Below are 70,698 nucleotides of genomic sequence, written 5' to 3'. Positions count from 1 at the left end.
AGCAGAGAGCGGAGCGGACCCTTCTACGGCCTGGAGAGCCGCAGGAACAACGAGCTCAACGAGGTGAGCCACCTGCTGGACGGAGAACGCTCAGTGAACGCAGAGTGCGTTTAACGCGCACCGCCGCCGTGACCTGCGATCCTCACGGTTTCCCTCCCTGGTCTGCCTCACAGGTGCTGAGCTGGAAGCTCACGCCAGACAACTACCCCCTGAAGGACCAGCTCCCTCCTCCCTCCTACCTGTATGGGGCGCACCACCTCCTGCGCCTCTTCGGTCCGTACCTCCCTCCGTCTCCTCTCGCTCTGACTCTCACCCGTCCCCGCGCTGACTCTGTGTGTGTCTCTCTCTCTCTGGGCTGCAGTGAAGCTCCCGGAGATCCTGGGGAAGATGCAGATCCCTGACAGGAACCTGCGAGCCCTGGTCAAGCACCTGGAACTCTTCCTCAGGTGAGGGGGTCAACAGTCAGCCTCGCCAACGTTGGAATAAAAGATGGCTAAAAAAAGCGTAGCGGAACTTAATAAGCAGAACTAACAGCAGCAGCAGCAGTAGTAAAAGTATCAACCCCCAGAATTGTGCAAAAATCTAAATATGGCAATATTCAACTGGTCATACGCTCTCATGAGGAGGTTTTTCAGACGCATCCATATCGAGCTCTAATCGCAAAAGTGTCACGGAAACACTTTCTCCCATTTACGCGTCAGCAGACGTGACGTGCGCGGGGGGAGTCACGTGACCGGTTCACTTCAAATAGCCGCTCCCAAAGCACAAAATGCTTTGTGCCTCCGTCCTCCTCAAAGTGGGGTCTGGCGGGACGAGAGCTCCGACGAGGCTTACAGCCGATGCACTTCGCACCGTTCAATGTAAAAAAACGCCTGCAAATTGCACTTTGAAATGTGGCTTTTATTTTGGGGAAAACCTGTCGTGGAAGCGCAGCTCTCAGCAGCGGCGGCAGCAGTGGGCTAGAGGGTGTGTGGGGTGGGGTGGTTACACAAGCGCAGGCGGTCTAATCTTTAAATCCTCCCTCGCCATCTTCGCTCCAGCCGGTCCCAAACCTTAGCAGGGATTTAGCCCCCCCCCACCCCACACCCCCTCTGTTCTCTAATCAATGGCCTGCGCTTGCGGCGCGCTACCACCGAGCGGCGCTGTGGAGCGGGAGCTGGTGGTGGAGCCGGAGCCACCTCTGCCCCTCCTCCTCCTCCCCCTCACAGTGTCTTCATCGAGGGTCCACAAGGCTTCCTCACAATCCCTTCATATAATGCATATACATTTATACAGACATACACAATGTACATACACATACAATCACATTCACATATGCATGATAATCAACAGTAATCAGTGAGCTGTGGCGCACCATCATCCCTGCCATCTGTGAAACAGTATATTTTTGTCCTTATTTCTTTGGACCCATTGATATTTGGGCTTTGCTGGAGGTGTCAATGAATTGAGCTGCTCCTCACTGAGAGACCACGCTGTGCTGCTGTGCTGCTCTGCTGCAGGAGCTCAAGCAGCTCTGCCACGCTGCTGCTGCTCTGATGCACTGCTGCAGGAACACACTCACCTTCTGCACAGTCACCGTCTTTAAAGACACCCTGTAAGTGAGGTCAGTGGCGGAGGAGGAGGAGGAGGAGGAGGGGATGGAGGAGGAGGAGGAAAGAGGGGGGTTGGGGGCTGATTGACGTGGCAGAGACTGGAGTGCAGTGCATTGTGGGATGTAGACGCAGTTGATCTCTCACTCTCCCTTTCTCCAGATGAATGATTATGATTAAACGGTGCGCGTTTGCATGTGCGCGTGGGTGTGTGTATTTCTGTGCACGTGTGTGTGTGCACACATGCTGATTTACAATGTGTGTACCATCGTCACCCCCACCCCGCCACCCCCCCGCACAAAGCCCTGTGTTATTACTGATCCTGACAGCTGCAAAGATTAGCACGGGTCTGACTGTCTGCTACTAGAAACACAAAAAAGAAGATACTCGCATGTGTGTTTTTATATACACTATATATATGTATATCTATAATGTATATAGAGAAATATGTTTATTTACTATATGTATAATATATATGTGTATGTGTGTATGTGTATATGTATATATATGTGTGTGTATATGTGTATGTGTATATATATATATATATATCTATATATATATATATATATATATATATGTATATATATATATATATATATATATATATACACACACATACATATATATGTATATATGTATATGTATATATATATATATATGTATATATGTATATGTATATATATATATATATATACACACACATACATATATATGTATATGTATATATATATATGTATATGTGCATATATGTGTGTGTGTATATATATACATATACACATACACATATATATACACACACACACACACATATATATATATAGACATATAGACATATATACATATGTATATGTGTGTGTATATATGTATATATATATATATATATATATACGTACGTACGTATGTATGTATGTACTGTACATATTCACATGCATGCGTACATACATATATTTATATATGTATGTATGCATGCATGCATGTGTTATATACAGTACATATGTGTATGTATAAATTCAGTTGTTGTTTTTTTTTTGCTGAATAAGCTGTCATTGTTTGCACCAGTTTGTGTCCCGACAGACTTTTTTTCTTTTGAAACCAGGCTCCGCCCACCTAGCAGGGCCCACCCTTCCATAGGTGTCCTTGGTCATCACACACCGTGGAGGCGTTGCGTGCACCCCCCCACCCCACCCCCTCTCCCTCCTCCTGATGAGGATAATTTGTTTGCATTGAGATTAGGAGGGCCGGTGGAGCTAAGATGAGATGGCAAGATTTAGAGGATTTGGCCCAGTAGCGGATACTAAGAAGATTCAGGATTAGTTTCCCACTGCTGATTAGATGCTGCTGCTGCTGCTGTTACTGCTGTTACTGCTGCTGCTGTTACTACTGTTACTGCTGCTGCTGCTGCAACCCAGTGTTCCGGACCATTTTGTCATCCATCCCTGTATCACAGCAGCAGCGGCTGTAGGAGTGGAAGGGGAGGGGGGCGTGGCCAGGGGGTGGGGCTTGCCGATGAGGGTCAAAGGGCGGGGGGGTTGACTGGGTTGTATTCCCAGGGGGGGAGGTGGATGTCGAGGAAAGCCACTGGCTCCCGAAAGGTCTGACTGAAGCGTCACCCCCCGTCTCACCCCCCGTCTCACCCCCCGTCTCACCCGTCTCACCCTCCAGGTTCATGGCAGAGTTCCACGAGGACTTCTTCCCCGAGACGTCGTACGTGTCGGCGTCTGAGGCCCACTACAGCATGAAGCAGCCCCGGCCCGCTTACTGAGGGGGGCCGGCGCCGGCTGTCATCGCCCCCCGCACCCCCACCACCTGCGACCCACCCGCCCTCCTGGGCTTTTAGTTCTTTTAGTTTATATATTTGTTTCTCGCCTTGTTTCAGTTTTAGGATTTGTTTTAGTTCCTGCTGTGGGAGTCTGGACCGCCACTTGGAGACGTTATTTTTTTGTTTTTGTTTATAAAATGGATGCAGGATGCAGGTTTTCCATTCGACCATCCCACTGTTGTTTGGCTGTTCGTTTTTTTTTGGTTCAAGTTCTTGCGTCCGCTCTCTGCTGGTGTCCCCTCGGCCGAGCAGCCCCACGTCAGTGTATCGATGATCTGTATCTGCCATTTGAAATAAAAGCCTCCTGCAGTGCATCCTGAGTGTTCATTGCACCGGCGCGACACCACCGGATGAATCCACCAAAATTGTTACAATCACAAAAATCCGAGTCAACGTTAAAGGTCAGAAATGGGACGGAGCGGTAAAAGTTTCCCTGACCTTCACATCCCCAGACTGCAGCTGATTAAAACTCTAGCGCCCTCCGCAGACGCTGCTTGACATTCTCTCTCTCCTCCCCCTTGCTGGCGCAGCCCCTCTGTTTGGTTTTCAGCAGCTTCAAAACAGTCCCCTTCCCCTCAATTGAAGTGCTGCTCCTTGTTTGTTTTTTCTCCCTCCTGAAATCGACATTGTTTTGGCTCCGTCTGCAGAAGGTGATTAACAAGGCAGGGGGCGCTAGGTTTGACGCACGGCTCGCTGTCGTGATGCATTAGGGGGACGAGCCCAGAATGTTGCTTATTTCCATAAGTAGCAGGCACAATTCTGGCTCCGGTGTTCAAAAACTGAGCTTTATTGAACCCCACAAACAATAGCAAGTGCTGCTGGAGTAAATAGTCTGTTATTTTCCATTAAGATTAAAGAAAAAAAGAAACTGTCTTCCTGGCTTGAGGTTTATCATATTTGACCAGTAATTCTCCTGAAGTGCAGCTGCTGTAGCAGCTACTCAAGGTTGCCCCCAACTGGACTGTTCTTGCAATGTAGAGAAAGACCTTTTTGTGCGACAATTTGGTAAATAGATCCACATTGTGAAGGAACTTCCCAAAGTCTTTGCCGGACAGGTGTACAGGACGGATGTAAGACAGAGTCTGCGGGTGTGAGCTGCCGTCTCAGAGCCAGAGGAGGAGGAGAAACGGAGAGCACTGTGGCCACCAGCACTCTGGAGCATTGGGTCGGGAGGGTCCTCCAGTCACTGAGGCTTTAAAAACTGCTTGCATTTTAAATTGTTAATTGCAAATTCAAATTCCCCTCCAATTATGTCACTGCAATATATTCACAGCAACACAAAACTTTGGTGCTTCTCTCTTTCCCTACGTAGAACGCAAGTGCAGAAATTTCGAGTCCGTTGACCTTTTGATTGCGTAACAGTGCAATTGCAGTCGGTGTCGAGTGCCTTCCTATGCGATCAGCGCAGGTTTTCGCTACCAATGTTCAATGCTTAAAGGGAGTCCCAAAAAAAAAAATGTGAGTGCACTCCTTCAGAGCATCCCGTAAGTTGATTCCCAGACTAACCTGGCCTCTCTGTAATTGTCTCCTAATGGCATTTTGGCGGTTAGCCGTAATCCCATTTGAATCGGGTTCCCTTCCGCCCACCGGCTCTTCGCCGTAACCCGAGATGGTCCTGCATCTCCGGATGCTATCGTTTGGCTCGCAGAAGCCACCGCTTCACGCCTCATACCTCGCCGCCTCTGCCCACTTACCGCCTGATTCGATTGTCCTTTGGGGAGTCGTGGATAAATGGGGTGTAATCGGATGTGAGCTGCGCTAAGTGCTGTCCAACCGCGTCTTGCACCTAGGTCTTGCCATTTCTTGGCTCCACAGTTCTCTCCTTGGTTTGCGCCCTCGGTGGGTTTTCGCTTTCCATGCATTGGCGTAGCTCCTAATGTGGCCGGTGAAGGGTTCTTTGTGTCTTCAGTAGCCGTATTAGGACAGAGGTGGACGGCTTCTAGCGAAGGTAGAGCTTTAGTTCCAGCAAGAAGACACTCTTGGTGGAGTCTCGATCCCTCCTTGATCTCACCTCCCCCCACTGGGCCTCTGTCCCCGGCACGATGGAGCTCAGAGATGGACTGCGTGAGGGGCTGCTGGCCAACAGTCCATCCCCGTCCTCAGATTCCTCCTGGACCTCGTACGACTGCAGCACTGACCTCACGTCAGTCAGCTCTGACCCAGCCTCCACTCCCCGTGCCTGCCGCCTCTTCCAAGCTTTCGCCCCCAAGAAGCCTCCCCCGTCCGAAGGGCGGGTGAGCCGGGTGGTGCCGTGGACAGAGACGTCCTTCCTCGGAGACGACGAGTGAGTTTCCCTGCATGACTTTACAAAGGGATGTTTAGCTCGATGTTTGCAAGGGGGCAGAACAAGGTTGTCCGGCAAAGGGAGGCTTTGGTCTTCTCCCTCTTCAATGGGTAATTCAGCAGGCTCCTCTCCAGGAGAGATGCCAGACTGGGGGACCTTCCATTCATACAAATAATGTTCACCCCAAGACTCTCAGCCTTCAGCCGGGGGCCGATTATCAGTTTGATCTGGGCCATCAGCAGTGTCTCGCTACAACGGGAGTCTTGATTTCCCAGCAGCAGGACTGTGAGAGCGGATCAAACGAGGCAGACGTTACTTTAGATGAAGCCCATGAATCAACCTGTGCTCAAATTCTCCCAAGGCTTCTAGTAGCAGGGGGGTTTAAAAAGGAAAGGCATCTTCTGCTCTTTCCTGCCTTTCCTTGTCCGTCCTCCACCTCACTCTACTGCGGAGAGCCTCTCCAGTCCTCACGCGGCTGTATTGTATTTGCTTTGAAAGGGGGGAAATAATAGTTCAAGTTCTTCAAATGTCGGGCTACAATTTGATGGATTTTGCATCTCGGCCCCTTCAACAGCCTCTGTTGTCTTCAACAGCCTCTGTTGAAAGCGATCCGAGTCAAACGGGTCACCCACTGACACCTGCTCGGCACTGCTGGCTCCCTGAATTCACTGCCCATTGTCCTCGTCATATTTTTCACATTATCCCAGCCATCTGGCCGTCAGGTCGTCGTTGCCTTTTCCCTCCTTTTGTCGCCACCAACTTCCCGCCTGCTCTCAAATGATCCACATCATGACAAATAGAGGAAAATGAACAAATTTGCTTTGGAGACTCTTTTGCTTGCTTTTCCCAGAACCAAATCTAGGTTGCGTAAAGCCCCCAGATGGACGTGACCAAGCTATTTTGTCTCTCTCTTTATTTCTTTATTACTTGTCATGCTAAAGCGCTAACAAGCTAGCACTTTGCATTTTTGGGCTGGCAATTAGCTCTTTTTTTTTTTTTTTTGCTTTTTTGTTAGGAACCATTTTTGGCCCACTGTAACCGAACTGAGAGCCAACGGCTCTGTACCGCTGCTATAAATATCCTCCTGGCGAAGGTCAGCGCCAGGTGGCGTCTCAAAGGGGGCCGACGGCACTGCTGACCACGGAAGGTTCCGGCCAGTGGTCGGCGTTCCACCTGCGGACGCCCTCCCCCTGTCAGCAGAGCGTGTGTTTGTCCAGAATTAACGGCCCCGTGTGTAAAATCTTGCCATCTAGTGGTCAGGTTTTAAATTGTTCTGCTTTTTCGCTTGCTAGTGAGCAACGATGGTCTGCACACACAAACCGAGATACCTCCTACACCTTCTTTGTCTTCTTCGTTGGTTTATTTGAGGACGCAGCGTTCGCCCTAAATACCAAAAGCTATGCTGTCACACAGCTGGATTGTCCACACCAGGCTTCCTTAGAAACATGGTGGAGCAAGATGGCAGCTTACTCAGAAACAAGACCCTTATTGATTTATGGAGATTCTCATATATATATATATATATATATATATATATACATATATATATATATATATATATACATATATATATATATATATATATACATATATATATATATATATATATATATATATATATATATATGTATATATATATATATATATATATGTATATATATATATATATATATGTATATATACATATACATATATGAGTATCGTTCTAAAGGGAGGATGACTTTTGTGGCTTTTATCAATATGAAATTCCTAAATCAGGCCAAAATTTTTTGCACTGGACCTTTAAAGGAAACCGTTCAGCTTCCTGAAACTTTTGCAGTCGATCTCTTGGTGCCTGCTGCCACGCGGCCGTAACAAAACTCGCTTTGCTTCCCGCTTGAGAGTCGAGTCATCGGTTCTCATGTCGCACACACACTCACACACATGCACGCACGCACGCACTGACTGTAAGTACAGCTGGTGGTGTCAGCGCCCAGCAGCAGCTCCAGAGTTGGCACACATCTGTTCAAGCATTGATCCGCCGGGGCTGCGCGACAGCCGCGTGTGTGCATGTGTCTGTGTCTGTGTGTGTGTGCGTGAGCGTGCACAGCGCATCTTTTCATTATCTGTGACGATGCCACGTCGGGAGGGGTGGGCTGGTTGTTTTTTTTTTCCCCTTTCCTTTCCTTCTCTCTCAACATCGAACCAAACTTGCACTCACTGTTCGCGCGCACGTCGCTCTCCCTTTCTGTGTGTGTGTGTGTGTGTGTGTGTGTGTGTGTGTGTGTGTGTGTGTGTGTGTCGGTGAGTTAGATCAAGTGTGTGTGTGTCTGTGAGAGTGAGTGAAGGCAGTTTATCCCCGCTGGCCCAGATGCCCCGGCTAAATCCATCACCAGCGGTGCTGCACAGCGGTGCTAAGCTGGAACATTTGGCATTGAGCTTCAGGCCTTGAGGGGGGGGGGGGGGGGGGGGGGACGACACACAAACAAACAGGAACACACACACACACACACACACGCACACTTACACACATAGGAAATTGGGATTGGGGATTTTTTCTCTTTTTTAAAAGAGATCCAGAGGTGGATTTTTTGAGTTGCAAGTCGCTGCTGCCGCTCTCTCTCTCTCTCTCGCTCTCTCTCTCTCTCTCTCTCTCTCTCTCTCTCTCCCTCCCTCCCTCTCTTCCCCGCTGGCGTTCTGGTGGTTCATCGTCCGTGCGGAGCGGCCGACGGGATGGAGCCGTGCGACGACGACGACGAACTGGGGATGCTGACGGCTTTCCAGTAAGTTGTTGTCGCTGTTGTCGTTGTCGTCGCTGTTGTCGTTGTCGTTGTCGTTGTCGTTTGTTCGGTCGGCTGCAGTCTTCAGCACGTGCACCCCCCCCCAGTCCCCTGGTGGGGCTGCTTGGCGTTGCAGATTGACGGTTTGTTTGAGAACCTTCTCCGATTTTGCGGCGTCACTAATTCACAGAGGTGGCAAAAGCATTCACATTCCGGACTGAAGAGGTACTGTGAACTGATTCCACTCCTTTACTCCAGTAACAGTGAGATTAGTACAGGTTCTGAAATGTACCTGATTAAAAAGTTAACTAATTTTTTTCACCGTCGATGAAACAATAAATTCATTGGTAATTTTGAAAAAAATGCAAAAGTTGGGACAGAAGAATCTGTACTGAAGGTCAGAGGTCACAGGTCAGAGGTGAGAGATCTTGATGAGCATCTGGATCATTTTGAACGGCTTTGCTACTCTCACTACTACTTTCTTTTTTCTTTTCAACTGCAGCACAACCAAACAGTTCTCAGTGTGTTTGCACTTTTTATAACAATAATCAATGTTATTTTCTACATGTTTATGTTTCTCCGTCCTGATCACGTGGTGAACAGTGACCCCAACGACAAGGTACTGTAAAATAATCTCCCTCTAAATTATCGCCCACTTTTATATTGAACTACACAAAGAGCAGAGTTCAAATAGCGCCACTTCAAGCAACAACAACCAGGATATAAATAACAAGTGAATGACTTTGAACAGAACGAGTATCTTTCAAAGACAAAAGAAACCAGCATGTTTTTCAAATGTCAGGGCTGGAAAGTTCAGATATTTGTCGCTAACGAGCCCACAAACTGTTGTCACTGCACGAGTCTGTCAAGAAATAATGCAGCTGCTTTATTGATCACTCCAACGGTGATAGCCACCCGGCGCTAAGCTAAGAGCTATTTAAGACAGGGTGGTACAGGGGGTTGCTAGCAGAGGAACAGACTTTTAGCTTGCCGCTATGCTGGAACCCAGGCAGTGTTTGCGTATCGTCGGGTTCAACGAAGCCACGAGGGCGTCAGACTTCTTTTTTCTCCTCCCATTTTTTCCGTCATCTCTGCTAGCAGCCGCCGCCGCCACCGCCACCGCCACCCGAGCAGGCTGAAGGATTTTACAGCCCCCAACCCCACCCTCAGACATCCAATCAGCCGTATTGTAATCTCACTCAGCGAAGTGACGGCACGTGAGCGAGCGGTTCAGTTATGTAAGAGGGCCGAGGAGGCTCCGAGGAGGAGGAAGAGGAGGAAGAGCAGGAGGAACCCAGACCTTGTAATTACCAAACACACTTGGAGATTACATCACGGATTGATGAGGGTTTATCCAGTGTGGGCCCACGCGTGTGTGTGTGTGTGTGTGTGTGTGTGTTGTTTTTTTGTGAGCGCTAACTGTGGCTAACTTGTTTAATATTTTCCGTTTGTGTGTGAATTTCCGCGCCTGCTAACCGTGCAGGTAAATGATGGAGATACAGTGTGTGTGTGTGTGTGTGTGTGTGTGTGTATCTGCTGTTTCAATATTGGTCTTTGGGTGTCGAGGCTGGATGATCAGTTGACTTTAACTGATCATCCATGCCGCAGATCAGAGTTGCCGCACCTTCATTGGAGATGTTTATTAATACTTCATTGGATTATTATTGATATTTTGTTTTTAAAATGTACAAATCACATTATAGGTTACTGTTGAAATTTAACTCAGAAGGCTGCAAATAAAAAAGAGGCATACTTTTATTTGTTTATTTCATTGTTGTTTTTTTTCATTGAAATTGGATTTTGCAAGTGTGCGATATGAAGTTATTTATTGTATAGTACGAAGCTTTGCTTTGTTCCATTTTCAGGTTGAAGCAAAACTTGTCATAAAGTGAAGCAAAGTCTGTTTTCTCATGGTTTTGAATGACAGAGAGCCTTAACGTGAGGGATTAGAACCAAAGCACCTTTATTATGATGATGATGATGATGATGATGATGATGATTGTTCGCGTTTGTCTTTTAACAACCTATAACGTTGCCTCTTTTGGTCTCGCCCCGCCTCAAGATGCTTGTCGGCGGCGGCGGGCAGATTGAGAAAAAGCGCCAAATCGCGGCATCATTGTCGAGGGATTACAGCGACGGGGTCAAAGGTCGTTGGCCAGGAAACATGTGGCCCCACAACGCAGACAAATGAAATTTGATTCAGATTCCGACTTTCAGCTCTGCTCTGTGACCCAGCAGAGTGAGTGAGTGAGTGTGTGTGTGTGTGTGTGTGTGTGCGTGTGCGTGTGAGCTGCGGTGCCCCCCCCTCCCCCCACCTGCTGTTCCCGGCTTTCCGAACCAGCGATATTCCAAATATTGAAGCGTTGACTCAGCAGCTGCCGAGCGACTGACACACATTCCCAGTTTTTTTTCCGGCTTCTCGACCTCGGATGAATAAAATAATATTCCACCCTTCACCAAATGGATGCAAACAAGATCATAGGAGAGTCGTTTTTGTTTTGTTTTTTTTTTAATAATTTTTTTAAATTTATTCTTTTCGTTTTTTCCGGCCGGACTGTCATGACGACGGACGCCTGAGACGATAGATCTCATTTTATCCGAGAGACTCAAGGTTTTTTTTTTTTTTTTTTTTTGATGAGTGTTTCTGCTTGTCAGCAGGCCGTCTGGATCTGCAACAGCCTTAGACCGGGTTTTGGGCAAACTACGGCCCGGGGGCCATTTGCGGCGTGTGACGCTTTTTAATCCGACCCTTAAATGAACTTGGAGAAATGATATCAATCGTCAGTCAGTCAATCAAACAGCTATACTTCCTCCGTGTTGTCTGTGTTTGCTGAGTCGTTTCAATAAAGAGCTAAACACCGTGGGGCTTCAAAGACACTGATATATATATACATATATATATATATATATATATATATATATATATATATATATATATATATATATATATATATATATATATAAATATATATATATATATATTTTTTTTCCGACTTTGAGGTGGCTCACCAAAACTCTCCATCCATCTGCTGCTGCTCCGCTAACCCCCCTCTGGCACATTTCACAACCCATTGTGGCCCCACCAGTCAAACAGTTTGCCCCCTCCTGGTCGAGAAGCTTGAAGTTCGTTTTTCTTTCTTTCCCCGAATCCCCCCTTTTTTTAAATCCAGTCCGGCCTCCCTTGAATTATTTGAGATGATGAAACTCCCTGCTGCTCTTTTGCACTGCAGCTGCTGGGAGGGAGGCGGAGGGGCAAGGAACAAAAGGCGACACCACTTCCTTCCTGTTGCGAATCCAATTTTCTCTCTCGTCGTCCAAAGCATTCCGGAGAAGTTCTGCATCTGATGTCGTCGCTCGCAGGTGTTTTTTTTTTCTTCTTTTTTTTTGGGCTGGGTTTGGTCGGAGAGTCTCGTACTCCTCCGTTTTTTTCCCCCTCCTGCTGTCACACGATGGAAATTCATGCAGCTCCCTGCCGAAACGATTTGATTAGTTTGGAGACGCTCTCTGACTCTGTTTTTACCTGCGCGTCTCACGCGCAAACTACCAGTCGTCAAATGCCTTTGCAGTTAATTACTATCATGAACAGAGGTGGGAAGTAACAAAGTACAAATACTTTGTTCCTTTACTCAAGTATCTGTACTTGACTTGAATATTTAACTGTTTACTTGGTCACCCGACATTTTTACATAAATATCTGGACTTTCTGCTTCTTTAATTGGAGTTTAATTTGGACTGTTTTGTAGTTCGATATAAAAGTGGATGATATTCTAGAGGGAGATTATTTTACAATATAATATAATAATATAATAATACAAAATCGGCTTTGGTGTCACTTTTCAGTATGTTTTCAGTACAAGAGCATAAACGTGTAGAAAATAACTTTGGTTATTGTTATGAACATTGTCAACATCCCATAATGACTCGCTGGTCAGGACTGTGACTGATTACACTTTGGTTGTGCTGCAGTTGGAAAAGAAAGAAACAGTAGTATTGAGAGTTGCAAAGCTGTTCAAAATGATCCAGATGCTGATGTTAGACCTCTGACCTCTGAGCCCCGACCTCTGGTCACTTCAGTGCAGATTACTATGTCACAACTTTTTTGCTTGAGTAAAGGAGTTTTACGAAGTATCCATACTTTTTCTTGAGTACAGAATGTGAATACTTCTGCCAGCTCCGCTCATCAACTCCTGGAAGGCCTTAAAGCCAGGTCGAATTGTCAACGCCGGCCTTGCGCAGCTGCGATCTTGTTATTTATTTTTCTACTTTCAGGGCTGTATGCCATCGTCGGCTAGTTTCACTCGACCTTCTGCGGCCAAACGACCTTGTGGGACGTGATATGGGTGCTGCGGCCCGACCGGACGCAGGGATGAAACATTAGCGGAATTGGAAAAGCGAGCGGGCGGCCTGTGTTGTGTTTAATGTAGTGGAAATTTCCCCTTTCTCACTGTGTGTGTGTGTGTGTGTGTGTGTGTGCGCGCGCGCGTGTGTGTGTGTGTGTGTGTTTGCGTGCGTGTGCGTGCGTGTGCACGGGACGACGTGACAATGGCAGCAGGAAGCTGAGCCTGGTCATTGACCCGCTGGAACGGAGCCGTCAATAGCACATTATCAGCTGAAAATCCCCCCAACACATCGATGGCAGCTTTTTCCACATCTTTACCGCAAGTTTAGATATATATGTATAAATACATATAACAGTATATATCTATATATATAGATATATTTGGATTTTTTTTTAATCAAGCCTCTACAGCAGGGCTGTCAAACTCAAATACACAGTGGTACCAAAAATGTCAAACTGTGCTGTATAATAGCTGCAGGCCAGCAGCTCGAGTAGTGATTGTGTATTGGGCTTGTGGGCCAAATATAGTGACGCTGCGGGCCAAATGTGGCCTGCGGGCCAGAGTTTGACACCTATGCTGTACGGTCCTGCTGCAAGCTAATGGAGGCAGCAGGATAATCTGGCGCCGCAGAGGCAAATCCCTCGCCTGTTTCCAAACAGTCGTCCCTCTGTAACCGCGGGACGAGCTAATGTGCTAATGTGCTAACGTGCTAATCCCTTAATGACTAAATGGCAGCTAGCTCGCTAAAGAGCGTCCGTGGCGCTGCTGCGCTATGCTAATCTCAGCGTACAGCCGCCCCCCGCATGATAAGTGACTGCTGCTATCTGGCTTGATGGCGGAGTTCAGAGGTTTCCAGGTAGCAGCAGCAGAAAACGACAGCGCAACCGTAGCATTGTAGCGAACACTTTGAGCTAGTTTAGCCAAGCAGCCCCCACCCACTGGGGGCCCATGAGCGCACGTGCATGAAACCTGCGCGCGCACATGGCATTCTCCCCAAAAATGTCCAAACAAAGAAATGAAAAAAAGAGAGAGAGAACAAAGAAGAGAAAGAGAGAGAGAGAGAGAGAGAGAGAGAGAGAGAGAGAGAGAGAGAGAGAGAGAGAAGCTTGGTTAGTTTTCAGTCCTGTGTGGTGAAATGTCTTGCTGGGCCGGAAGAACCACTGGGAGCACCCGTGAGTTCCTTCAGGCTGAGATATCCGACATTTGGAACTTTGACGCAGCCACCCAGATACAGCCTTTGTGTGTGTGTGTGTGTGTGTGCGTGTGTGTGTGCGTGTGTGTGTGTGTGTGTGTGTGTGTGTGTGTGTGTGTGTGGGCATGAAGGATTTTGTCTGGTCACATTTGAACGGTTGTGTTCCTCCAGGTGATTCCCCCTCCTGCCCTTCACATGATAAACTGCAGATGATTCTGCAGCTAAATCTTCATTTTCTCCTTCAGCCGTCGTGGGTTCGTCATGGTGGCAACCGGATCTCCAGGTTGAATTCAGTCGAGTCCTTGTGAAGTTCAGACTCCAGATCCGATTGGCTGTCGCTACTGACGGTGGTGCATTCACTGACGGCCGCCAGGAGCTTGCTGTGTCAGTTCTGAAGGCCTCAGGCAGATTTCATAGAACCCGATGACACAAGCTAGCTGAAATATGATTGGATGAAAACTCAACCGTGATATACAGCAATGGAAGCAACGCCACCAAGTGGGTATTACATGATGTGAAAAGAACAGACTATGGAAAGTAACTTTATCATAAATATTGGAAAATGTACTTTTCAGAGTAAGCTTAAGCCAGCAGAGAAGACCTGGATGGCACTGACGACCCGCCGCACCAAACCTCCCCGCCCCCCTCCTTGACTGCCCCTCACTCTCTGTTTAGATGCAGGTGTAAATACAGAATCTGTCCAGGTCCACGGTTTCTGGTGATATCAATGACGTGGCAAACTGTCATTGGCTGTGTGGTGTCCATAAGGCTATGAGATCTGTCCGGGGTTCCGGCGACTGCCGAAGACGTCACATACGGCAACTCTGCAATTACTACTAAACTACTAATCTATCTATCCGACCGCAATGTAGTTTGTCCTAATAGAGTTGCCGTAAGACCCTGGACAGATCCCGTAGCCCTTGACAGATTCTGTACCACCTCTCTTCTGTGGATCCTGTAGTCCACTTCCCACTGGTTCTCACGCCTTCCTTCCTTCCTTCCCCCTCTCTCCCTCCCTCGCTCCCTCCCCCCTCTACCCACTCCATCCAGATTACGCCTTGTCATAAAGAGGGAGAGATTGACGTTTGGATTAGAGGCGGGTGCGGGAATGAAATTCCATGATCTCATTGTTTAGACGTGTCATATCGACTTGGTGTGTCTGTCTGTGTGTGTGTGCGTGTGTGTGTGTGCGCATGCAAAGGGTGGCGTCCTCTTTATCCCCCAGTAATGACAGCTAGCACGCCGTCGCACGCCGGCCGCTCGTGCCCGCATGTGCACACGTGCACGAGAGAGTTTAAGAAGTGACTGATTTTGCACTTCTGCTGCATCTCTGCGTCACGACCGCTCATGGTTTTGTTGAAAAGCTTTGTCGCTTTGGCGAAATATGAAACGCCGTCGTGAACTTTAGAAACATATCTATCATATAACAGACAGTTTCCAACAACATCCCCAGGAGCACTTAGTGTACGGAAGTTAAAGGTCAAGTGTGCAAAATTCTGCCACCTAATGGTCAGATTTCAGATTGTCGTGCTTGTTTGCTTGCCAGTGAGCTACACAAACCTGGATAGCTCCTCAAACTTCTTCTTCTTCGTTGGTTTATTTGAGCACACCAGCATTCCCCCTAAATATCAAACGCAATGCTGTCATCCTTCGAAATACGGTAGTATGTTAATAGTATGTTAAGCTTTTACCAGTATAAAATTCATAAATAAGGCCAAATTTTACAGACTGCACCTTTAACTGCGGGCTAACTGCTCACGGTGGCGCCTCTTACAGGCGACGAGATGATGAGATGAAAAAGAGGTTTCCTCACGCTGGGACTCCCATCCCTCAGTCGTCCCTCTGTAACCGTGGGACGAGCTAATGTGCTAATGTAATGTGCTAACGTGTTAATCCCTTAATGACTAAATGGCAGCGAGCTCGCTAAAGAGCGTCCTGCCGGTGATTGACCAGCAGGGTGATTGACGCTGGCAGAACGCTGGCAGGACGCTGTTTGTAGCTGCAGTGAAGCTTCACTTCCTGGTCGTTCATCTCCAGCCGCCCAGCCGGACTTTCTGTCTGGACCTGACAGGACCTTAGAACATGCAGACGGCCTAAAATGTCTTTAGACACACACACGCACGCAGGTTAATGATCAAACTGGCAGCGATGCTACAGATTGTTAGCGTCCCGGCATGCTAATGTGCCTCCTCACAATCGAACGGCGACCTTGGGCTGTATTGTTATTCATGAGTGGACAGAGCCCCAACCCCCCCCCCCCCCACACCTTATCTCCCAGTGGGGGAGGAGGGGGTGCGGTGGCGCTATCAGTTGTAACCAGCGCCGCTGTTTTTTTCAAATTCCGGCCCGACGGTTGTGATCAGAGCAGCGGCTTCACAGAGATAAAAAAAGAGGGGAGGCTGGGAGGGGGGGGAGGGGGGAGGGGTACCGGAAGGTCCAAGAAGGTCCCGGCCATCCCATCCAATCAGAGTCTGAAGCCTGTGTGGACCTGGAGAGATGACTCACTCACTCACTCACTCACTCACTCAGAGGTTGTTTTTTTTTATTGAAAATCAGGACGATGAGAAAGAAAAGTGGAGCCATTCGGCCAAAGTGACCGTCGATAAATTCAGCACTTCAGGGCTTATTAGCAACTGCTAATATCCCAGTCGCTAATTCTGTTGATCAAGGACAGTTGTGCTTCTGGAAACACCGGCAGTGTGAAGACGGACGTGTCTCTTTAAAAAGCAGACGAATAAACGGACAACAGAGCGTCAAAGTGGACTGAAATGTTTCTCGGCGGCCTTGTTAAATGTCGAAGTCCAGCGTCACTTCTATCATTTACCAACCCCCCCACCCCCCAACCGCACCTTCATCACTTTTTCAGCAGAATCCTTGAAAGTTTCATAGCGCTGCTGGAAGAGTCACCGGAGGAGGCCGAGTCAGTGAGGAAGTGTGGAATTAAAACTGGAAGATTTGAAGTTAAATAAATAAAAAAAATAAAAAAGGGTGTCCTTAACGCCCTCTCCTCCCACTCCAAAAGCGAGGGATTGGGGGGAAGTGGTTTAATAAACCATCGCGTCCTTGACTGTTCATCTCCCGTCTCCGCTTCCCCGTGTACGTTTTAAGCCAACTTTCTCTTCTTTTCCTTTTTTCCTCTCGCTTTTAATGTGAGCCGACGCGTTGGTTAGACGCAGTGTCCTTCGCGGGGCTCCGGAACAGGAAGTGGGTTTCAGTCTGACCTGGGACCTGTTTTTGCCGAACTGATCACAGTAGAGGACGTGGCAGGACGGGGTCGATGGATCATAGCCCCCTGGAAACAGACCTGACCTGCAGTTCAACATCCCCAGTGTGTGAAAATCAAGCGCACCGCACAGACGGTGGTGTAACAACCTCTGAGGGGGAAATTGAGCGCAGCGACTCTCTTTCTCTCTCTCTCTCTCTCTCTCTCTCTCTCTCTCTCATCCTCAGAGTGGCTGTCACAAAGAGAGAAAGAAAGAAAAGAGAAGACCTGTGTGTGAAATTGCCAGAGAGCAAATTGGCCTTTTGTGTTGGACGAGCTACAAAGAGCATTTGATGTTTGGGGGCATAGTGTGTGTGTGTGTGTGTGTGTGTGTGTGTGTGTGTGTGTGTGGAGTGTGGCGGATCGGTAGGGTGGGGCAGAACGGTGGGGGGGGGTGGTGGAGGATGCTAGCCAGGTGACTGAAGGGTGAAACAGGGTCATCAAAGAGTCTCCGCATCAAAGGTCTATCTATTTATCTATCTATCTATCTATCTATCTATCCTTGTCCTCGGCCTCCTGGGGCTCCGGGGCGCTGTCTCGATCGATCGTACATCTGTACGTCTTTGTCTCGTCGGGTTTTTTTTATTCCGTTTGTTTGTTTGTTTTTGCCAAATCAATCCAGAAAGAGACGACTGGACAGAATCCTTTCAAAACGCCGTCTGTTCAGCGAGCAGTGGCGGGATGGATGGATGGATGGATGGATGGAGTCGATCTTTTTATTTCATTCTCAAGATTGAATGGGGCCTTTGCGGAGAGATATCCAGATGTATTTCCTCCGTCATCCCTCGTTCCCCCCGAACTTCCTCAGGAAGACGGACGGCAGCTTCCATAAAACCTGAGACGTTTCTTTTTTTCTCGCGCTCTTGTCGTTCTGCCGAGTCAGCGCTCCTCCACCCCTCCCTCTGTCTCCCCTCCACCCTTCCCTGCCTCCCTCTCTCCCTTCCTTGCATTCCAGGCACTTAACCTCTTCGTTTTGTCCCTCCATCCGTTCTTTATCTTCACTTCCCCCTCTCTCGCCCCTTTCCCCACAACTGGGGGAGTGAACGGAGGGCAGAGCTGGAAAGAGAGGGAGAGCATCCATCATCCCTTCGCTTCTACACCCCCCCTCTCTCTCCTCCTCTCTCTCTCTCCCTCTCTCCCTCTCTCTCTCGACCACTCCCCCTCCTGCCTCAGTCGCTGGTGGTGATTGGTTCATTCTGCCGTGCGCTGACTTACTGAGCGCTCGGCATCGAGGAAGCAGTGAGTCCTGGTCAGGGAAGAACGGGACTAGAAGGGGACGGGACGCTCGGCAGCGGCTGCCGCTTGATTACTGAATTGATTGATTGATTTATTTTAACCGCGGCAAGAAAACCCTCCATCTTGTTGATGGATCCTGGTTGAGAGCAGCGGGGACGGGTGGTGGCGGCCGCGGCGGCGGCGGCAGGGACGGTGGCGCCTCGTTGCTGCTCCACATGGACTTGTTTGGTTTCTCCAAGATGCCCAAGCTGTCCGGGTGAGTTGGTCATTGAATGCCTCACCTCCTTACTCCTTCACTGCACAGAAGCCTGGTCCATGTAGCTGAGGAGGAGAGGAGGAGGAGGTGCAGGAGGAGAAGGTGGAGGAGGAGCGTCTGTCATTCAGTTTGTCCTCACTGGCAACTCTCATCCAGGAAGTTTTATGAGGTTGGTGGTCGGTGACGCGTGATGGATGATGTCTCGCTGGAGTCATGCGTGTCGGGACGTGTGTCTCAATGACACCGGTCAGCGCACATTGCTGGTCTAGACCTGTTTCGGGAAGAGAAGGTGGATGTTGCTCATTGGTCACTCTGGATGAGTTGAAACGGCGAGGAATCGGTTTCTTGAAATAACACGTTTCTTCAGCTGGTCGGTGAAACTCGCTCTGCTGTCCGCATTTTTGAAAACGTGGAAGTCAGCGACTTGTGATGTCACAAAGGGCATTGCTGCTTCTTAGTTCTCTTGGTTTAGTGCAGGTGTGTGGGCAAACTATGGTCCGGGGGGCGGGGGGGGGGGGCATATGAGGTCCGCTAAGCTTTTAAATCTGGCCTACCAAACTTGAAGAAATTGTATTAATAGTCAGTTAATCTTAATAATAATAGTCTGTCATCCGTAGACAGCGGAGCGTCTTCTCCAAGAGACTGAGACAGCTGCGTTGTCTGAAGGAACGCTTCAGGAGATCCTTCCTACCAAGAGCCGTCGCTCTCTATAACTCTTCCTCGCTGTGTGACAGATAACATTCTGGTCTTTACTCCGGGACTCAATGGCAAATATGCACTTATGGTTGAAAACCTTGCTTATCCCTGCCTCTGCACATTTTAACTGTATTTTTTGTACATAGATTGACTTGTGTGTTTTTGTACCTACTTCTTCACTACTGTTTTTGATAACTGCTTGACTTGTTTTTTGAGTGCTGCACCTGTGGAGTTTCCCAATTTGGGATTAATAAAGTAAATCTATCTATCTATCTATCTATCTATCTATAAAATAGCTGTATTTCATCTATGTATCAATATTTTTAGAATCATTTAAATAAAGAGACCTCCAGGGGTATGATAAAGCATGTGGCAGTTAGAACCTTACTTCTGTTTTGGAAGTGGCTGTAAGTGCAGGGCTAAATGTGAGATATCTACAGACCTTGTTGGACATTAACAGTGCAAGGCTGAAGAAAATAAAGAAGTTGGGCTCCATAAAAGGATGTCGTGCTATGATCCAGTTTAGCCGTTCTGACACATCTGACCCCCGACAGTTCCCGGGCGACTGACCCGGCGGACGCTCATCTCTGAGGCATCCATCACAGTCGGCCAGAGGAGGCGCCCCGCATACTGACAGCAGAAGAAGGTCAGCGGTGAATGTGAGGGCGTGAAGGGTGGAGAAGGGAAGCGTCAAACAGAGAGTTGGATTAGTTCAAGTCTCGGCTGCAGCGTTTGTCGCCGCGTTTCTAGCGATTCTAACGGATGATCCGGTGCGGGAGGTTTTGGTATTCCCGGCCAGCTGAAAGTGAACCTGGCCCCTTGGAAGACCCGAAGAATATCAACAAACGCTGAGAAGTCTTATTAAGACGAGGGGAGCAGCGGTTGTGATGGCGAACTCTTGTTGGAGGCAGGAGTGTCTTGGACACAACTGTCCGGCCGCAGCTGCTTCAAAACAAGAGCCATCATCAGGCCCAGTAATGCATCCACCTGTAAGTGAGATCATGAAAACGGAACCAACGCGACGGCTGATACTCTCAAACAGATCAGAACATAAAACATCCTTTTAATCACATTTTCAAACGGGTGATAAATATCTTTTCAGTAGTTGTATGGTAATTTGGAACTTTTTCTAGTTGTTGAGACTCCACATGTTGCTCGTTCGCTTGACACACTGGACAAGACAGGAAGTGGCCGATTGAGCGTCGGCTCCAGCCGTTATCTTTCAGTCTGTGGTCGTCATCCTCCGAACCAAAGCACCTCCATGGTAGTGATGTGTACCATTCCTGGCCGTTCCTGGGTTTTGGTGGCCAAACTGGGCTCTCAGCGGCAGGTTTTGTTTGTTTGTGCTGGGGCGTCACGTGGCAACAATGTGGTGCCAGATCCGCTTCGTGCCAGTGCCTGCTGCCGCTATTTCAGCGGTGGGGGTGGGCGTAGGGGGGAGGGTGGGTGCATATGCACTGTGAGCCATATGACCAGTCCTGGCGTCCTGACGGGCGCCCCGCATTATTTTCAATTTGAGCTCACGGAGGCGGCCGTCACTTCAGAGAGAGTCAAGCGTGAGGTTTTTTTACGAGTTCTGGATCAGTGCTGCATTTCTTTTCCCTCCTCGTTTTTCGCACATCTGCTGTTGAGTTAATGGAGCACTGCTGCTGCAGCAGCTGCTGCTGCTGCTGCGTCGTCGCAACTTTGGCAGGAAATACCTGTCATTTTCCGATGGAATCAGAGACCAAGACATCATCTCCGTCCCCCTCCAGCCACAGTGCACCCTTACACTTTACAGTTACGTCTTGTTACACCACATTACGTCACATCTTGTTATGTTATGTCACGTTACGTCTTGTTACGTTAAATTACATTACGTTACATTACGTCTTTTTACATTATACACAGAACGAGATGTAACTTTACAGTTATGTCTCGTTATATCACATTACGTCTCGTTATTTTGCGTGAAGTTATGTCTTGTTACGTTACATTACATCTTGTTACATTACACACGCATAAATCATTACGTTACATCACATTACGTCACGTCTCGTTATGTTACGTAAATTGTGTATTGTTATGTCTTGTTACGTTACATTATGTCTTAGTACATTACGCAAAGTTACATCACATTATGTTAAGTTATGTTAAGTTTACATTTACGTCACATCGCGTTACATCATGTCTCATTATGTTACATCAAGTTACATCTTACATCTTGTAACGTTATGTTTACCTTTACATCTTCCCACGTCTTTTTACGTCATGTCACTTTACGTATTGTTAGGTCATGTTACGTTTACCTTTATGTTGTGTTTGTAAATTTTATCTTATTGTTTTATGATTTTTTTTTTACCGTATGATTTTTTTGGGGGGTGGTGGATTGAAATACGCTAAAATACACAACAAACTAAGACAGCAGATCAAGGCTTGCCTGTTATCTCTGTCATCAGCCGTGTGTGTCCAAAGTAGCCCTGCAACAAGCTGTTGTGTAGTATAAACACAACGCGTCCCAGCAGCACACAATCCCAGCGTTCCCCTCCACCTCCCCCACTCTACTCTTCCCACCCCCTCCCCCGCCCATAACCCTGAAAGTTGCACGATTTTTCTTGATTTGAGTCTGGATAATCCTCCTAAGGGATTTGGTTGGGTGATCACCGCAGCGGGACGGGGCGGCGGAGAAAAAAAAAGAAGTAAAGAAGCAGGCGCCATCGTCCGCTGTTTCCATTCAAGATCACCACATCGCACATCGCCACCCATCACCCCGTCCCGCCAGTGGCGCATCCATCCACTTATCTCTGTGATTGGCAGCCAGGACGTCCCACTGCCGAAGAGCCGTCCATTGTCCACCCTGATGTTCTTCTGTGGCTGCACAATCGTCCCACACAGCGTGTTTTTTCCCCTCGCGCTGAAAAAAAGAGTCGACGAACGCCTTTAAAAGGCAGCTAGCCAGCGCGTCAGCTCGTCCCTGGAATGCATAGCTGTCAAACTCTGGCCCACAGTGTTATTATATTTGGCCCGCGAGGCCAATACAAAATCACTACCAGAGCTGCTGGCCTGCTGCTATTATACAGCACGTGTAGCGCTAATACTACAAATCCCAGAATGCTCTGCTGATATTCTGGCAAGTGAATCAAGACAAGATGTTATTTGAAGAATATTATTACTATGACCTAATTGGTTTACTGTTGTTATTTTATTTTTAAATGTATTGTCAGGCTGTGAAAAAAGGTTACTGAGGCATACAATTTTTATTTACTGTGTTTTATTTAATGTATAGTATCAAGCTTTGCTTGTTCCTTATTCAGGTTGAATAAGGAACAGGTTCACTGTTCTATCTGGAGGAAGATTTTTTTCAATAAATACCAATGTTGGCCCGGGACTTGATGCAAGTTTTAAATGTTGTCCCCACTGTGTTTGAGTTTGACACTCCTGCTTTAATGGATCGCTTTAATCCCACCTTGCTGCGCAGGGACTGGAGACTTTAATATTCCTCTGAGTTGTGAATGCAGTGTTTTTGACTTCCCATAATTCCCCAGTTGTCTCACTGCAGATGATACCGAAAGGGAGCAGAGAGGTGTGTGTTTTTCTTTTGATTGCTATTACTGTTCATATTGTTGCCCACACGTTTGAAACCCAAATTGGATCAGTTATGCAAAGCAAGAGAAAATAAATAACGCGTAATATTTTGCCTCCCGCTCAACTCCTTCCTTTCACTGCCCACACGTCTCCGCCTCGGCAGAAAACAAATAGCTTTTTAAAAATGAAAAGCGGGCCTCGTCTCACAATTACCCCGTCGCCTCTTCAGAAGCGGGCGTGCGTGCAGCGCTGAAAACCCGGCCGCCACAATTCTGCTGATCACCCGCATGGAAGCGGTCGTTCCCATCCGCTTTATTTCCCTGTGGATCTTGGCATCACACGTGTGGCTGGATGAGCGCCGCAAACGTGTTGAACTTCCAGGTCACGTGTGTTCAGTTCAGATCTCTGCTCCGCAGCCAGTGCAGCTCTGGCACGGTTTGCAACGTTACGCTACGTTACGTTACGTTACGTTACGTTACGTTACGTTACGTTACGTTACGTTACGTTACGTTACGTTACGTTACGATACGTTACGTTACCATACGTTACCATACGTTACCATACGTTACCATACGTTACCATACGTTACGTTAAGATATGTTACATTAAGATATGTTAAGATATGTTACATTAAGATATGTTAAGATATGTTACATTAAGATATGTTAAGATATGTTACGTTAAGTTACTTTACTTATAATAAAGTTACGTTACGTTTATGTTATGTTTGGTCTGATTCTCTCCGGGTCCCGCCTGCCATGCTGAAACCCCGCCCACACCTGCTGCCCCTCAACATGTGATAGGAGGATGTGCGTTCTCAGTTGTGCGCTGGTTCCAGTGTGTGTGTGTAGTTCACTGAACTGTAGCTCTGTGAGGGCATGCCGTCAGTGACCCGCCCGTCCTGCAACCGCTGGACTCTTGTTTCATTCACGGCGAATGGGAGCTCATTTCCCCGACGTTATTAGCGAGCAGCCAGCAGCTAAATAACGCGGCTAGAATTCCATCCAATGAGGACGCCGTCCTGCTAGACTTGATGATGATGATGATGATGAGGAAGCCTGATGAGCCGACACAATGTCTGAGGATGCTGATGGAAGCCTGACAGTTGGTGTTTCTTCCCCGTCCTCCCATTCATACCGGTATTCATAAAGGTGCTGCAGTTACTACTGCAGCCTAAACCACAGATCAGAGCTCACACAGCCAGCAAGGGTCGTTTGAAACTCTGTGTGGCCGGCTAGCATGCTAACAGGCTAGCACAATCCAACCAAACATTCAACTCACGTGCGCTCGTGTTTGTTGCGAGTCACACAGAGAACTTTGACATGCTCCCGCACTGTACAGGCTTTCAGCAAGCCAATCGCCATCAATAATTGATTGGCCCGGACTCGTGTTTTGGACGACACGCAGCGAGCACTTTCATGTTTGGTGGACGGGGGGGTTAAAAATATCTTTCAAAAAGCCCACCCATGTTCTCTCTCTCTCTCTGGGTGTGTGTGTGTGTGTGTGTGTGCATATGTACGTGCACACCAGGCGAGGAATCAGCTGGGGGCGTGGGAAACGCGACAGAAGAGTCGCTGGGCTGATGAATCCTCCGCATCCATATTTAATCTCCAACGGTTCTTTCACGCGGTTGGGTGCGTTTGTTTTACACGTGTCGCGGCGGTCGCTTTAGATCAGGTGGGACTTTCTGCGCCTTATCGCCCACTCCGACTCAGTGGTTCTCTCCTCACCTCCCCCTGCCATCCTCGCCTTGACGGAGGTGGCTAAGCTAACGCAGTGGAATACGCAGCGAGCCTCCTGACCAGGTTCAGCCGCCACCACTAAAAATACCACAAGAAACCTGCATCTTATGCAAAAACCAAACAGCTCAGCTTAGCGTGTCACGTCAGCGGCGCACCAGACCTCGTCGGAACCTCGTCGGAATGCAGCTGGGCCTCGCCGTGAGCGACGCAACTCGTCTGCAGCTGCTTTCAAGGCGCTTGAGGCGGTTGGCGCTGGTTTATTGTGACTTTTCCAAAGTCTTTTTTTTGACAAAAAATGTTGTTTCCAGAGGCGAGTCGGCTTCAGTTACGATAATCCCCCCCCCGCCTTCTGAATAGATCACCCAGTAGCCTAAAAAAAAAAAAACAACCACAATAAAAAGCGCGGGGGACACAAAGACGACACGGATTCACTCGAGCTCTGACTGAAGAGAGCAGTGATGACTATTAGTTCTGCTCCAAATACAATCACAGGCACAATACTGTGCGCACACACACACACACACACACTTTTAATGCACCAGACACGGCGCTCGTACAGTAAGCCCATTGCCCTCCCCACCACCTCCACCACCACCTCCAGCCGGACTGTATTACTATGAAATGACTCATTCAACTGCAGATTGAAGGAGGCAAACAAACATGGAAACCTCGGCCCTCGTTCACTGGCCTCGTTATGATGGTGCACGGTGGCTTTTTTTTTTTTTTCACACGCGGGGATCAAACAGATTGGGTGGGGAGGAGAGGGAGGGGGGTTGAGTTGCAACGGGCGACACCAACACCCCCCCCCCCCACCCAGCAGCTCGCCCTTTGCCCTTTCACCATTGACTGGAATCAGATGAAAGATGTGTATGTGTGTGTGTGTGTGGATGGTGGTGGTGGGGGGCGGGGAGGCCGCAGCAAGCCAACCAGAAACTAGTTGGTGATGAAGCTCATATATGTATACGTGTGTGTGCGTGTGTGTGTGTGTGTACACATAGATATTTATTAGTGGAAAGTGGACGTGTTGACCCAGAGTGGAAGGCCGTTGCCCTCCAGCGTGAGAGTGACGACAGAGTGAAGAACCAGCTGACGGCTCGGTATCGACACGGCCTGGTACTGTGTGTGTGTGTGTGTGTGTGTGCGCGCGCGCATGCGCCTCTGTGTGTGTGTATATGGTCCTCCACAGTCATCTGTATTCCAGACCTGACCAGGAGCTCTCCGTGGTCCTGAAATCAGCAAAAACCAAAGCCCTGCTGAAGCTCCTCTTCTTCTTCTTCTTCTTCTTCTTCTTCTTCTTCTTCTTTTTCTTCTTTTTCTTCTTCTTCTTCTCGGTCACAGAGCACCGACTCTGATGTTTTAATAAGGAGCTGTCTCTTCACGGGGCTTTTAATTGATTGTGTCATGGCTCAATGCTTGCCGCGTTTCCAGACTTTGGAAGAAGAAGAAGGAGGAGTGGGGGGAGGAGGAGGAGGAGTTGTATTTGGGCAGCGGTCCTGATCCCGCGGTTGTTTGACGCCCCCCCAACACACACACACACACACACACACACACACACACACACACACACACACACGCACTAGCAGTGAGTCATTCCGGGGAAATGAGTCAGCTGTGTTTATTTCATTCAGAGTTATAAAAAGGAAACGTGTTGCGCTAAACATTTAGCACCACAGCTAACAAGAGCGTTAGTCATTTGAAGTGACAAAGACAAAGAGTAGGACTCACACAGGGAGCCTCTGTTGTTGACTGAGAGGAGTTGAAGAGGATTTTGAAATGCCGCTTGATGCTTGTGGAGAGCAGCTGGAACTGTCTGATTGGATGGAGTGATTAACCGGAGCCTTTTTCCAGAAAGGATCTCTTTTCTGAAAGCCTTGCAGTTCTTTCCCCCCCATACTCATCAGAAAAAACAACAACCTATCAGTGGTTTAGAGAGTTGGGACCGACTTTAATGATGAAGCGATGAAAAGAAAACAGAGATAGAAACCATTTGCTCGCGCTCCGTTAGCCGCAGCGAGGGTGTTGCGGCTACTCTTAACACGGCGTGCTGATGTTTATTTTATGAACGGGGCGCTCGGAGTGGAGGGGGGGTAGGAAGGCCGAGTTTGTCATCCCGCCCACGGCTTTAACGAGGGGAAGGAGCCCTGCGGTGAGGAGGCGAGCGAGGAGAATCCCTCCAGACAGACGTTAGCATCGAGGTCGGTTGATGGCCGGAGTGGCCGGGGTGGGTGGAGAGGCGGGAGGGGTTGGGGGGGGGGTGACTTAGCCGAGAATAATGAGGGAGATTAGGCGCAGGCAGAGCCCCATTAGCAGCCAATTATGGAATTCCTGCCGACAGATCGGAAAAAGGCACGAGAGAGCGTCGGTTGATTCACTGACAGCGGCGCTAATCGGGCCAAATTAGCCTTTAGCTAGGCGCTATCAAAAAAAAAGCTAGGTGCCATCGATAAAGCCATTCTGCATCTTTTTCATTTTCTCTTTTGTGGTAGGAGTCACACAGCGCTGAACAGAGTTGAATTTTTTGAATCAGTTTTCTCAGCAGCCGTCCGAATGAGCTTTCCCTCCTCCTCCGCAACAGCGAGACTTTGCAACTTTCTCACACAGGCTCACAACTGCAGATTTACGACCAAGTCATATTTCCCCGCTGCTATTGAACTTTGGGATCAGAGTGTTCTTGCAAAGGAAAAGGAAGGCTTGCTTTTAGCTTCCCGCTAGCAACACGGCTGATTTTGGTTTGATCACGAATGCAGAACGCTCTTTCAATATTTAGACGTACACGGCTTGGCTGCAGGATTTTGCACTTTTCACGTCACAAAAGATCACAAACTTGCTTCCCCCCCAAACTTGGCAAACCGCTGAGCTTTTGAAAGAGAACAAAGAAACAAAATCGTAAAAGGGAGCAAACGGGAGTCGCCTGTGTGTTGAGAGACGTCGCTGAATCACTTGAATTAGCCCAGTTGTCCTGCCGAGTGTGAAGCGGGCGGGGGAGGGGCACCACTACGCCCTCTGCTCTCTGCTAGCATTGTCCAGACGTTAGCTGGAGCCTCTCCATCCACCTTTTGTGCAAATCCAGTGGGTCTTTATGATGAGGTATAATGTCCCAAGCTGTGAGTGTTTTGTGTGTGTGTGCGTGCTGTCTATTTAGAAGCAGCAAGGTCAGACCAAATCGTCTTCACTCTGGGCTATAATAATACTTAGGAGCGCTGTGGGCGTCCAGAGCCCTTCTCCTCGGCCTCAATCCTGAGGCTCAATCTTTTGTTTTTGCACCATCCTGTGAGAAGTTTTTAGCTTGTTTTCTTTCTCTTGGCCCCTGAATTGAAAGCAAGCGTGTCGACGGAGGGTAGCGCCGGCACTGAATGATTCCGACTGCAGTGGCCAGTTTTGCTCCACGAATCTGATCACTTTGAAAGAAAAGTCCACAGCAAAGCATCTTTTTTTTGGCCACAATTTCTGACTTCAGAGAAGCTGTTGGTGTTTGGATATGTTTGTTGTTGTTGTTGTTGTTGTTGTTGCAAATACTCTGACATTTTTGTATGACATTCGCCCTTCTCGTTCTGACATTCAAAAAAAATAAAATAATAATAATAATAATAAAAAGACCACGAGTGTGGAGTGGGCATCCGAGCGTGTGCTTTTCTAACCTTTGCCTTTAGCGGAAAGCTTCACTGCGACGTCCTCACAGAGCCTCCACCACCGACTGGCTCACATCAGCACACAGCCTGTCTGTCCTTCACTCCTCTGTCCTGCCACGCACGCTGGACTGTTGTGGCACAAACACGATGTAATTGCCTACTATTTTATGCGAGCGTGCTAATTTTGTTGGGTACCCTTGGGGAATATGAATATATGTGTATATACTCACCTCCTCCAAACTCCAAACTACCATTTAAAAGTTTGGGCTCACTGACTCATTGCTGCATTGACCTCCATTATAACAAGCTGCATGAGATTATGATCTTGAATGCTGTGCGGTTATTATGAGAGCACGAAAACCAGTCAAGATGTTGCTGAACAAGTGTGGCAACATTTTATTGTTGAGAATAAAAACCATTCCATTGTTGGCTGCATATTGCGCACTTGATGTTCATTCTCTGAAATCACATACAATTAGACACTCAAGGCAACAACTCCATCCCATAATGTGTTCAGCACATCCTGACTGATTTTCCTGCACTAATAATATTGCAGTAGAATATTTCATGAAGCTGCTTATAATGGAGAATGCACTGCAGAAATGAGTCAGTGATGCCAATCTCTTGCCCATGAGTGTATGTGTCTGTATGTGTGTGTGTGTACGTATATTTTTTTCAAATGCTGAAATTGTCATCAATTGCAAAAAAAAAAAGAGCCTCCATTGCTTGTTGCTAGCCTAGCCGTTAGCCACCCAGGTGAACTATAAGAATCAACATCCTGTTTGTAGTGCTGAGGTTTTAGCCTCGGGATGATTAAGTGTTCACGTACACATTGTTGCAGTAAAAAAAAAAAAAAAATCCTCTCATTCGGCAGTCACACACACACACGCATACACACACACACACACACACTTGCCCTCTGCCTCACATGTGGAGGCCTCACACGCGCACATACCGTCTCATTTTTGCACGCGCACCAGTGCTCATACTTACACACACACACACACACACACACACACACACACACACACACACACGCAAGCACACACACACACACACATACACACACAGAGCGGCGTGGATTTGTTTCCTCAGTGATGAGAGGGATTATGGGATAAAGGAGGCGAGGCCACGCCAGTTTGGTTCAGTTTGGACCACAGCTGCTCTCAGCAGCAGCAGCAGCAGCAGCAGCAGCACAATGAGCGACCCAGCCGAGGGTCTGGCTCGCTGCTGGAGACGTGTGCAGCCTCTGGGCGTCTCGGCCGTCCCAGGGCCTCGGAGTGGGCAGTGTGGAGCGGTGATGACCAGGGCGGTGGTGCTGGCGGTGGAGAATGTGCTGCGTCGGGTTCCTTGCGGATTGACTGACTGAGCGGGAGGTTGGAGGAGGCCGAGGCTGCTGCCATGGATCTGACTTCACGACTTCCCACTTGAAGCATCTGCTGTCTGGATTCTTTTCCTTTTTTTCTTTTTTTTCTTGCCTTCAGCCTGTTTTGGCGACGATGACTGAGGGCAAGGCCCCCCCGCTGTAGCACCTGGTGGGCCATACTTTTTTTTTTCTCCTTCTTTTCCTCCTTCTTCCGCTGAGCGATGGATCCGCGTCGGCGGCGCCACCTGGGGACGGACCGGCTGGACAGCTACGGCGACGACGTCCTCCTCTAGTAAACCACATTTCTCTTCAATTTCTCCTGAAAAAAAAAAACCCTTAAAACAAAAAACAGTTTGTCTCGAGTGCCTCCCCCTCCCGAACTTGAAGACCAGGGGTCAAAGGTCAGGGGTGACCACCTGGTTTAGGGTCTGCTATAGGAGGAGGAGGGGCTTTGCTAAACTGAAGTTCTTGGAAGTCCTCGGATTTAGTTTCTGGCGGCGCTCGATGAGCTTTCGTTTTCCTGTCGCCGACGTCAGGGGTGGGAAACCTTGCCATCAACGCCTTCGCCATCACTGTCGGGAAAAACGCTGGTCCTCGGCCGGGGCGTTGCCCCCTGGTGGGCGACAACACTGACTGGAGGACTGTCATCATCCTGCGAGGAAATTATGTTTCCCATCCCCTCTTTCTATCTTCCTTCGTCTTCATTGGCATTAGTTGGTGGAATGAGTGAGGGGGAGGACTGGGGTGAAGGGTGGTGGTGGTGGTGGTGGTGGTGGCGGAGGGGGTGGGGGGTTTGGGATTGCAAAAAAGACCCTGAAACATTGTCACCGCTTCAGGCCGACGATCATCACCAAAAATTTTGGAGCAAAAACCATAAATAGCTTGTCTTTTCAAGTCAAATCAATGACATCATCTGGTCTCTCTCTCTCTCTCTCTCTCTCTCTCTCTCTCTCTCTCTCTCTCTCTCTTTCCCTCTCTCTCTGTTTCAGCCACAAGAGCAAAATGTCAGGTTGGCCGCCGCCCGGACCGGGACCCTGGGCCGGACTGCAGGGACCCCCGTTCAGCTGGGACAGCATGAACAGCAGCAGCAGGGAGGGGCGGGACCCCCTCACCAAGTACGTAGCTTCTCGTCTTCTTGGAGTTTCCATTGAAAACCAGTCGGCTCTTTTGACGGCCATCTTGCTTCCTGTCGACGCGGCGCTGCAGTTTGAAATGGACTCGCGCGGCCCATGGTTTAAACACGGGAATGCGAGAAATGAAAATAAATGGCCGTCGTTCAATTCCGCTGGAAGCCCAGGAAGTAGAGCATTGAGAACGTTGCCACGTTAAAGCCATGGTGCCCCAATGGGGGTCTTTGAAGGGCGGGTTGCCAGGTTTGCCGAGGTCCGCAAGGCCTGCGAGGATGGGCCCATGACTCTAATGACCCCCGCCTCCCCCACGACAGCTGGACCTCGGTGTGATAATCAGATGTGACCTGCAGATGTGAGGCTGGCCGAGGACACGCCCACTCTGGGTCGAGAGGCGAGAGGACGGACGACCTTTTGTGTTCGACCCCCCCAGGACCCCGTGACCCCCTGACATCTTCCCCGCGCCTTCACCGTGGGATTAAACTCTGGCAACCGACATCACATATTGGAACACGTTTCATTACAGACAGATTTAGCTTAAGATCCCCCTCCACCCCCCTCCACCGGCGCCATATGCACAATGTAGATCAATGCGCCGCCGAGGATGCAGAGGATGCAGGGTGGCGGGATGGACCCGCTTCATCATCATCATCATCATCATCCTCATCCTCATCCTCATCATAATCATCATAACACGTTTGGGCAAAAAAAGCTGAAGCTCCATTACTGTTGGGACAGCGACGGTAGAGCTAGTTGATGATATTACCAGTAGATGATATTTTCATCCCTCTGCTGGAGATGCTAGCAGGAGCTCACTGGAGCTCCCGGGTCAGAGTTCAGCCACTGCAATGCACTGATACCTGAGTAGAGTCGTAGAGTGGTTGGTAATGGTGTTTGGTTTCTCAACAGTGTCCCAACGGGCACTTCTTGGCCCCAGATGTTCCGCCTAAAGGTCCAATGTGTCAAATGTAGCCTGATTTATGATTTTTATATTGGTAAATGCTTAACATGCTGCCTATAAATACATTAATAAAAGTGTATACTGGCAGTACAATAAAAGTCATTTGGTTTTCCTACCCATAGAATGGTTATTATTTATATATCAGAATATCCATAGATCAATTAGGCTCCTGCTCCCAGTTCGCTGCCATCGTGCACCACCATGTTTCTAAGGAAGCCTGTTGTGGACAATCCAGCTGCCTGACAGCAAAGCGTTTGCTATTTAGGGTGAAAGCTGGCGTCTTCAAATAAACCAACGAAGAAGAAGGACAAGGTTTCCACGTTTGGGTGTGCAGGCCACCGTAGTTCAATTGCAAGTTCAGGGGAGGGAGTCAGAGTGAAAGACGCATTTTCTCCTTTTGGCCACCGTGTGTCTCAGTTTCCCCAGAATGCAGCCCTAGCTTCCGTCTTGGCTGCCGTTCAATGTTGTTTGCGAGACGAGGCGGCAATCGAGTCGCCTGCCAAATGTTAATCGTCGCTGGCCGGTCGGCCACGTGCGCCCCTCCCGCCACCTGTTGGCAGTCAGCGGTCGCACTGCCGTCCGGCTAACCTCTCGACTCCTCCGACCTTTCATGACGACTATCAAAGTGGAATTTGAAAGGATTGACTGAAAGTGCCAGTTGACGTGTTCACATTTTGGCTGATTTAATTCACATTTATTGTCATTGTAGAGAGGAACGGGCTTCTCAACACAAGGTGCTCTATTTCAGCGCTTCTCAACGGGTGGGTCATGACCCAAAAGTGGGTTGTGGAGCTGTTTTGATTGGGTCACCACTTTGTGGGCAGTTTGCCTTTTTTTTTTATAGAAAAAGAACCACTGGTGGAGTTCACCAAGCCAAAAGCCAGTTAGAACTGGATTTATGAACCTCACTGACGTTCCAGAACAGAATCACCAATTCAGATTTTTAGGTGTGTGCGATCGTAGATATTCTTTGAATTGAATTGACGCCTACAAACCCCAGGGGAATTTTTGATTACTTTTTTTTTTTTTTTGCTAATTTCTTTTGATTGACATGTAAGAGTGGACCTGTGTCCTCCCCCTTGTCATCCAGCCAAGTGTCTCAGAGCAGCTCCCTGGAGGAGGTCCACCTGGACGGCGTGCCCCCCGCCCCCCGCCTGGTGGAGATGAGGCGAGACCCGGTGCTGGGCTTCGGCTTCGTGGCGGGCAGCGAGAAGCCGGTGGTTGTCCGCTCCGTCACCCCAGGTAAGAGCAGGAGGAGCATGTCTGGCTTTTGACACAACAGCCGTCGCGGTTCCAGTTGAGAAAAATGAGGGATGCACCAAGACCACTTTGTCTCAGAACCAGTAGAGTACGAGTACTTGCATCACAGATACCACAGATACTGAGTACCCAATAATGACTTGCATTCCTCAGCATGGTTTTTCTAGACTAGGCGTAGGCAAACTTTGGCCTCGGGGCCAATATGTGGCCCGTTAAGCTTTTAAATCAGAAGAAATTATATTAGTAGTCAGTCAGTAATAAAATAGCTGTATTTCATCCATCCATGTTTTCAGTGTTTTCAGAGTCATTTCAGTAAAGAGCTAAACACCGTGGGACTTCAAAGACACTGATTTGATTGCAACTTTGCTTTGGTTCATTTTCAATTCACATTAAAGCAACATGTTTTCTACATATCCCATGATATATTTTTTCCTCCTATGAGGTGGCTCACCAAAACACTCCATCCATCTGCTGCTGCTCCGCGACGCCCCCTCTGTCACATTTTAGAACCCGTTGTGGCCCCACCAGTCAAACAGTTGGACCACCCCTGGTCTAGAACATGGGGTGACTGTCACAAGTTTTATTGCAGTGCAAACACGTTTAACAAAATTGTCATGTGCATACATATACATCTGGTATCGTTGTCGTGGTATCGCCATGTATTTTATGTATGAGTGGAGTACTCAACCCTGGTATCGGTAGAGATACCCGACACTGGTGCCGGGTACCGGTGCATCACTAAGAAAAATATACAGGTACAGGTCTCAGAAAATTAGAATATCACATAAAGAACCAATCAAAAAAGGATGTTTTCAGCACAAATGTCAGGCTTTTGAAAAGTATGTCCATCTCTCTGCACTCAATGCTCATTTTTTGACAAAGAAATGTAACTTTCCCACGATATTAACATTTTCGAGGATGCACCCGTAAATAATCCGTCTTTCACCGCTGCGTACGTTCCCCCAGACGCCTCATCCGTTGCGTCGCCCTGAGGAATTCTCCCATGATGCACCTCTTCCCTCCCATACATTTGGGAGGATTCAGAGTTGTTTGATTGATTGGGCGCGCTGCTTCTTCCCTGTCGGAGAGACACGGAGCTGCTCCGTCGTCTCCCTGGGTCTCATTGTCACTTGATTGGCTAATTACTGCCCAACGCCAACGACTGCACATTCCCCACGTCGAGTGTCGGCCTCCAGTGATTAGGCGTCCACATAATCAATGGGCACTGAATCCCGAGCAGACAAGCCAACTCATGAATATTCTCTCGTCTTTGGATGTTTGGCTGCAGTTGATGAAGGCTGCGGTCCAATTGGACGACTCAGCGAGGAGGCGGGCCAGGACAAGTGATTGATTTCTTTTTGAAGAACCCGGCCTTGCAAGAGGCCCCCCATTCAGCTCCTCATGTGCTCATTTATTCTGTATGTGTGTGTGTGTGTGTGTGTGTGTGTATGCAGGCGGTCCCTCAGAGGGGAGGCTGCTGCCAGGCGATGAGATCATCATGATCAACGACGAGCCGGTCAGCTCGGCTCCTCGAGAGCGAGTCATCGACCTTGTCAGGTGGGAACGGTTTCAAGTACATAGAGCAATAAATTAATGAATTTGAAAAAAAGAAATAAAAATGAATCCCTGCATTCCGTCACCATTGGATGTGCAAAGTGGCTGCAGCAATGTCAATCAAGGACCGCACAGCACATTAAAAGTCATTTGGTTTCGTATCCCATTAGAACGGTTCTCATATATTTAAAATACACATAGAGCAACAAGGGTCTTGCCAGCCTTCCGTAAAAATTTGACAAACTGGACCTTTAAGTCAGTGGCCCGGCTCCGCCCACTCCCGCCCAGGGCCGTGATGCTGAAACCAGCGGCTTTGAAAACCATCGATTCCACTGTGAAAACAAGCTGATGGATCAGCAGGAGGGGGATCTGAGGGAGTGGCTCTAATACGGGGACCTTCATTGAGTAGGTCTGAGGAGGAGGAGGAGGAAGAGAAAGAGATGGAGGACAAGGAGGGGTAGCGGGGGGGTAGGAGGAGCAGAAGGAGGAGGAGCCCTGCGGGTCAAAAGGAAGAAATAGCAAAGTTGTTTTGCTGAGTCGTGTGGAAATCACAGTGAGCGCAGGAGTGGCTCCGCTCTGAGGGGCCGTCCTGGTGTTCAGCAGAGATGATTAAATTCCAAGATGCCGTAACCAACTGTAATATCCACCTCTCTCGCTCTCTCTCTCTCTCTCTCTCACACACATACACATACACATACACACACACACACAGACATAATATAATGATAATTTATGATAATGCAAGGCCTCGGGACTACATTTGCAATTTCAATAAATGGGAATGGAAATGGCACAACGGCAAGCTTAATTATTACCACAGATCGAGAGAAAGGGAAAAGAAGCCATCGTTATTTGAACTGGAGTGAAAGAATGTGACCATGTCTGTTCCAACACCAACCAGTTGGTTCAAAGTTTTGCACGGTTAATAGTCAAATGTGCTTTTGGGTTTTTTTTATTACGTTTTTTCCTGTGTGTTGTGTTGACTGTCTGACTCTCCGCCCTCCTCTCTGCCCCAGGAGCTGCAAGGAATCCATCATGTTGACTGTGGTGCAACCCTATCCTGTGAGTACATCCACCCTCCCCAGCCTTCTGCAGGCCCAGCCTCAAATATCACCTCCATTCTCTGGTCACTGCTGCTTGTTGCAAGACCAGTGAGGAAGCAAATGAATGTGCAAACAAAGGGAGAAGTAGGTAATGTAGGATAGGCAGGTAAGTAGGTTGGTAGGTTGGTCGGTGGGAAGGTAGGTAGGTAGGTAGATAGATAGGAAGGTAGGAAGGTAGGAAAGGAAGGAAGGTAAGGTAGGTAGGTAGGAAGGTAGGAAGGTAGGTAGGTAGGTAGATAGATAGGAAGGTAGGAAGGTAGGAAAGGAAGGAAGGTAAGGTAGGTAGGTAGGAAGGTAGGAAGGTAGGAAGGTAGGTAGGTAGATAGATAGGAAGGTAGGAAGGTAGGAAGGTAGGTAGGTAGGTAGATAGATAGGAAAGGAAGGAAGGTAAGGTAGGTAGGTAGGAAGGTAGGAAGGTAGGAAGGTAGGTAGGTAGGCAGGTAGGTAGGAAAGGAAGGAAGGTAAGGTAGGTAGGTAGGAAGGTAGGAAGGTAGGAAGGTAGGTAGGTAGGTAGATAGATAGGAAGGTAGGAAAGGAAGGAAGGTAAGGTAGGTAGGTAGGAAGGTAGGAAGGTAGGTGGGTCAGAGAGAGAGGAAGTTAGGAAGGCTGAGGCCCATGTAAAGTTTAAAAGACAAAACTCAAATAGCTTTAATGACATCAACTAGACACCTTTTCAGCTTTATATGTACAGTCTGAAACTGCAAATGTAATACCCCGTCGTATTGTGCAACAAGCTGACGATATGCTTTAAGCAAATTACACTAAGGTAAAATAAATAAATAAGATCACCAATGATCATTTTGACAGTTTAACTTTCAATCTTTAGTTGCAGTGTTTGGTTCTTCAGCTGTGGGTTTGGGGGTTTTTGTTTTGTGTCTGTGGAAACTGGTTGCATTTTTTAAAGAGGAAAGCAAAAGAAAGAAAAAAAGAAAGCAGATTCTGTTCACGTGTTCATGCTTCTGTTTATCTCTTCCCGCCCATCTGTCTCTCTCCTTCCTCTCCTCTTTGGATGCCGGCCTCTCTAGTCCCCTAAATCAGCGTTCATCAGCGCGGCCAAAAAAGCCATGCTCAAGTCCAATCCGGTCAAAGTGCGCTTTGCAGAGGAGGTCATCATCAACGGCCAAGTTCCAGTTCAGTACCAGCGCACACACACACGCACACGCACAAACACACACACACACACACGCATTCACACACACACACACACACACACACACACACATTCACACACACACACACACACACACACACACACACACACACTCTTGTGGACGACCTGTGTAAACAAAGCCAGATGGTCGCCTCTTGCCTCATAATGAAGACTGTTCTGAGAAAATTGCTACGAAAAACACATTATATCATCATCATCATAAAGATCATGTGAACCCTCATGCGTCCAGTGTGAATCACGTCCCTCCTTTCTTCCTCTTCTCCACCCTCAGAACCCAGTGAAGGACAACTCCCTGCTCTTCATGCCTAACGTCCTGAAGGTCTACCTGGAGAACGGCCAGACCAAGTCGTTCCGCTTCGACAGCGCCACCTCCATCAAGGTGCGCAGTCAGAGGCATCCACGCTCAGCGTCGTTCAGAGAGCACGTCTTTACATTTTTGAATTTGTCTTTATTTTTTCTTCCGCTTCGCTGCTGACACTGTTTCAATGTAAAGAGCGAGCCGGTGGCGACTCCGCTAGTCATCTCGTTAAGTCTGGTATCGACACATCGGCTCGATATCGGCCTCCTGGCGCTCACCGATGCCCTTTAACTGTGGCGGTCAATTGGAAAATGTGATCTTTTTTCCCCTAAAATGACACAGGCTAGATGAAAAAATGACTCGCCAACAGTTATGGCACAAATACAGTATGCCATGCGCTTTTTTTTTATTTTTTATGACACGCTTGCAGCGAGAAGCAGCTGCTGAATGATTTATATTGGACACGAGCTGTCGTTCAGCACCACGGACAGCTCCTTCTCCGTTTAGCAAAGCTGCAAATGCTTTTAGCGTGCACGGTGCGTCTCGAGCAGTGTTTCTCAACTGGTGGGTCGCGGAGCTGTTTTTGATTGGGTCGTGGCTTCACGGGTAGTTTATTCATTTTTAAAAAAAGAGATTTTAATATGTACATATATTTATATATATTTATAGGGAAAATGTTGCATTTATTTTGCAGGACACAGCTTAATCGTTTATTTGCTAGACGTGATAGAAAGTGAGTGAGCATTTTGATTTTAGTGGACTAAATTTGGCTCGCAACTCAATTATAAGGAAAGAAATGTGTTTCGTGGGAGTCCACCGGTTGAGTCGCTGGTCTGAAGGGTCCGTGGTGAAAGTGTGATGGGGGGGAGGCGGGCAGAGCTTCATTTGACACATGTATGGAGCGTGGGCCCTTTGACGCTGCAAAATGCGAGTTGCAGCTTCTCCAAAGTCATTCATTCAGACGCAATCCTCACGCAATTTCTGCAAAACATTCCTTTGTAATTTACTTCAATTCGTTTATCTATTTTTTTTGAATTGTCATTGCCTCCCTCCAGGACGTGATCCTGACCCTGCAGGAGAAGCTGTCCATCAAGTGCATGGAGCACTTCTCTCTGGTGCTGGAGCAGCGCAGCGAGGCCTCAGGCAGCAGGCTGCTGCTGCTGCACGAGCAGGAGACGCTTTCTCAGGTAGGACCACCAGGCCAGTCATTGGCTGGCTGGGACACACACACACACACACACACACACACACACATCCCTACTTGTGTAGTCAAGCCACCTTTGGAATTCCGGTGTCATTTATCAGCTCTGGCACAGCAGCTTATATACACCTTATACACACACAGACACAGACAAAGACACAGACACAGACACACACACACAAACACACATGCCTGTGTGTACTTAGTAATAGGAACCCAAACAAAATGTCTAAACACACACACACACACAAAACACACACACATGCGCGCTAAGCGGCGGCGCCTGCTACATGCTAATGAGGTCCAGTGGTGGCAGGAGGATGGTGTTAAGATTCACGCCACACACACACACACACACACACACTGAGCGATCAGCAGCAGAACAACGCCCCTCCTCCTCCCCCCTGCACGCACGCACACACACACACACACACACACACACACACACACACACACACACACACACACACAAGAGAGAGAGGCTGCGTCGCCACCTTGCAGTGGGACGCTGTCAATAATTGATTAAAAAAAGCGTTCTGAACATTTCAAGGAGGACGCTCTGTGGTTCGTGGGATCAGAAGCGAGCGTTGCTGTTCCATGTTACATCTGCCGAAGTGCACAGCAGCTTCCACTGTGTACATGTGGAAGGACTCTGGTGCATTCTTCATAACTCATTCATTTTTTATGAACAACGGCTTCTACCTTTACCTCCACTATCGATGTGTCCATTTGAAGGTTCAGTCTGTAAAATATTTGGAATTTTTGAAGAATAAAACAGCGACATCAAGTGGTTACATTTTAGATTGCTGCATCTTTCCCTCTCCCTCCCCCTCCTGAGTTTGCCAGTGAACTACGGTGGCCTTCGCAGACAAACCTGGATACCTCGTCCACCTTCTTCTTCATTGGTTTATTTGAGGATGTCAGTGTTATACACTTTTATTAATGTATTTATAGGCAGTATATTAAGTTTTTACCGATATAAACATTATCAATCAAGCCAAATATTACACACCTTTAATCCTCCAATCAGTTGAATGGTGACCCACTGCAGTGTCGAGAGACAAACCCCCTCAAAAACACAGCTGTTCGATTCATATGCTTCACACCGCGAGTCGCGAACGAGTCGTTTGACTGATTCGCTGCAGAAGAAGAGGGCAGACAACGTGGCGCGGCCACATATCACATGATCATATCTCCTTCCCTCTTCCCTCCGTGTGGTCAGGTGACCCGGCGGCCCGGCTCCGACAAGATGAAGTGCTTCTTCCGACTGAGCTTCGTGCCCCGGGACCCCGTGGAGCTGCTGCGGAGGGACGCTGTGGCCTTTGAATACCTCTACGTGCAGGTGAGGGACTCTCCTTTCCTTCACTCGCTCCTCTTTCTCCTGCAAGCCAGCGTCTTCGCCGTCTCATCCCTCTCCCTCTCCTGCCGCAGAGCTGCAACGACGTGGTGCTGGAGCGCTTCGGCCCGGAGCTCAAGTACGACGCAGCGCTGCGGTTGGCCGCCCTGCAAATGTACATCCTGACCATGACTACCAGGCAGAGCCAGAAGGTGTCGCTCAAGTACATCCAGTGAGTTCCTCCCCCTGAACACGGCTCTGCTCCTCGGGTTTCTTTAGGTGTGACATGAGTTCATTCACTACTAGGTGGTGTGCAAGATTTGGTATTCAACTGATACCATGTCAGGGGATACAGGGGATTCACGCCCAACACCCATACTAGTATTATTTTGATGTGTTTCAGTTTGATCTTATTAAACTGAGCTACTCTGAATCCGCTCTTTGATGGTAACAGTTGCCATTCTTCGTTGAAGATGTGGCGAGACGACGTGATTCTCCAACTTTAAGCTCATTATTCCGTTACGTTGCTTTGTGACTGAGATGAAGATAAACAAGGAAGACAATTACTATTCAAATTTGCTCAGTCTGAATTGTTTTTTTCATCTTTGTGGGTTATCAATTGGTTCACAGCCGGGACGCCATCTAGATAAAGCTTTTCTTCTGCTGCACGCTAGATAATTCACTTCTGTTTGGAATTGGAAAAAAAAAAGTTTTATTCCAAGTTATGGTATGGACAACTATTTGTAGTTAAAACATTGCTTACTTTGCTATCAGTCGATATGATACCAACATATCATTGACTCAGCTGGAGGTGTGTCCTTCCAGCTGTGTCCAGGACAGAATAAAATGTATATTTTTAATATAAACGGTGCAGGCAGCTTGCAACACAAGGTTTAACCTGAGGAGCTTTGCGCCCCCCCGCTCCCGACAGGAAGGAGTGGGGTCTGCCGCTGTTCCTGCCCCCCGCTGTTCTGTCCAGCATGAAGGAGAAGAACATCAAGAAGGCTCTGACGCACATCCTCAAAACCAACCAGAACCTGGTTCCCCCGGGGAAGAAGGTGAGCGAGCCTCCTCCTCCTCTTTTGTCTCCCCTCGCCTTTGTTCACAAACTTCTGAGGCGGGCGGGAGGACACGTACCCCCCCACCCCCCTCCACCCACCCATGCCAGCACCTTACACCCCGCCATCCCACCAGCCACCCTCCGTTTCCAAAAATAGCCCCCCCTGCCACGCCGGACCTGGCAGAGGTTGCCCCCCCGTGTCGACCCGAAGAGCCGCCTGCCGCCGCGGCCTGAATGCTAATGTGAATAATGAGCCGGCCACTCGTCAAAACTGCTTCACGCATCATGAAATATTCATATTTTACGCAGCGTACACGGTCCCGTCCAGGTGGCCGCCGACACGGCTTCAGCTTCACTTTCAAAGCCCCTTCGCCAGACTCCGTCATTGACAGTGAGCAGCTGGGAGGGGAAAAGGGTGTGGGTGGGGGTCATCAGGGCGATCAGCTGATGGGAGTTGACTGGTTTTGCAAAGTTAGGTGTTAGCTAGTGTGCTTCATATGCCCTAACTATGGCCCTGGGGGCCATATGTGGCCCGTTAAGCTTTTCAATCCGGCCCACCTAACTTGACATGATATTAATCATGAAGTCAAGTCATGACATAGCTCTATTTCATCCATTTTTTCAGTGTTTTCAGAGTATCTTCAATAAAGAGCTAACAAAGAGGTGGCTCACCAAAACACTCCATCCATCTGCTGCTGCTCCAGCCCCTCTGTCACATTATACAACCCATTGTGGCCCCAACAGTCAAACAGTTGGCCCAGCCCTGGCCTAGTCCCTCTTTCTTGGCCACCAGGGTTCACCATCACGGTGCCTGCGGCAGCCTGTCGCCCCCGGCGACCACATGAGTCACCTGTTCTAAAAATAGCACAACTCTCTGAGCTGCATCTAAAATTCAATTTTATTCAGCCGTGTTAAGTCCTTGTTGATAATTATTGACATCTCATTAACGTGACGAGTGTCTTCACAAGAATCACTGTCATTAATAATCGAATATAGCTCAAGGCTAAACGAGAAAATGTGTTCTTTCAGAAGAGTGCAGCAAACTGGCAGCCCTTCATACGACTCAGTGCCCATGAAGTAGCTCTCAGGTTCAAAAAGGTTGTTGAGTCCTGGCTTGAAGTGTCAGTACAGAATCGGCCTGCAGATGATCAGTCTGTTCAAACAGACCTGTGGATACAGTTTGCGCGGCGCTCCCTCGTTGTCAGTGTTTGATTTGGCTGGTACCAGACTTCGCTCAGGCCAGTCTGTCTCAGTGTTGGCTTCAAAAAAAGTCACTGTGCTCTTCTTGGCTCAACAACAGATTGCGTTCACTCCCTCCATAATTTCCAGGTCCTGGAAAGGTCCCGAGAACATGAGCAGCTCCTGCTGCCGCCGACACTAACTGGAGCCTCGTATGTGATTTAATCCTTCCAGAAAATCATTCCTCTATTCTCAGAAGTACAGGAAATTACTTTTCTTTTCTTCCAACGGACCTCTTTTTTTTGTTTAAGATTGAAGGCTGAGGAATTATTGACCGGCTGAATGGCGGAAAATATTCTTATCTCCAGATTACAAGCAGAACATGCCAGCGACTGGCTCACACTCCATTTTTTTCCACATGAGTTTTGCTTTTTCTGATGTGTGTTTATTTTTCCATTATTATGGCTGACTCTGTATTTACATTTTCGTCTTATTTCATGTTCATCAATCTTGACGTTTCCACCCCTCCAAACTCCCCCTCCCCTTAAAAATCTAAACCCAGAACTTTTTGAGAATCTATAACCACATAAAACCATGAAAATGCTCTGGCAACGCCACCCTTTTCTTGCTAGATTAGCAGTTGCGCCACGTCAGTCCCAATTCAGCCAATTCGTGCCGAACGGCTCGCCATTTGCATTCACACCCGCAACTGATTTCCTTCTCCCTGTTCACGGCCGGACGTGCCGCTGGAAACCAAATTAGCTTTCTCATTACGGCTCGTCACTCAGCCGGCGCCGGGACGGCGGGAAGGAGAAGCGGGTTGGAGGTGCGAGCCAAAATGATGTTTTCCTAAAAGCGAAAGCGTCTGGTTCTGCACCGGTCGGGTCAGACAGCCCATTAGCCTGCTGTTTTCAGTGGGCGGTGACCGACGGTGAGGTGTAATATTACAGGATTACACCGCGCCAACTGGGGGTTCAGATCCTTCCAGAAAATAATAGAATAGAATAAAATAGAATAACAAGAACAAGTCAAGTTAAAAGGAAAAGGAAGAGAGACGTCCTGTAATTGTAATGAAAAAAAACCTCTCACGGAATATATATATTTTTTACGATATGGAAAATGTTATAAATTCATGCCAGAGTGACGATAAATCCTGACATATCAATATCACAACAGTGGTGTGCATCAAAGGTTCAGACCCTGTCATGATGGTGATGCATTTGATGTGCAGATTTAGATTTTTTTTTTTCTCCAATTGAAACTCTTAGATGCCTGCTAATGCTCTGCTGTGCCACTTACCCCCCCCCCCCCCTCGGCACCCCCTACCTGCAGCTGACGGCCCTGCAGGCCAAGGTGCACTACCTGAGGTACCTCAGCGAGTTGCGGCTCTACGGCGGCAGGGAGTTCCAGTCGGTGCTGCTGGTGAGAGACTCTCGTTTCCTGCTGCTCTCCAACCGCCACAGTGTCTTGCACTTCTTCGTCCTCCTTGAACCGTAACCCCTCTCCATCCGACCTTTGCCTCCCCGCCTCCCCCCATCCGCCTCCGCAGCAAGGCGAGAAGCAGACGGACGTGACGTTGCTGGTGGGGCCCCGTTACGGCATCAGCCACGTCATCAACACCCGCACCAACCTGGTGGCCCTGCTGGCCGACTTCAGCCACGTCAACCGCATCGAGATCCTCACTGAGGACGAGACCAACGTGCGGCTGGAGCTGCACGTCCTGGACGTCAGGGTGAGGAAAACAAGCTCCCCTCTGCCTCTTCAACAGTGTTCATTCTGCCCTTTCCTGACGGTTTTCTTTGTCCTTGCTTGTTTGTTTGTTTGTTGCTTCTATTTCGCCAGCCCATCACCCTCATCATGGAGTCCAGCGACGCAATGAACCTGGCCTGCTTGACAGCGGGCTACTACCGCCTCCTGGTGGACGCCAGGAGATCCATCTTCAGCGTGCCCCACTCCAACAGCGCCGGAGGAGACGACGGTCAGTCATCGGTCGGTCAGGGGGGTGAAATAGAAAATACTGCACACGAGTGCGCGGATAGCCAAAGGTCCTTTTTTCCAGCGTGGCGACGCGACTCGGGATCAAACGGGATATGAGAAAGCCAGGATTAACACGGGAGTGACCTTTCCCAGATGTTTGGAAAGTGACGCCGCGTAGCGAAGTCCGCCGTGTGCGACGACACGTTCAGCTCAGTCGCCCCACTGCAAATCATCTTCAGGCTCCTGGTGTGACAGCGTCGCTGAATGAGAGATAAAAGGGGGAATTTGTTTGCTTGCAATGATCTTTCCGACCTCTTGGCGGCACTAAATTCCACACAGTGGACCATCATTGAGGCCTGTCAGCCGCATTTGTCTGGTATTCCAGCTTCACCTCTGTTCATATGGCAGCAGAGCCATCTAGTGTTTGAACTCATCAAATGATGGCAACTCAAGTTCAAACAGCTTTTCCACCTGCAGTTTTCTCCCACCTCAACCTGTTTTCACCCGTGGATCCAGTTTTATATCTAACGCACCAATGTCACTCAAATAGCTCCACTTCAAGCAATATCTACCATGTGATAAGAGAGTTACTAGAATTTGTATTTTTTAAACACAAAAAGAACCAGCATGTTTTCCAACGTAAGAAGTATAAAGTACAGATATTTGTGTACAAATGGAAGTACAGTAAAAAGTAATCAGAGAAAGAAATACTCAAGCAAAGTACAGTTACCAGAAAAATCCTCTTAAGTACAGTGACAAAGCATTTGCAGTTAGTTACTTCCCACCTCTCCCCCATCCTAATAAACTAATCCCCTGCAAGAATTCAAAGTGAATCGTTTTTGCGTGATCAGGGTCCCAGCAGAAGTGAGCTTCAAACTCTAAATACTCTTGATGGAATTTAAAAAGTAAAAGGAGCCTCTTGGTTTTCACACTGTGTCACATGATACAAAATCAAAGTGAATTGTGGTCTGCAGGCCAGGACCGTGTCCTGGAGTGGCCGTACAGCACCTCCCTGGAGAGCGAGGAGGCCCCCTGCGCCCAGGACCAGGTCTACAGCAGGGACTCCCACTTCTCCAACGACCTGCCGCCAGCCAGCAGCCACAGCAGCATCTCCCCCTACTTCCCTGAGCCCCAGAGCCTGGACGGCCGGCTGGCGCCCCCTGCTGTGCTCCCCGCCACACACAAACCTCAGGACTCGCCTCGGAGCGCCAAGGTGTCCTTCATCTTCGGGGGGGACCCGGCCCTGGGCAGGCCCCCCCTGGGCAGGCCCCGGCGGCCGGGCTACGAGCGGCTGCTGGAGAGCCCCGAGGCGGCTGAGCGCGGCCTGCCGTACCTGAACAACGACGCCGACGACGGTGTTCGGCCGCCGGAGCGCTTCCACTTCAGCGGCCTGACGCACGTGTACAGCAACATCATGACGGAGGAGGGTGGTGAGGAGCCCACCCTGAGGGAGCTGCTGTACCGGGACGCCACCGACGACGGCGAGGACGACGACGACGGCTCCTGCGAGGAGGACTCGGCGGGCGGGACACCGCTGGGCGACGGCCCGGGCCCCGGCACGGAGAACGGCGCCGGCACCCCCTTCCTGGCGCTGTCCAGCTCAACTGACGATATCATCGACCTGACGTCACTGCCGCCGCCTGAGGGCGAGGGCGGCGTGGAGGACGAGGAGGAGGACGATGCGTTGCTGCAGACGCTCAACCTAGCCATCGCGGCGCCGCCACCAGACTTCCAGGACAGCTCGGACGAGGACGGCCGGGACGAGCTGCCCGTCACGCTGATCGATGCCGTGGCCACACGCAGCGACGGTGAAGGCAGCAGGGGTGGGGACGGGCGGCTGGAGGGCGCCGTGGTGGACACCCTGCAGGCGCTGGAGGCGCTGTCCGTCTCCGAGCAGAGGCCCCTCCCGCCACCGCCGCCGCCGCCCAGCGGCAGCAATCCAGGTGTGGTGAAGTCATCGTTGTCTTGGAGTCGCTGTGATACTAAATACGAAACGTCAGGCACCTTGATTGTCCACACCAAGCTTCCTTAGAAATATGGTGGTGCATGATGGCAGCTAACTGAGGGCAAGACCCTTAATGATCTATGGAGATTCTTATATATATGTCTATGTATATAAACCATTCCATGGGTAGGAAAACCAAATTACACTTATCCATTTTTATCAATGCATTTATGGCCAGTATATTAAACTAATAACAAATATGAGAATAATAAATCGGCCCAACTTTTTACATATTGGACGTTTAATGTAAGTTTCAGCAAAAGTAGTGTATTTTTTCTTCAGTACTAACCCATTTCGACACGCCCACATAAAGAGAACCGGTAAAGAAAGAAATCGGTAAAATTTTTGGTTTTGTTCTTCAGTACTTTCTTAACTAGCGTCTGTTTCTTGCCTCACCAGGAGTTTACACATTAAGGGGCTTCAGCCCGGAGTCGTCCTCAGACTCCGGCAACGAGACCAACTCCTCTGAAATGACCGAGATCTCCGAGCTGGCTGCCACCCACAGGCTCAGCGAGAGCCACATGCGCCTCCTGGTGGCCACGCGAGAGGGCTACCAGCCGCTGCTGGAAGAGAAAACTGAGTTCCCCGTCTCTCCAAGCAGTGGCGGGGCAGTGCAGAAGAAGCCCCGCAGCCCCACCCAGCACCTGCAGCCGCCGGCTGTCCCGCCAAGGAGGAGCCCCCTGCCGGACGCCGCGCAGCCGCCCGCGCCCCTCAGCTTGGAAGTGAGGCTGCAGGCTCACCTCTCGTCCACGCTGCAGCGGCCCAGCTCTACCACGCCGGGCGGGAAGCACCACAGGAAGTCGGCTGACTCCAGCGGGAAGTACAACACCTTCAGCACACGGGATGGGTACCGCAGTGAGGGCGCGGGTGGGCGTGGCCACCCGGACTTCGACCAACGCACCTCCTTTCGCGAGCGCGGCGATAGCCAGCGGCGGCCGGAGAAGAACGCTGACGGTCTTGCCCGCGAGCCCCGCAGAGTTCCCCGCCCCCCCTCGTCCACCTCTGACAACCTGCTGGACTTAAACCTGGAGAACTGCAGCGGCGCCAACAGCAACGGCGCCGAGCAGGACGAGCACCTGGTGGTGGCGTCACTGCTCTCCCCAACCAAGAAGCCCAGAGCGCTGGAGCAGGGGCCGGACATCCCGGGCGAGCATCCACCCATGTCCAGGCAGCAGAGCGTGGCACGGCTGTGCGAATACCACCTGGCCAAGAGGATCTCCACCCTGCAGGGTGAAGTCCACAGCTCTCTACAGGGGTCGCTGTGCTCGTCCCTGGACGCTGGAGGTGGCGGCAGCACCGGAAGCAGCGTTTGTGCCACCCCGACCGACTCGCCGCTGGGCCCTGGCGGGGCGCTGGAGTCCAAGCACCACCACCACCACCAGCACCAGCAGCAGCACCACCTCCAGCGCCACCCGCTCTCCAGCTCCTCGTCCTCGCTACTCCGGATGCTCAACCACGATGACGGCGGCGGAAAACAGAATGCTCAGGTGAAGGACCCGCACCCCCACGCTGACCCCGCCCTCCTTCGCAAGATGCTGCCCAACATCCACCCTCCTGCTGAGCAGGCCCGCCCATCTTCAGCCACGCCGTCCAAGCACAGAGAGCCGCACGCCGCGGGGGGCGGCGGCGGCGGCGGCGGCAAAAAGTCCCACAATGACTTGCAGGCAAAGCAGCAGGCCTGCCTGAAGGGGCTGAACCAGAAGGAGGGTAGCGAGGCCTACCGGCAGCTCATCAACTACCTGACGGTCAGCCAGATGCACCAGGGAGGGAAGCTGCACGGCGCCGGCATGGGGGCGGCGGTGAAAAAGGACACCAGGCGCTTCATCACCAGCAACCCCCAGCTGGTGGAGATGGTGAAGAGCAGGGGCAATGCTGCCGGACGCTACCCCTGCGGGCCTTCCTCCGCCGTCACCTCGCCGCTGCTCAACCCCAATTTGGCCGCGCAGACGGGAGGCAGAGGCTCGCGGGCGTACCACTCAGCTACGCTGCCCGCAAAGCTCAAGAGGAGCCCTGACGTGCACGGCCAGAGGCCCGGCGACTGCCTGGATTTCGGGGCAGCTGCCGCCGTGGTGGCAGAGAGGAGGAGCTCCTTCTCTGGTTTGGAGATGGAGCTTGAGAGGGGAGGTGTGGACCCAGAGCACTTCCTCTCCCTGTGCAAGGGAGAGGGTTGCGCCGATGGGAGCCGCCCCCCGCCTCGGTCCAGGAGCCAACCCGGCGGCGGCGGCACCGATGACTGGTTCAGGTCGGAAGGCCGAGGGCGCCACCAGGCCCGGCAGCTGCCCAACGACTCTATGTGTTTTTCTACCGTTGGGGGCCACAACACCCTCTCCTTGGGCAGGGACCATCCGTCGGCCTTCACCAGGCAGGCATCCACGGGCTCCAGGTCCTGCATCGCCTCCCCGACACCCAACTGCCACCCTTCCCCTCCGCCACCTCCCCCTCTGCCTGCTCAAGTCAACTGCATCTCTGGCGGCAGCTGCCATAGCGGCAGCGGCGGCTGCCAGCAGAACGCCCTCCAGCCCCGGCAGCTTCAGAACCACATCCAGGCGGCCGTCTCACCAGCCCCGCTCTTGGCCGACACATGCAGCCTGCAGCGGGGCCGGACGGAGCTGAGACGGAGCTGCAGCAACGCCACGGCCACTTCTGGCAGCGTAGACGCCCTGTTTGACAAGGGCGCCGCCCGCGGCCGGGGCCAGCAGCCGCCATCGCCATCGGCCCCACAGCAGCAGCAGCAGCAGCAGGGCGATGTTGGCCGAGTGCAGAGGCGGCCGGCGAGAAAGCGCCTCTCCAAGAGTTACTCGCAGGGTTCTGTGTCCTCCTCCCACGCTACCAACTGCTGGCCTGTGGGTGGCAGGGCGGATGGCCGGCGGGCGTCAGTGGCGTTCCCACTGCAGAAAGACGCCAAGGGCGTCAAGGGCTCCCAGAAACTGGAGGCCAGCCCCTGGAGGTGCAACGGGCCCTTCAGCTACTGCTTCTTCAAGCGCAGGAGCGAGGGCGAGGAGGACGAGATCGAGTGGGAGAGGCCCCGCCGCAGCCGCAGCGACTTGGACGGCAGCGAAGGCGTTGGCGGCATCTTTCCATGCGGCGCGGCGATGGACATAGCCGGCGAGCAGCTGTACGGAGAGGTGCTGAACAACATGAGCTTCAGCGACCGCCTGGCGCGGATCAACGCGCTCAAGGACCGCATGTACAGCCATCCATCGGGCTTCACCGACGTGCGGCGTGACGCCAGCGAGCTCATCGCGCTGGTGAGGTCCAGCGTGGGCCGCTGCGACCGCGGGCCGCAGATGCCTTTCCAGGACGTCTCCCAGTACAAGCACCTGCTCTCCATCGAGTCCAAGGAGCTGGGCCGGGCGTGCCGCAGGATGGCGCAGGCGCACACCAGCCCCGAGGAGATGCTGCTGGCGGTGACCTGCAGCTTCCAGGTGCTGTGCTGCCTCTGCGAGGCCTGCATGTGTCTGGTGCGTGGCCTGGGCGCCTCGGCCTCCCACCAGCAGAGGGAGGTGGTGGCCAAGGTGGACGAGGTGGTGATGAACTACATCTGCCTGCTCAAGGCGGCCGAGGTGGCCACGGTGGGGGCGCCCGGGGAGCACAGCGTCAAGGCGCTGGTCCGCCACTCCAGCACCATGTCGGCCATTGCCAATGCGCTTACCCGCTCCCTTAAAACGCTGCTCAGCAAGTAGAGGCTAACCTCCCTCCCCCCTGTGCTTTATAGCAGTGTTTTTCAACCACTGTGCTGTGGTAAATACATTTTCCAATTTCACTTAATTGATCTAGAAAAAATTAATAACATTCCTTTGTGGAGTGACTGTGGCTTTAAAAGGAATGTAAGCCAATTTTTCTCCCTCAATTTCTCCCAGGATATCAGTTTTTGTGAGCATCGAAACAGGCCCAGGTTCCACACTGAGTGAGTTTAAATACATTAAGAGACTATATTGTCATTATTAGGCTAAAAAGTGTAATTTTATAATATTTTTGTTGGTGGTGTGCCATCGGATTCTTTCAGTGTAAAAAATGTGCCGTGGCTGAAAAAAGGTTAAAAAAAACAAAACGCTGCTTTATAGTGTGGCCTAACGCTGTCTGTCTTGAAGCGTCTCGCTTTTTGTGAGCCCGCCATGTATCTTTAGGGACAGTCTCCAACATCGCAGTGACGTCCGAAAACTGCGTGGAGTGGAGTAATACTTCAGAGACGAGGAGAACTCACATCAGATAAATGAGTGAGATGCTGCACTGATGACATTCTTGTAGTGTATCTTTACAAAAGCCATATTGTCACAGAACTTTGTCACATGACATGTACTTATTAGATACCCTTTAACCTGTACATTACGGATCTTATTTGAACAAAAAGATGTATATAATGTACATTCATGCAATATGATTCTATTATTTAATGTAGCAGATTCAAGAAGAAGCCATTGAGTTTTTATTCTAATTTGCTCTAATATTGTACAGCAATAGAGTGAATTCATTTTCAGTTCAATCAGTTCAGAAAAGTGCAGTTTTACTAAAGATATATATTGTTCTTATATTTATTCACCTGTAGAAATGTAAGTAAATGTGTCACTGTCAGGCCACTGAGGAAATTATGCTTTTGCTATTATTTTGTTCACCAAAAATCTGATTGAATATATGAGAGACTGTTTGGGTTGGTTTTAGGGGGAAACAAGGTTTTTTTTTGTTTGTTTGAGATATTGAAATACAAAAAATACTTTAATTTTACTGCTGCTAGCCCTCTATTTTGCCACATTGATATGAAGTAACAATGTAAAAAAGCTGCCTCCAGAGAAAATATGCATACATCTAATAATAGAGTTCTATAAAATTATTTGAGGAAGAATTGAATGAATTATTCCAGATCAATATCCTGTGTTGAACTTAGAAATATGAATATTCTCATTTTGTTGTGTTTTTCAGCTCTTTTTGAATAAGTTTTGTGATCAAATGATTTGTTATGACGAGACTGTGTGAGGAGATGCAGTTTTGTGTCTTCAGAAAAAAATAATAATGCAAGGACTGTTTTCTTTTAAACAACTGACCAGTCAATTAAAAACATTTTACACATACAGTGTGTCTCGCACTTATTCTCAGATGTATTTGTATATCTTAGAGTTGCAAGAAAAAGTGCAAACGATACTTACAGTCTGTTTAAGCAAGTAGTTCGCCAGAATAGCAGCATTCTGGGATTTGTAGTATTGGCGCTACATGTGCTGTATAATAGCAGCAGGCCAGCAGCTCTAGCAGTGATATTGGCCTCACTGGCCAAATATTATGACCCGGGCCAGAGTTTGCCACCAATGGCAAAATACAGTTCCCGCTGTTCTGAACAGTGGACGCTCGAGCGGCTGCTCGCGCCGAGACCTTCCACCCGTGAGTGGCAGACCGAGGTCACGTGACATCGGTACATTTTTTTTTTTTTTTTTTTTTTAAACATACGGCACGGCGCCTAATTCCGCACGCGCCGTGCCGTCCGCCAATCACCTTAGCGCGCGGCTTGACGTCACGCCTGTGGCGGCAACTCGGCTGTCGCGCGCTCTCCTGCAAAGCAGCATTGTGGTGGTGGTAGTGAAAGAAGACAAGACCAGGAGGAGGGAAAGAAGAACTGACTTCACTGGTTCACTGCTTCTCCAGGGACGACACCGCCGCTGGTATTATTATTATTATTGTTGTTCCTCCGCACTTGTCAAACCGCCGCTTTGCTGCGAGCTGGAATGCGTTCACAGCTGTAGACAGCGTTGAACAGTGGGACTCCCAGTGGGCAAAGTTTCTGTCGGGAGAGGGGGGGATTTAAAGTTGAGCTCGCGGCTAGCTAACTCTCGAGCTGCGCCGCCGCCTCTTCAGCCCCAGCATCATGAGCACCGTGTGTCAGCCTCGCCGGGCCGCCCTGGTGGAAATACCTGCTCCACAGCCCAAAATCGCAGGTAAGCTTTTTGCAGAAACAACTCGCTTTATTGTTTTCAGTAGTCGGAAGGGCGCCAGCCGCTCCTGCTACCATGCTAAATGTTAGCGCCAGAAACGATAAGCAGCCAAAGTTTGAATTCGCATGATTTGCTGTGAACCAGTGGCGTAATCTCGTTTATTCACTCATCAACGACTGATTAGTGGGTGGGAGTACTCACTCATCAAAGACTGATGATGTATTGTCTAAATGTAAATGTATTGTCATCCACACAGGATATACTACAGCCCTTTACAGCTGGACTTGAATTCACAGCAGTCACGAGACAACTGTGTTAAAATAAAGAAAGGAAAAAAAAAAAAAAAAAGAATAGATCGTTAACGCACTTAAATAGAAAATGAAGTTTCAGCAATCAAGTGCAAAAAGTGGTGCAAACAAACAAATAATTCCTCTAAAGCGACACTAAAGCAGCGGCAAAAACATCCGTTTAATCACATTTTTAAATGGGAAAGTCAACGTTGTGTCAAAAAATGGACTGATGCCTTTTTTTTAGTGGTTTTACTGCAATTCAGGACCTTTTCTAGTGGTTACATGGTGTATAGATGCATCTCACGTAGAGAGACCGCACCAGTGCTTTGAACGTTACCTTCCCATTAAAGGCAGTTGTAGCTGCTTAGCCCTAATAGAAGCAGGCCACACCAACACCAGTGAGACGTTTTAACTTTGTTTCTGTTCTTGTTGTTTGTAGCTCGGATAAGGAGGTCCTATTTGGAAATACTCGGTGCCCGCCTGCCCCCGTCGCCACTGCCCAGGGGGAGGAACGTGCCCGCCGGCTGCACAAAGCGGACACAGTCGGGCAAGTATCCCCACCACTGAACCGAGCGCTTGTAAAAACCATGCTTGATGTAATATTCAGCAGCCGGCTGCTTGCGACGGTGCATGCAATACCAAAAACGGGGCCGTTCACTTTTAAAAGATTGTATGATATACAACCCCCTGGGGTGTCGAACGTACGGCCCGCGGCCTGGATCAGGCCCGTGAACGGGGTTTTTGCGGCCCGCAAGATGATTTTTGCAAAGTATAAAAACGGGAACGAAACTGCTGTTCTAAACGTGTCCACCGGATGTCACAATATTGTTGCTGCTACACTACGAAATTGTTAATACCGCTGCCAAGCTACGTTGTCTTTCTACCGACACTATTCCGTCTCCTATCGGCCGCCCTCATTGCCCCAAAAAGTCTGTGTTGTAAAAGAGAAAAGTGGGTTCAGGATGCTGGTTGTGTTGCAAGAACGCAACCACTAAAACAAAGACATCAATCTCAAGTCTTGTTGTTGTTGTTTTGAAGTTATTATTATACCACGATTTTACCGGTCTGGCCTGATTGGGAATAGAATTTCCTCTTTGTGGCCTTGTGAACTAAAATAAGTGTGACACCCCTGGCTTCATGTTTCCTATTGAGCCCCCCCCCCCAACTTAGCTCCCTTTGTCCTCCTTCACACATTGTGAGCATTTCTCCTGCGCCTTGGTTTTGCAGTGGACTTGTCCCTCCGCGGGGTGTGGGCCGAGAGGATAGCAGAGCGCTGCGACAAGATGGACCGGCCCCACGCTCCCCTGTCCAGGCAGCAGGTGGTGCAGCTCATCAGCTCGCTCATTGTGGTCCAACAGGTATTTCCACCAACCCCCCCCCCCCGCAGTATGTCAGTACGTCTCACCTATTTTTTTTTGTTGTTTTTATAAGTACAATGGAATGTGAGCCAAAACATGTGCTGTGTTCAAACCCAGAGCCAAGAGCCCAGGATTCTGGCCTCGGACCTCAAGTATCTCCAAGAGGACCTGCAGCTGAAGAAAGCCAGTATTTATAGGTCCATACCGTACTCACGATTCGGCTCCAACAGGGACGCCCACTGCTACAGGAAAGCCTACCCTCACATGGTGGCCTTCAAAGTGAGTACTGCTGCTGCTGCTGCTGCTGCTGCTGTAGTCCTCGCAACATGTTGTGCAATGAAATGATGTGGAGTTGCAGCAGCCTCACTGCAAACTCTGGAGTTTGGAGGAAGGTTTTGGCAACTGACCATAGCTGCTATCTTGCGCCGACATTTCCTAAGGAAGCCCGCCTGACGGTGCCCTAAATACCAAATGCGCTGTCAGGCGGGCTGCCTTAAGAATTTTACGCACTGGACCTTTAATGCAACGGACTTGAAATACATAATGGGCAGATTGACTCTGCAGCCCTTGAGTTAGGAGTTATTTCTTAGTCCCACCGCCTTTGAAATTGTCTTAACTGTATCAAGCAAATTCCACATTGCCTGCCGATGACTCAACAATACGTGCTCTTCATTGATCCTACTTGTGCCCTAGGTTTCATGTCAGGAGTGGAGCCGAGTTCTCCTCCAGAACAAAGAGTGGGACGCGGTGTTGGAGCACGCGCTGATGGCGTGGCGCTACGTCAGCGAGCTGCCCCAGTGGGACACGGCCAACCACAACGCTCTCAGAGAACAGTGTTACGGCATCCTGTCTGCCAACTGCCTCAGCGCTCTCCAGCACTACCAGCCTGCCGCCAGCAGAGGGCGCGAGCTGCTCAGAAGGTACGTTTCAAAGGTAGGGCGATGAGCTTTGACATCATCAGACCAAGGCAGCGGACGAGGTAGAACTCGATCAGTGCAAGCAGGTGGTGTGTTGGCATCCAGAGCTCCTCAATGCATCATCTCACTCTGTCACTGGAGTCAATGTCTGGAAGGTCCCAGAGTGACCCTGATGTTGACGGTGGTCCTCTAAATGTGCAACGCCACTCAGGTGCCTTACATTTTGTGGCAGTGAGAGTCTCCACTGGCCGCCCGCATTCTTCTGAGAAGTTTCCGTCGCGCTCTTGACGTGGCAAATTTAGGTAGCCGGCGTTCAGCCTCAGCGAGGTCAGCTCGACGCGTTCGCCAGCGGCTTTCGACTTAAATGTCAGCCGTCATCAATGCAACAAGGTCGTCCTACTGGAGGCCTGTTTTGCCACCCGGTGGATGTAAGTTCACTCCCCCTTTATCCCTTTGTTGGTTTTAAAGCCCTTCAGGACGGCACTTGACTCAAAGGTCTGATTTTCATGCTGAATATGTTTTTTATCATCTTATATAATCAGCTGAGGTATCTCACTTGGGCGATGGTTCGTGGGACTTGTTACCTCCTAACCAGGCTTATTGTACTTGGAAACGTTCCCTATTATATTTCAATGTTTTTCTTGTAATTAGTTGCAGTGATCATCATTGTATGTAACTATGTTTATACTGAGTTGGGTGGACAGAAATCTGACAGTTAAAGCTTTCGTTCCCTTCTCTCTCCCTGCTGGTATCTCCAGGTTGAAGATGGCTCAGTTTTCCAGCCAGTGCATTGCGCCCTGCATCCAGGAGTTCCAGAGGATCATGGGATGTGCCAGTGGCTCCTCATCGGACGTGAAATAACTCAAGAAACACTGTGAACAAACTGGAGACTGCAGAGTGAAAATGAACTTCTGGGTTTACGTATTTATTTATGTTGTGGTTCATGGGCCAAATAACATTTTTTTTTTTTTTTTTTTTACGTGACTGATTTATTTATTCCCAACTGTCAAATGTGCGTGTCAACAGAGACCAATATTTACCCGTTTCAAAACGCAATAATTCCCTTTGAATAAAACTGCATTTTTTCTATATAAACTTATAAAAGTCCGCATTAACAGCTTTTGTAATATATTTTGACTTTGATTTTGTTTTTTTTTAATGCAAATTAAACTAGAGTTCTCCAAAGAATAATCAAGGGAAGTGTTATTTTGGAGACAACTGCGTCTAGTCCAACTGTGAGAACTTTGTCTAGAGAAATGCCAACATCGACAGTGGCATTGTTAAAGTATTCAGTGGCCTTCTTGTATGGACGGGTGTATTTGTTATCCACTCAAGACTTGAAACAGTAGAGGTGCCTGACTTGTTCTATGTGTGTCATGTCTTTGTCTCATATTGCACTGTCTGTCCTGAAAACTTGAAATTCTGATAAAATAGACCAGTTTTCTAATAAAGGTGTGACATTAAAATACACAAAGTTATTGTGATAATGTGTTGCAATGAGCAGAGCATTTGACTCTTTGAACCGTGGGTACGTAGTCACAATAGTGCTTTTAGTCTTCAATACATTTTAAAAATACCATTTTTTTTTTTTTTTTCATTTTAGTGTTGTGACCTTTCTGTTCCCACTTTTGCAACATTTTGTGCGCGACAACGTTGTCTGTCTTTGATATATTGTTGCGTCGATGGCCAATTTGTTGACTCTCCTGTTTACTCGCCCTCTGAAAGCGAGGCTGCCGCTTTTCGATTGAGGGTTTGATCGATGGGAAAGGGATCGATCGCGCCTTCCTGTGGAGTTTTCGAGGTTCGGGCAGTTTCGCCTCAAAGCCACTAGATGGCACCAAAGCTACACCGCCGCCGAGCGGGCGAGCCAGCGTTCGCCGATGGCGCTGTGAGGACTCGCGCTTTCCGCGTTGCAACAGCTGTTGCCATGGCAGTGTGTCGAGTGAATATTAAATAAGTTGGAATCGCTATTTGTGGCGCGAGGTAACGAGTGGGAGGGGCGAGGCATGATTGGGATGTTGTTGGCTGACATGCAGACTTCCCGCTGCTGGATGATTGGTGCGAGGAGTCCCACTGCAGCAGAGGCTGCAAACATTTTGTCACAGGAGGAACGTCTCGAGCCGTGTTCCGTACCATACGCTGGTGTGTTTTTTTATTTATTTATTTATTTTTATCTAAGATGAGGGTAAATACAGGTGTTCATTTCAGTGGTATTAGCCTGAACCACCACCTGTAAACCTCCCCTCTGTGGCTCATAAGCAGAAACATGGACATACATGGGGGCACGACCTCTTGCAAGATTGTCCCCTCATACAACCATAGTGGTTGAGGCTGTTTCCCCGCTTATAAATTGATGGCCTGGTTGAATGGAATTGCTTCCAATGCCATTGGGAAGTAGAAAAATAGCATAAAAATGCAATTAAGGGCAAAAGTGCATTTAGCTTTGGTGATGTTTGTGACAGTGATTAGCGTCTCCAAAAAAACGAGCCACTTTTCCAAATGCATTCTGTCACTGGAGGAAGCCCGTGCCTCGATTCCCCTTTGCCCACACAGAGAGTGATGCGGTCCCATATAAAGCCACTTGTCAAGTAAAGGAGGAAGGAGGCTTCAGCGTGAGGAGCGTAGGATCCCAGTCTTTTAATTGGCTAAATCAATGAGGCACGCTGACAGCGGCCTAATCGACTGCCGCATCAGAGATGCATCACAATCTGCTTCCCTGGCAAGAGGAGAAATCAGCCGCCCTCCCCTTCCACCACGTGTTGCTCTCCGCTTGAGACTCCTCACGACGTTGGCAGTGGCAAGTGCACAACTCTATTGTGTCGTTGTACACCAGTGGTTCTCAACTGGTGGAGTCTCAGTACCCACATTTTTTGCCTTGTCACAAAGTTGTCGCCCAAAATTGATCCACAAAAATACAAACGCGGGCCCACTTCCTATCGTCTCGGTAATAAATCATTGAATTGAATTGTGTGTTCTGCAAACGTTTTTGCTATAAATATATATATTTTAAAACCCCCTCTTTCTTTCATAAAAAAGGGAAAATTCCCACAAGGCCGCCACCCAATCCAAACCACTCTGCGGCTCAAAAGTGGGTTGTCACCCACCCGTTGAAAAACGCTGCTGTACAGTATGAATCCTTGATACTATGAGCAATGAACAATGACGATGAATGCGTTGTGTCTTTCTGTTCGAGGTGCGCTAAGGTGCTTGACAAAACTACTTTTTGCGTCTCATTCTGCTCACATTGACAGAAAAAAAAACCAACCCGCCCCCTCAGAAATTGCAATTACTCTGTCGAGCAGCAGCTTTGTTCGAGTGTGTGTGTGTGTGTGTGTGTGTGTGCGCTTTATAAAGCATTAAGTTTGTTGTTGTTCTCAGGGGGCAAAAGAAGAAAAGTAGCCGCCCTTTGAATTTATGTATGACCCCAGCATACACACACACACACACACACACACACACACACACACACACACTCACACTCATCATATCAATTTGGCCTCAAGGCAAGAAGCAAAGGCTCCCCGCTGACCGGCTTTGACTGATATGTTCAGAAACAAATGTGATAAATTATGGATAACTGAGGAAAGTCTTGTCATTGTTTTGCTTTGGGACAGCGAGTCTGTCGCAATACAGCAAAACGTTAAAGAAAAAAAGAAAAGAGTTGCAGCTGAGTTGCAGCTGAAAACAAAGCGAAATAAAAAAAGAAAAATTGGCTCGCCAAAATATCGCTCGCGCAATTAATATCAAATTGCAGTCATTTGTATTCATGAGCACCTGCTCCGTTTGACCCGCGGGCCATGGCAGTCAACCTGCGTTATTGCAGCAGAGGGAATCGAGTCAGGAGACCTCGAAAAAACAAAATAAAAAAAAAAAAAAAGAAAGAAGCTAGATTTGATTCCACAGTGCCACATTAGGCAGAGGATTTTACTTTTGGGGGTTGGAGGGAGTGGTTGGTTTTGTATCCTGAGCATGGAGCGAGCCATTGCTGCATTGAGGTGGCTGCAAGTGACTCAGAAAACAAGGATTGTTTCCCTGAGACTCTGAGCCCCCTGGGGGCTGCCGTCTGTATTCAGGAGGTGCCAGACCAGTCTCCGTGGACTAAAGGTCACACCCACACACACACACACACACCCACACACACACACTCACACACACCCACACACACACACACACACACACACTCACACACACACACACACACACACACACACACACACTCACACACACACGCATCGTGGGTTCAGACGTGACCATGACCTTTTTTGTTGCAGGTTGTTAGTCGCCCCTCCTCTGCCAGCTTGTCTACCTGCCCTGTAAGAGAGCAGCACTTTTGAGCAGTAGGTCTGGACTACAAAGAAGGGCTCGCTTACACTGATCAGCTTAAAGGTCCAGTGTGTAAAATGTGGCCTAAATTTATAAAAACATGTAGCCAATAAATACATACATAAAAGTGTACGCTTACAGTACAATAAAAGTCATTTGGTTTTTCTCCCCGTAGAACAGTTCTTATTTATATATCAGAATATGCATACAACAAGGGTCTTGCTCCTAGTGAGGTGCCATCTTGGACCACCATATTTCTAAGGAAGCCTGGTGTGGACAATCCAGCTGCCTGACAGCGCGTTTTGTATTGGGGGTGAACGCTGGCCTCCTCAAATAAACCAGCAAAGAAGAAGGTTGACGAATTATCAGGTTTGTGCTGGCAGGCCACTGTAGTTCACTGGCAAGCTAGGGGTGGGTTGGGGGGGGTGTCCCTAAGGGGACTTTAGTGAAAGAACGCTGCAATATGGAATGTAACCACCAGGTGATGCTGTTTCTTCTGAAAATTCTCCAACTATTACACACTTCCGCTTTAACTACAGCCAGTCATGTAGGCAAAGTGTGTGTTTGGGTGGACCATCTGTTCCCTGCAAAGCGTTTCAACAGGTGACTCACTGCTTATTGTCGTCGGAAAAAGAAAATCTCTGCTCATATTTGTTATGATAATTGTCTGCGGATGATCGTCAGAGGCGATTCTTTCAGCTCTACTCCTCTGTGCTTTATCCCCCTCCCACGCTTGCTTCTGCTGTGTTTTTTTTCTTTCTTTCCTACCCAGCAGTTAATTCCCGGTGATCCCGGCGAGATGCAAATCAAAGCCACGCTGATGAAAAAAAGAAAAGAAAAGAACAGAACAGAAAAGTAGGTGGAGAGATATTGAAAGCTACTCAGGTGCTCGCCGCTGAGCGCCGCAGCGAAAAACAATCAGCGATACATAAACCTCTCGTTGTTGCCGAGAGGAAACGAGTAATTGCGCTTCAGCACAAATGCTCTGTATCGACTGCTGGAGGAAATTTGCCGTTATGTATTGTTGCCGGAGCAATTTCCTTTACTCACCAGCGGGTCTCCGAATTGGCTCCTGAAACACTGGCGCTGGAGCCCACTGTGTGAGCTCCACTGATTATTATTTTCCCCGCAATAGATTGGCTGATTAGCTGTTTTAAATGTGTGTTTTTTGTTTTTTTTTTGCCTTCACTCTGTTCACTCACATCATCCCCGCTAGTGCGAATAGTGTTTACAGCTCGGCTTTTAGCCCTACAGAATTTCTGGTGCACAGCCGTACTTTTCAAAGAAAGAAAATTCCCAGAAAGACACTGGGTCGGGGGTGGGGGGTGGAGGGGGTGGGGGCGGGCGGGGTGGTGCACCACTCTTTCTGCCTGACAACGCTTGACAGTGTTTTATGAGGTGAGAGTGAACTTGTGCTCTTGCTGACTTCACTCCATTAGAGGAGATAAGGTAACGTCACATTGTTCCCCTCCCCTTCCTTCAACTGAGCCCCAGCAACTCTTGCCCTAATTCCTTTGAAATATAAAAGAAGCCAAGTTAGAGGAAGAGCTTTGTCATGTCTTGTACTTTGTAGACATATTAATAAATAACTATACTAGGAAAAACTCACACACACACACACACACACACACACACACACACACACACACACACAAAAGATTGGGGAATGGGTGGAAAATGACAAAATTGGATGTTGCTGCCCAGCCCGGCAAGGCCTCCCTGTTCTGGGGTGGTGTGTCATTAGTGCAGCGTGAGTGGGTGGCAGGGCCTGAGAGGCCCTAGTGGCTGTGGCCTGTTCTCACCCCCCCTCACCCTCCCTCACCCTACCTCACCCTACCTCTGTCTGCCTGCCTTCAGACTCTACCTCAGATCGGGCCAGAAATAGGCAAACTATGGCCCGAGGGCCACATGAGGCCTGTTAAGCTTTTTAATCCGGGCCGCCCAACTTCAATAAATGATATTAATAGTAAGTGAGTCATATAATAGTTGTATTTCATCAGTTTTTCAGTGTTTTAAGAATGCTTTCAATAAAAAGCTAAATACTGCAGGGCTTCAAAGACAGATATGATCTGAAAGCATGTGTTTTCTACACATATATCTTTTTCTCTTGTGAGGTGGCTCACCAAAACGACGCTCCATCCATCTGCTGCTGCTCCGACCCCTCTTCCAAAGAGAGCAACCTTGTTTATTTGGTCTTCCCTTAATTTGTTTATTTGGTCTCCCTCCACCCCCCACCTTCCCCATCCAGAACAACTCAAGAATGATGCCCCCTATACGTGCAGTATTTCTTACCCCCAGCCACCACAGAAAACCCCCTCACCGCTCCTTTTTTGTGGAAGTGGAAAGTGATACTGAGACAAATGAACTAGGTTGCGCCGTCGCACAAATAAAGACTTTGCAAACACCACACTCTTGGCAGCCGGGCCTCCCGCAATCAGCGTCCATCTCCCTTAGCCGACGAGCCCATTTAAATTTAGATCATGAGTCACGGCGATGGGCGTGAAACATCCGCGGCGAATGCTAAATTGCCGCCGAGGAAAAAAAAAAAAAACCCAACCTGCGCGGCAAAGTGCTGATGGCGCCAAAAGTGGAACACAAAAGTAGGGAGCTGTCAAGCTATGAAATTACACAGCAGTTGGGGTGAAAAGATGATTATGGGCAATTATGCGGCAGCCAGTGCCCTCTAAAGAGGGAAATGGGGGAGGCAGAGGGGAGCTTCGTTTTAGAGGTTCCGTGGCGAGTGGATACGTAGAGAGGGAGGCTGAGTTCAGCATCTGCCGTCTTTGTTTGCTCTTGGAAATTGGAACGTCCAGCGTATGAATAAAATGAGCCCTGGCAGTGGTCTGTAAGATTAAAAAATAAAAAATAGCACAAAGCTTTAGAGTCGCCGGCGCACTATTGCATAATGTCTCCTAGATGCTGGCAGAGGAAGTGGATGAATACATTAGGAGATGTGAGGGAGGATGGAGGAGGAGGCAAAATGAATTAGCCAGCAACTCTGCTGCCCTGAGTTCCAACCTGCAGTCCATCCTGGGCCTCCGAGTGGAGGGGGGTCAGGGTGGGATTGGTTTTGCTTTTTAAAACACCCTTTACGAAACCTTTGCAATTAGCACTGAGCGACGAGCACAGTGACAAGTGTCCCCCTGAGCGGAGTTCAGTCCCGCCACTGCAGGCAAACTACATTCAGTCCACTCGTCGCATGAAGAGCCTCAAGGACTGCAGGCCCGCAGCACAACACACTTCCTTCACAACTTCTCCAGTTTTTGTTAAATACACCCGCCAGAGGCGATGTCGCTCGTCGCTCTCCTGAGGCAGCCACAAATATTGCCGCCATCATCATCACCATCATCATCATTGGATTTCCCAGTTCGGGGGCGTCAGCCTTCTTTGAGCCTGGCAAGACTTCAAGTACCGATGTGAGCGTTTGGAAAGTGTTTCAAAGCTCCACCTGGGCAAATCCCACGTCTTCATGCTGTTGGTTGTTTACCTGGATGGCCAACCTGTTCCAGAACTATCCAACTGCTCGTCCCTCCTACAGACAGGAAGTGGGCTGCTGCCTGGATCCGCTGATGTCCAATCCACCATGTTCCTTCTGAATACCTTCTTGTTTTGTATCCTTTCTTTGTATCCTTCGCATGCCAACCTGTCTGCATTGGCGCTTTGAACGCGGCAAAGCTCATTCTGCGATGACTCAACAGGGGGCGGAGCAGACCAACACCAGGCGACAGCGTGTCCTTGATCAACGCGGTGCTCTCTATTAGCCGCCAACAACTCTTATCTGTCCAAAAACACAACTGTGGATTTTGTTTTGCTCATGTCGCAAACTTAAGGCCATTGTGTTCTACCTGCTATTCCTGGGGAATGTTACTACTTGGTGGCACCGTCAACACGTGGAAGGAAACCCCCCCTACCTCCCTGAAGAGAAAGGCAAATAAAACCTGTGGACAAACCTACTGATTCCTCAGCCAAGACTCTAAGAGCAATTTATCACATAAACAAGCACGGACGCCCACTGTTTTTGTCCTCTCCCTCCCTCCTCCATCCCTTCCAAACTGCACCTTTCATGCCCCCCCCCCCCCCCCACCACACGCCAGTCTCCTCTCTCAGACAGGAAGTGATTACGGGGGAGAGGCGGGGTGGGACTCTCACCCCACCACAGATGGCCATTTAACACATCACTGGCAACAGCAAATGAACCAGGAGCAGCAGCCGCTCCACTAAACCCGGCCGACTCTGCACAAATGTTTATGTCCCGCTCACCTGCTGTGCCGGGATGGGAGGGGCGCCTCGACCCCCGGCTCCCCGGTTTATCGGGGGTGCAGGGCGTTGGGGGGGTGGTTGAGTTTCACTTGCTCCGTTTTGTCACCCCTGGCTTTGCCCAGCGAACCGTGTTTGACCTGGCCCTCAAAGAAATGGCCTCTCTATTATTTGGCCCTTCACCTCTCTTATGTCCATCTGCGAGGAGCCACGATGAGGCGCCGAACCTTCTTCGAAAATTCCTGCGCGATCGAAATTTCGCAATTGTTGGCATGTGCTCCGTCAGAGCCGCCTTGGGGCCCCTCGGGGTGCGCTCGGTGCTCCACCGGTGATAAAGCAGATGAGGCCCGTTTGACAGGTTAAAAATGAGAAAGCAATCGTGGCTGACACCCCGGAGACGAGCGCCCTCCCCCACACGCACCCCCCTCCCCCACCGCCGCCCCCCTCTGCTCGTCCCGCGTCGCGTGTTTGCTCTCGTTCGGGAGAAACGCCCTCGCCCGTTGTTTACTGCCTCCGCTGAGTGAAATATTAACGAGGATGCCTCTGGAGGATGATTGGCCGTGAGGGGCGAGCGGTACGGCTGCAGCCCCGGCTGCTACGAAGAGACGGAGCCTGAGCACTGACGAATGTAAACATGCGGCCTATTCATTAGTCGCCCAATGTCTGGCCAAGGTGACAGACTGATAATTGCGTCTGTTTTGTAGTGGTGGGTGTATCAATCCAAATATCCATAGTATCGATACCAATGTTGGTATTGGTAATGATTGATATTAGTGTAATCGAGATCGATACTTTAGACTTTTATCTTGATAAGGCGTTTGCATCTATTGTTGATTATGTTTAATCTTACGATGTTGCCCATTAAGTTGGGTTAAAATGTTTTCATTTTACCATTGTCTCATGAAAACGATTCTGACAATGATTCCAAGCAGGAAAGATTAAATCTGGGGGCAATCAACCAGCTCTTTATGCAGGTTGCGAAAGGCACTGAAGGGTGTGGACAAGTGTTTTCCACACCACAAAGTATTGGAATCGTATTGGTATTGGCGATACCGGCCCTGCATTTGTATCGTGCACCGCGGCTGTTTTTTCTGCGCGGGGTGAAGTGCGGAAAAAAAAAAAAGAAGAAATCATGCCAGAGTGGGTAAAAGAGTGTCTGACGAAGCACTGGCGGCTGAGCTGGGCATCTAAATCACGACTTGGAACGGACCCTTGGCTCGGGCGATTGGCTGTGACAGCCGCAGATGGAGGACGGCGCCCACAGGAAAAGGATAAGCTGTCTGATAAGCCCACGGTGAGGTGCAGGGCTTCTGCTGGCAGACCTACTCTTGAGAGCGAGTATGTGTGTGTGGGAAGGTGTGTGTGTGTGTGTGTGTGTGTGCATGTGTGCGTATTTGAAGATGGGAACGGGAGAGGAGGAGAGCGAGTGGAGGGGGGATACAGGCAACAGATGAATCTCCATCTGTGTTCGCAGGCGAGCGGCGATGTCGGCAGGGACGCGAGGCAAACAGCCGCCGAGGTGCTCCGGCCTTGTGGGTTTAAACCCCCCCCACACACACACACACACACACCCCTCCACACCCACCAGAGTGAACGCTTAGGGGCATTCAGAGACTTCCTGTTGATGTGCAAGAACACACAGAGCACACTTATGTAATCGCGAGTGTCATCAGTCAAAGTTAGAAGGCCCCTGTGACCGCTGATGTACAGTTTGCTCTTCTTAATGAGCGCCGGTTTATCTCGCTGGTGGTGATTAGAAAAGCCGCCAAACTGTAAAAACCACAGCGCAGCCATGTACGATCCTCGCCTCCGTTCGAAAAGAGCTTGAAATGCAGCCACCCGGAGCTTCCCCTGAGACGGCGAGGGATCCACCAGTGCATGCTGGTACAAACACCCCACAGATTGACACACTTCTTCCTTCCAGCCTGTTTTGGGTTAAGTGGCTTTTCTCGCCTAAGTCCGAGTTTTATTAAGTTGGCTCTCGGAAAAACGCTTCTCATCTGGCGGCGCGAGTCCTTCCATTAGGCCGCGTCCTGTCACGACGGGCAGCAAAGTGATGTTAAATTCTTCTTTCTCCCCTGGAAGTCAGCCAGCGGGTTTGTAAATAATGAAAGACGAGGCCTCTCGCACGTCTTGTTTTCTTTTAGGTTCTACTTTGAAGCTCGGCTGAATTGCTGCGAGTCCAACTTTTAAATCTGACACATTTGTCTAAAAAACAAACAAAAAACTTCATTTGATCATGCTAAAATATTTATATGTATATATATATATATATATATAAATATATATATTAGCCTATTAAGGCTGTTCACAACCACCTTTTTGATGGAATGAAAAAAAGCCATTTTCAAAGACATATTGGTCTATTTAATGGCTGAGGTGGGTTGTTGTGATAATTGATGTGGTTGTGAACGGCAGGATGGGTCAAGTCGGGAGAGGTGGGGGGTGGGGGTGGTAGCGTGCTTACGTTAGCCATTTGTAGACTTGAACTACCAGATACTACCAGATAAAAAACCGTCTCCACCTTTGCTCCTGAAAACATTGCGTTGATTCTGTCTGGCTATTATGTTTCCTGATATAATGGTGTCTTATTACAAAATTAAGACATTTTGATTTATTGATTTATTAAAGTTATTAAGTGACCCATAGTCAGTTATTTTTTTTATTTTATTTTTTTAGCTTCACAGCAAAACAACTTGAAAATCTAGGAAAAAAAAAACCCCAACCCCAAAACGAAGTAGATTTCACTTTTACAGCAGAAGGCAGCATCCTTGCATATCTCTCAGTATCACAAACAGCAGCAGAGTGTGAGCTCTTCGCCGCCTCCTCCTGGGGTCAGTGGGAAGAGGCCGGTTTACTGCAGATGGCGTCTGAGGGCCAATGAGAGATTAAGATCAAGTGCCCGGAGCCATTTACATTCTGGCCACATCCAGTTTGCTCCATTGCAGGGAGAGTTTGAGCAGCAAGAAAACATCAAACCGTGTCAAAAATCAGTGCATATACCAAGCAGTCAGTCCCCATATTCAAATTTCTGAAGCATCCCTCACCCCCCTAAAACAAAATTGGGAAAAAAGTAACATCGAGAGCAAGATTGAACTAAACTGTCCGTTCCCTTGAGTAAAATGTCGACAGCCTGCACTGTGTTTTTCTCTCGACGTGGTTTGAATGCAGCGCACACGGCAGGTGCTGCCAGTCAGGGTGGTAATGGAGAGGTCAGCAGAGAGCAGCGCTGGCGGGGGAAGGAGGAGGCGGAGGAACCAGCGCAGCGCTGTGTGTCAGAGAGGTGGCCTGAACTCAAACTTCCAGAAGGACTGAGAAAGTCAACAAGTGTCGCAGTTTAAAAAAGAAAAGTCCTGCAACAAAATACGATGTGTATATATATATATATGTATATATGTATATATATACATATATATATGTGTGTCTTTTTCTCTGTCACCTCACTTCTAATCTGCCCCCCTCCGTACACTCCCTGTCACACCGAGGTGAGGTTTTGTCTCGTCTTGGGGTTTTGTCTCGTCAATTCCTGTTTTATTTTGACAACTTCCTCTCGTTTCAGAGCACAACCTCTCCTCATGTTCCACCTGTTCGTCTGACCCAATTACCCATTGTTTCCAGCTGTGCCTTGTTACCTTGAGTGTTCAAATAGTCTGCCCTGTTCCCCTGTTCTTGTGCCAGAGTGTCTTCGTCCGTCACGTCTAGCGCCGAACCCGGCCCGAGTGACTTTCTGGCAATGCCAAGTTTTGTTGTTAGAATAGGATTTTGTTTACTAGTTAGTCATTTTCCTCCTTGTGAGTGATTTTTTTTGTTTTTGTTTTGTCATTAGAGTAGACCTTCTGTTAATTTGTCAATCTTTTTCCTCTTCGTGACCTAGATTTGTGATTGGAGTATACTTTTGTTAGTCAGTCCTTTTTCCTCCATGCGAGTGATTTTGATTTTGTTGTCAGCTCAGTGAGAATAGGATTCTTATAGCCTGTTTATTTGATCTCTCTGATCTGAGGACAATTGCTTGTGAAATAAATTTACTTGTTTTCTGTTAAACCTCTGCGTCTGAGTCCTGCCTCAAGTCCCGGCCTGACACTCCCTGCATTTTTCTCTGTCCACTGCCACTAATCTCACCAACTTTAGCATTACAAACAGTGATGGGATGCAACATCTCAGCAGGTCTGATAATGAAACAAAAAAGAGAAACCGTCAATAATATACAAGATTGTTTTTTTTTTTTTTTTTTTTTTTTCTTTCAAGGGCCAAAAAATATCCAGACTCGAATGGGCCCGAAACTCACTGGGCTCATTTGGTGTGTTTAAGCATGATTTCCCTCTGTCGACGCTCTGCTATTATGTCTCAGTAGCGGCTAAATGAAGCTTAGTCTGACTCCAATCAAGAAGGAGTGCCCTGCTCTTCATTCAGCTCCCTTTTCTAATCACTCAATGCCGCAGCTTTTTTTCTCCCCTTCCACTGCAGGAAAATAATGTGTTTTGGGTGCATTGAGGCGTGAGCCATTGTGATCACGCCGTGTATTAGCATGTTAACGCACACTGGAGAACCAGCAGGGAGGGGCCTTACGGGCTGAATCGATTGCTTGCTGCATTCGCACATTCAAATTGTTGTGCACAGTAGTAACTTGCGATCAATGTGTAACCATTTGGTTTCTTGAATCACTTCTCCAACTTTGCTAAGCTAAGAGCATACGAAGGGAATGGCGCTGCGAATTTGAGACGCTAGCCCCGCGGGTGAAGGTCACACTCTCCTGGACCTTGATAATGTTTTACTGAGTGAGTTGCCATGCAGTAACAGGGTGGATGGTTGAGTGTGACACTGCGCTGACTCGCTCTCATTCCTAGAAGCCGACCCTCGCGGTGCCTGGGGTGGTGGGAGAGCATCTGCAGCCCCTCGCCTTCCCATATGCCCTGTGCCACACATTCCCACTCAATCATTCATTCAGGGTGATTGTGAATTAACGAGCCGCCACCGCTCTTCCTCTCTCGCACCCGCTCTTGTTTGTCGAGCCTTTATGTTTTTTTGTGTTTTTTTTTTTTTCTCGAGCTCGCTGTGACACGCAACACTTTGCATAATACATGTCGGCGCAGTGTGTTTTTCTGAGAGCGTTTAATTTTGCATTTAGCTTTTAACTTTTCAACGTCCCACGTTGTGCAAAATTCACTTTACCTTTCACTTTTTCATTTTTTTTGCATCCTTCTTCATAAAGTGTGTCAAAGCACGCAGTTTAAGGGCATATTCACACCTGCCCTGTTTGGTTCGAACTAAACCAAAAAAGTCTCTTGTGCGGACCTTTTGGGTTAGTGTGAATACAAACCAGCGAACTCTGGTCCGGAGCAAACAGCCGGTCCGAGACCTCGCCGCAGAGGTGGTCTCGGTTCGCTTCCAAACGAACCATGGTGCGGTGCGGTTGATGTGTGAAAGCGACCGCACCGTGGCTCGAACCAGTTGTGAAATCACACACTTTTTTACACATCACAGGCTTCTGTAGCCACAGCCATTATGGGAAATATTGTTTTGGTTAGCATGGTAGAAAGTTTAGTAGTACGTCGTCGGACCGTCAGGCTAACACGAGTCGTGGTTCAAACGTGGAGCAATGAGGAGACGCTTCTTGCAAAACATCTTCAATGTCGCAAAATGGCAAACATTGCCTCATAAAATCGACGTTGCATCAAAAGCCTCCGATGCTCCAAATTAGCTGCAAACGCTCGAACTGTCTGGGAAAAAAACCATTATGAGCACAACGAGTGCAGCACGCTGGAGATCCATGATTGTTTAATTTTCCATATTTTACCGTGTTACCCCGCCCCAGACCGTTTTGTCCAATGATTGAACGATCTTTGCACACATGTGGGTTTGTTGTCAAATCCTGGGACTCTTGTGAAAATTTCAATGTGAAAAGGAACCGCACCAAACCAAAAAAGATACATTGTATTTTGGTCAGGACCAGAGAAAGCGAACTAAAGGACTTTCCTGGTTTGAATACGCCCTAAGAAATGAGTCTAGTGTGATGTCACAAAGGGCACTGATAACTCAGGGATAACAAACCCTGCCCACCTCCACTTCAGTTTTCAGTCATTGTACATTGTCATTGATATTAGATCTCATAATTGCATGCCAAATGTCACGGACTGGGGAGTTTCAACAGTCTTAATTAAAGATCCAGTGTGTAATATTTGGCTTGATTTATGATATTTATATTGGTAAAAACTTATGTTTAAAAATGTATGTGTATACACACACAACGAACAAGAAGATTAATGAGATATTCAGGTTTGGGTGCTCAGGGCCACTGTAGTTCACTGGCAAGCTCAGGACAGGGAGACTGTGAAAGACGCTGCAACCTAAAATGTAACCACTTGATGTAGCTGTTTCTTGGTCAAAATCTCCAAATATTACACACTGGACCTTTATCCGCCTTGAAAGGGGGGTAATAGCACAGAGCGTTTTGTCTGATTAGCCATCAGCTGTGTTGAAATGCTTGCGTTGTGTGTTGCCGTGGTGGAACTCCTTGGCTGGGTAGAGAACAGACTTCCCACCAGGGTGGGAGAGGTGCAACAAGCGGGGCAGATGCTGGGCCGACTGGGGGTCCCGGCTGCTCCCAGCTCCTCCTCAGCCGAGGGTGTGTGTGGGGGGTCCCTTTAATCACCGCCACGTCCCGCCGCCCGCTTGTTTTGGCAGAACTACGCACAAGCCAACAGACGGAGCCGACTTGATTAGACGTCCTCTGTCGGGGAGAATGAGATTTAGGAGAAGCATGGTGAGTATTTTATGCACGCGTTGGGGTCGTCTGGTTTCCAGGTTAGATTGCAAGTGACAATTGGAAGTGACAAAAAAAATGACACTAAACTGTAGTGATTTGATTTGGTGCATGGACCTAAAATAATTCATACTGCTGCCTTCCTTCATGACCACTACTGCTACTGCTACTTTTGCCAACAGTAATTATTTTTACACTGAAAGGCAACAATATACTATATGTATTGCACGTTATATTGAAAGGACCAAAAGAAGGAAGTATCACATCACGTCCTATTGTAGTCCTTATTTCAGTGCCATAGTACGACTACTACTGCTAGTACTACTATGGTGAGGATGATGATGGTTGTAATAATAACGATAATGACAATCATCATCCCCATAGCAGTAGCAGTCATAGTAGTTGTAGTACTATGACAATACTCCATAATCTAGACCAATTATGTTTAAAATTAACCATGATAATACTAATAATTACCAATTTTAATTTGATAATAATAAAATTGTGTGTGTCCTCAGTGAGTCGAGTCCCCCTCCTCATCCTGACGAGCTGCTGTACCTGCCACCTGTCTGTGCACCCAGCTGCTGCTGTGCAGCCTGGTTAGGCCTGGCAGGCTGACGGAGGTGACAGTGTCTCCAGGAGCTCTGCAGAGCCAGAGTTTCAACGCTCCTCGTCATCCTCCTCCTCCTCTTCCTCTGAGTCTCCATTCTCTTGTTTGCATGATGAGCGGCCAACTGTTGAGCCTCATTGGATTGGATTCTGTCCCCGTCCCTTTGCCAGCGCTGAGCACAAGCTTTTTGTTTTGTTCCTAATGTCAGACACACCGTTCCCATTCCTCACAAGACTCAGTCCAGGAATTCGGAAGTGTTTAGAAGAAATGAAATGTTTGTGTGTGTCTGCTTGTGTACA

At 48.8% G+C, this 70,698-nt stretch overlaps 3 protein-coding genes across 6 annotated transcripts in view; all 3 read left to right on the top strand.

Annotated features, from left to right (window-relative positions):
- LOC142904891 (MSL complex subunit 3-like) overlaps positions 1 to 3,720 on the top strand; it is a 9,406-nt gene extending 5,686 nt beyond the window's left edge. For all 4 annotated transcript variants that reach the window (XM_076051278.1, XM_076051277.1, XM_076051276.1 and 1 more), the window contains 4 exons: positions 1 to 63; positions 174 to 273; positions 362 to 446; positions 3,252 to 3,720. The exon at positions 1 to 63 is cut by the window's left edge and continues 47 nt beyond it. In XM_076051278.1, the coding sequence (XP_075907393.1) occupies positions 1 to 63; positions 174 to 273; positions 362 to 446; positions 3,252 to 3,351 (348 nt within the window). In that variant the 3' untranslated portion in view covers positions 3,352 to 3,720. The remainder of the gene's footprint in view (positions 64 to 173; positions 274 to 361; positions 447 to 3,251) is intronic.
- Positions 3,721 to 18,480: 14,760 nt separating this feature from the next.
- On the top strand, positions 18,481 to 50,974 carry LOC142904873 (FERM and PDZ domain-containing protein 4-like). Its single transcript, XM_076051238.1, has 16 exons — positions 18,481 to 18,737; positions 30,724 to 30,849; positions 32,913 to 33,064; positions 34,537 to 34,639; positions 35,653 to 35,698; positions 36,765 to 36,869; positions 37,182 to 37,289; positions 38,264 to 38,395; positions 39,632 to 39,751; positions 39,841 to 39,977; positions 40,677 to 40,803; positions 43,317 to 43,406; positions 43,534 to 43,716; positions 43,827 to 43,962; positions 44,936 to 45,904; positions 46,366 to 50,974. The coding sequence occupies exons 1-16, from the start codon at positions 18,697 to 18,699 to the stop codon at positions 49,647 to 49,649; spliced, it is 5,859 nt and encodes a 1,952-aa protein (XP_075907353.1). The 5' UTR covers positions 18,481 to 18,696; the 3' UTR covers positions 49,650 to 50,974.
- A 471-nt stretch (positions 50,975 to 51,445) lies between these two features.
- On the top strand, positions 51,446 to 55,923 carry LOC142904928 (uncharacterized). Its single transcript, XM_076051337.1, has 7 exons — positions 51,446 to 51,614; positions 51,808 to 51,887; positions 52,614 to 52,721; positions 53,402 to 53,532; positions 53,650 to 53,811; positions 54,226 to 54,452; positions 55,208 to 55,923. Exons 2-7 carry the CDS (start codon positions 51,818 to 51,820, stop codon positions 55,308 to 55,310), a joined length of 801 nt encoding a protein of 266 aa, XP_075907452.1. The 5' UTR covers positions 51,446 to 51,614; positions 51,808 to 51,817; the 3' UTR covers positions 55,311 to 55,923.
- The last annotated feature ends 14,775 nt before the right edge of the window (positions 55,924 to 70,698 follow it).

Source organism: Nelusetta ayraudi, unplaced genomic scaffold (genome assembly GCF_046127955.1).
Source record: "Nelusetta ayraudi isolate G7.1 ecotype Tasmania unplaced genomic scaffold, CSIRO-AGI_Nayr_v1 ptg000134l, whole genome shotgun sequence".
Lineage (NCBI taxonomy): Eukaryota > Metazoa > Chordata > Actinopteri > Tetraodontiformes > Monacanthidae > Nelusetta > Nelusetta ayraudi.
This window is presented reverse-complemented; position numbering and strand designations above follow the sequence as displayed.

What these genes read in the sequence shown, in the direction of transcription:
- LOC142904928 (XM_076051337.1), top strand. Translation starts at nt 51,818, where the DNA reads ATGAGCACCGTGTGTCAGCCTCGCCGGGCCGCCCTGGTGGAAATACCT. An exon ending in CGCTCATTGTGGTCCAACAG is followed by an intron (nt 53,533 to 53,649) that starts GTATTTCCACCA and finishes GTTCAAACCCAG; the next exon opens with AGCCAAGAGCCCAGGATTCT. An exon ending in GGGCGCGAGCTGCTCAGAAG is followed by an intron (nt 54,453 to 55,207) that starts GTACGTTTCAAA and finishes TGGTATCTCCAG; the next exon opens with GTTGAAGATGGCTCAGTTTT.
- LOC142904873 (XM_076051238.1), top strand. Translation starts at nt 18,697, where the DNA reads ATGGACTTGTTTGGTTTCTCCAAGATGCCCAAGCTGTCCGG. An exon ending in CGAGTCATCGACCTTGTCAG is followed by an intron (nt 34,640 to 35,652) that starts GTGGGAACGGTT and finishes TCTCTGCCCCAG; the next exon opens with GAGCTGCAAGGAATCCATCA. An exon ending in GCCCAGCGGCAGCAATCCAG is followed by an intron (nt 45,905 to 46,365) that starts GTGTGGTGAAGT and finishes TTGCCTCACCAG; the next exon opens with GAGTTTACACATTAAGGGGC.